Source organism: Choloepus didactylus, chromosome 1 (genome assembly GCF_015220235.1).
Source record: "Choloepus didactylus isolate mChoDid1 chromosome 1, mChoDid1.pri, whole genome shotgun sequence".
Classification (NCBI taxonomy): Eukaryota; Metazoa; Chordata; class Mammalia; order Pilosa; family Megalonychidae; genus Choloepus; species Choloepus didactylus.
Window position 1 is genome coordinate 133,550,141 of NC_051307.1, and position 72,089 is coordinate 133,622,229.

Below are 72,089 nucleotides of genomic sequence, written 5' to 3' on the forward strand. Positions count from 1 at the left end.
TAAGAGTGACATTTTTGAGGAACTGCAGCCTAGAGAGGAATGTCCTGGGAGAAAGCCATTTTGAAAACCAGAACTTTGGAGCAGATGCCAGCCACATGCCTTCCCAGCTAACAGAGGTTTTCCAGACACCAATGGCCATCCTCCAGTGAAGGTGCCCGATTGCTGATGTGTTACCTTGGACACTTTATGGCCTTAAGACTGTAACTGTGTAACCAAATAAACCGCCTTTTATAAAAGCCAATCCATCTCTGGTGTTTTGCATTCCAACAGCATTAGCAAACTAGAACGGATTTTGGTACTGGAAGTTGGGTGCTTTTGCTGCTGAGTTTGCAGATACCAAACATGTTGGAAAGGCTTTTTAAATGGATAACGGGAAGATTCTGGAAGAATTGTGAGGAGCTTGATAGAAAAGGCCTAAACTGCTTTGCAGAGACTGTTTGTGGAAATATGTACTCTAAAGATACTTCTGAAGAGGCCTTGAACAGAAATGATGAGTGTGTTGTTGCAAACTGGAAGAAAGGCAATCCTTGTTTTAAAGTGGTAGAGAATTTGGCAAAATTGAGTCCTGGTGTCAGATGGAAGGAAGAATTTGAAAGCGACAATCTGGAATACTTAGCTGAGGAGATCTCCAGACTATGTGTGGAGGATGTACCCTGGCTTCTCCTTGCAGCTTATAGTAAAATGCAACAGGACAGAGAAAAATTTAGAACTGAACTCCTGGGTTCAAAGAAACCAGAAGCTGATGACTTGGAAAATTACAGGCTTCCAGGGGGTAGAATCCTGGAAGCTACAGCCCAATGTGAGGATGTAACCAAATATGGAACCCAGCCGCCATTTCAGTACAAGCCAAGATTGGAAAAGGAGTTAAGCAGAAAGGATTTGTGGAAAGTTCTATTGTCTGATGGCTTTGACCCCTGTGTGCTTCATGCAAAGCCAACAGAATTTTTGCGAGATCTTTATAGACAGAGCCATTTCCATTCTGGACTGGAGGAGACAGACAAGGAACAAATTGAAGGAAAAATTTCTTCAAAGACAGAGTCATGGAGGTTGTGGTCTGGAGTCAAGAGGCCTTGGGCTGGGAGAGCAGAGTGGCCCACATGCATGGAAAGGGTGAGTTTGCCCTGGAGGTTGAGGGTGGGCATTCTGCCTCGATGCTCTGGAAGAGTTTTGCCAACCCAGGTCCTAAAGAATGTGGAGCACATTCCCAGGGAATTGGGGAGAGCCTGGCTGCCACCTCACTGTTCTGAAGGGGTTGAGCATGTGCCCTGGAGATGGAAGGGAATCCGGTTGCTGCCCCGATGTTTGAGGAGGGTGGGGCCAAGAAGGTGGTCTCCCCAATGTGTGGATATGTTGGAGAACTCACCCCAGCATTTGGAGAAGAAAGGGCTGCTGAAAAGGCCCTTGGGAAGGGTTAGACTCACTCTCTCTCAAGCCCCAAGGATGCAACATTGTTCTGTAAATGACTCTCAGACTTTGAAATCTAATGGAGTTTGTCCTGCAGGTTTTAGGAACTGTTTTGGTCCTGTGAACCATGTTTTCCTTTCAGTTTCTCCTTATGGCAATGGGAATGTTTATCCTATGAATGTCCCTCCTTTGTATATTGGAAGCACATAACTTGTTCTAAGTTCACAGATCCACAGCTACAGGAGAATCATGCCTTAGGACCGACCACGCCTATAATTGATTTTGATGGTATCTTGTACTTAACTTTTGTTACTGAAATGATTTAAGTGTTTGTGATATTGTTGTGGGATGAATGTATTTTGTATATGGAAAGATAATGTCATTTTGGGGTCCAGGAGGTAGAATGTGTGAGTTTGAATGTATTATGTCCCCCAAATGCCATTATCTTTGATGTAATCTTGTGTGGGCAGACTATCAGTGTTGATTAGATTGTAATTCTTTGAGTGCTTCCATGGAGATGTGCCCCACCCAACTGTGGGTGATGACTCCAATTGGATAATTTCCATAGAGGTGTGACCCCACCCATTCAGGGTGGCTCTAAATTAAATCTCTGGAGCCATATAAATGAGCTGACAAACAAGGAACTCAGTGCAGCTGACAGTAACATTTGGAAGAGGAACTACAGCCAAGAGGGACACTTTGAAGAAACACAGGAGCTACAGACGAGAGACATTTTGAAGATGGCCATTGGAAGCAGAGTCTTGCTCCGGAGAAACTAAGAGAGGACAAATACTCCAAGTGCAACTAAGAGTGACATTTTGGAGGAACTGCAGCCTAGAGAGGAATGTCCTGGAAGAAAGCCATTTTGAAACCAGAACTTTGGAGCAGACGTCAGCCATGTGCCTTCCCAGCTAACAGAGGTTTTCCAGACACCATTGGCCATCCTCCAGTGAAGGTATCCAATTGCTGATGGGTTACCTTGGACACTTTATGGCCTTAAGACTGTGTAACCAAACAAACCCCCTTTCATAAAAGCCAATCCATCTCTGGTGTTTTGCATTCCGGCAGCATTAGCAAACTAAAATAGTGACCTTGTGTGATTCCCAAGTCCATGTTTTAGGAAGCCTTTCCTCTCTTGGGTGCTGCCCTCAGACTGACAATCTAGCCTATTGGAGGATGGGAGGCCACATGAAACAGAAGAATAGTGACCAACTCCACTGCCACGCCCGTGTGTGGAGCCATCTTGGACCTTCAGGACAGAGTATTCTCCAATTAAGGGATGGGCAAACTTGGCCTGTTTTTGTAGGACCCTTGAGCTAAGAATAGTTTTCACATTTTTAAAGGTTTGTAAACAATAAAATAAATAATAACAAAGAAGAATACACGACAGAGACAAAGTATAACATTGTTTATCTGGTCCTTTACAGAGGGTTTGCCAAGCCCTGCTGCAGCTGAATGTAATTGTGTGAGTGAGCCCTGACAAAACCAGCGGAACCACCCAACAACCCTCTGAATTATGAAAAATAATGAACTGCTATTGTTTGAAGTCACTAAATTTTGGAAAAGTTGTTATGCAGCAACAGATAATTGAACCACAAGCTGAGAGATGCTACACAAAAAACAACGGGTCTGCCTCAAATTAAAAAAACCTCTTAAAGGTTTTGGATCTTTATCCTCACTCATTTCATTTGGGAGAAGTCTGACCACGAATCTGCTATCCATGGCTGCATTTTGCATTCTGGAGAGGTTTTGGCAGCTATGAGCATATATACTTGTAATTATTCATGGGACATTTGAAACATTTAAAAAACGTGCATTGAAATATAACTTTTCTAAAATGAGAGTACAGCATTTGTAAAATATAATATTAGTGTCCTAAAGCATCCTTCCAAATACAGAGGTCTGGAGTTTTCAGTATATTAGACTATTTGCAGTGGAACATGCCACATTTTGTTATTAATGGTCCTCCTTTACTTAGTGAAGTGACCTGTCAGCCAAGGTGGGGTGAAGTAGGGCTGTGATAAAGGCAAAAGCCAGGCAGCAATCACTTTGCCCTCTGCAAACGGCACGGCTACCCATCAGGGCTGGAACAAGGGAAAGAATCACGACCATGATTTAGGTCTGAATATTTATATAGTACCAACTGAGTCCTGGAGTTAGACTGCTACTATCAAAACATATGTTTTGTTGTACACCTATTTTGACTGCTATATTGACCTTTTTATTTTCAGAGAACCTTCATATTATCACAACTGATTTTTAAATGTATATATTCACTCCCCTATTCTCTTCCTTTTTGCAGGAAAAAAAAAGGCTTTGGTAAGGAAGGAACAGTTGAACAAAGGAATCTAAACAAATAGAAACGGTGGCACATATTTATAGTCCCCATGTAAATGTGTGGGCCAAAACTGGGCATGGGTAGTCATGGCTAGGCTTGCGTAGTGATTTAAATACACTATTGAGATCCACCTGATTTTGAACAAAGGACCATTATGTTCAGTATTAAACATCTGAATTTGCAATTGTCCTAGACCAGTGTGGTAAGTTGTGGGAAAATAGCCTGAGCTGGGAGTGCATCCTTGAGTGCTCAGGGGTGCAGAACATCCAATCCTGCCCAGACGGAACACTGTCCAGGGCAGCACCCGCATTGTTGCTACAAGAAGCATAGCCTGTCCCTGACTTCCCTATCTTACTAACTTCTTTATCCTGCCTTCTCCGGCCTGTTATTAACTCCCCTAATTTCTGTGATAAAATGAAGCCAATAAATATGATGTGAAGCAAGCGGAGGTACTCTTTGCCTTTAAGGCTCTGAGTGCCCTGCTCCCAGAACTTTATATTTTGTGTCCATGTTTCATTCCTGCACCACCCTGTCAGCAATAACTGGCGCCCCACATTGAGGCTTTAAGAACTGGACCTGGTTCCTGACAGAAGAATCACTTGAATGACTGAGGTATAGCAGCACTGGAACTCGGGTGGAGGTAATGGCCGTGTTCTTATACGTTCCTTGTAGAACGACCGCGAGCATAATAGCAGGGTAATGGGTAATGTTGAAGGACACGATAAATATGTGCCATATATCTCTCTGCTATGACAGCTGCTGTGGGCCAGCAGGCTTAAGGTGGGGAAATCACAGATTTTGGAATTATTGCAGGTTATTGAAAAATATTGTTCCTTGTTCCCTACTTTTAGCTCTCTGGAATTACATGACTCGTAACGGGTAGGCAAAGAATTAAAACAAAAACACTTGCAAGGAGTTAACCTACCTATTACTATTTGGTCCACATGGACCTTAACTATATCTGTTCTTGAGCCTTTAAAAACTGATAATGAGGAAGAGGGGAAGGAATTTAAGGACGATTCAGGTCCTGATACCCTTTCAGAAAATGAAACTGCTTTTCAAAAGTGCAAGAAACTTTCCCATTCTGACTTACCTCCTCCCACGGCTCCTTGCTTGAGGAATGGCCTCCGCTCCCCCCCGCCTCACTCCTCTTCCTGTGCCTGGCAGTGCTCCGCGGACCAAGCCAGCCTGTTTACCAGGTGTTCAGCAGGGTCTTGCCAAGGCGAAACGGCATGGAAATTTAGAGGCTATAAGTTATCCTGTTGCTTTCCCAGTCACAGTTACTGGGGAAGTGCCTCCTGGCCAAGAAGCTAATCATCCTAATGGAATTTATAGCTTTGCTCATAAGGCAGTTCCTTTTGAGGTTATTAAAGAGCTCAAAAAGTCAATTCAAACCTATGAGCTTCATTCTCCCTTCGCATTTGGTATTATTCAAGATTTGGCTGAAGGCTCTAGTTTGATTCCTATTGATTGGACCACCCTAGCTCGTACAGTTCTTAGTTGGGGAGAGTATTTGCAATTTAAGACTTGGTGGATAGAAAATGCAGAAATACAGGCTGCTGATAATCGCCGAAATAATGTAAACATATCAATTGAGCAATTAATGAAAACTGGCATTTTTCTACCATTAAAAATCAATCTGTTTATAATAATCAGGGCATTGAACAAGTTCAGCATTGTTGTTTAAAAGCTTGGAATAGAATCGAGGCTAAAGGGAAATGGAAAATGTTAACTAATCTATGGAGTGTCAATGCTGTCATTCAGCCTATGAGACCTTTACAACCTGGTCTTCCAAATCCTAGTATGATCCCTGAAAATTGGGCTTTAGTAGTTATTAACATTAAAGATTGTTTTTTCTCTATCCCTTTATCAAATCAAGATGAAGAAAAATTTGCATTTACTATCTTGTCTATTAATAATAAAACTTCTAAACGGTATCAGTGGCAAGTTTTACCTCAGAGCATGTTAAATAGCCCTATAATCTGTCAGTACTACGTAGACCAAGCCCTACAGCCGGTCTACTTGCAGTTTCCCAAGGCTTATGTCATTCATTATATGGATAATATCTTGTGCGCTGCACCTCAAGAAGCTGAAGTAGAAGCCTTGTTCACTATTGTTCAAAATGCTTTACAAATTGCAGGTTTATATATTGCTCCTAACAAAGTGCAACATGTCCTGTCAGTGCAGTATCTGGTTTCCACTATTGATCGATTAACAATCCATCCCCAAAAGGTACAGCTTCAAAAAGATGCTGTTACCACTTTAAATGATCTGCAAAAGTTATTAGGACATATTAATTGGCTTCGCCCTAAAGTGGGTATAGCAAACTATGAATTGACAAATTTGTTTTCTTTACTCTGTGGAGACTCTAAATTAAAAACTAGCCCAAGGTCATTAACTCCTGCTGTGGAAAAAGAATTACAATTAGTAGAAGCAAAAATTCAGCAAGGCCAGGTGTCTCATGTTGATCCTCAGAAACCATTGTCTTTACTTATTTTTTCCACTCCAAGATCCCCTATGAGGTTACTTTTGCAAAACAATAAGCTTGTAGAATGGTTGTTTTTGCCAGATTCCTCTGTGAAATCCATTTCCGTCCATGTTTGCATTGACACCTATTCTGGTTTTTTTTGGGCTACTGCTCAAACTGGTGAAACTTCTCATCATGTTCATGCTCATTTGTTGGCATGTTTTGTTTCCATGGGGCTTCCCTGAGCTCTCAAAACTGACAATGGCCCCTCCTATTCCTCCATTAAATTTGCAGCTTTCACGGCTGCTTGGCAGATTCATCACACCACCGGTATTCCATACAACCCGCAGGGTCAAACTATTGTTGAGCGTGCTCACCATACTTTGAAATCCATGTTTACTAAACAAAAAAGGAGAGATGAAGGCTCTCCCCATGCGTGCTTGTCCGAAGCCCTCTTTACTCTTAATTTTCTTAATTTTTATGAAAAGCTGGGTGGAACTGCAGCAGAACGTCATTTCCCAGCAGAAAAGACAACACTGAAACATTACTTTCACAAAGCACCTGCTATATGGTGGAGAGATGTATTAACTAATGAATGGACAATGGGTACCTTGTTAACATGGGGACGAGGTTATGCTTGTATTTCCCCAGGTGACAGCAGTGCACCAATTTGGGTCCCAGCCTGATGACTGAAGCCATACCATGACTCCAGAAAAGAAAAGGAAATGGCTGTGAGATGTCAAGCCGCCAATGGTGGGGCAGATAAAGAAATTGTGTCAGGATGCTGAAAAACAAGTCCAACAACCCCAGTCGCCTATGACAGGTCCTAACCTGATGGCAGCAATGTTGGCTCTTATCACCTTTGCTGTGAGTATATCTCCGGCATGTGCTCATTCTAGAAATTATACCTATTGGGCTTACATTTCTAATCCCCCGTTGCTACAACCTGTAGAGTGGGATCATCTCTCCCCCACCATATATTTTAGCAATGGTACTTGGTTGCCTCCTCCAATTGATGAAAGACTTCCCCAGTTTCCTGAGGATGAAAGAAAAAATTATTCTCAATCATTGGCTTTCACGCATTTACCTTTGTGTGTAGGTCAGGGTGAATGGTGTTTAACCTTAACCTAGCAGGCATGGTTATTGATCATACCCAAACAAAATAATATTTTAAAGTCATCCTTATTTTTAATATCTAGATATAGTTTTGCCTATAATGAAAATATTTCTATTACTGATCATGTTCCCCAACGGTCTATTTGTCACATACCACGATATTGGTTGCCGGAAATTCAAAGGGTACATTGGGATGGTTGTAGAGCAACTAGTGGAGTGTTGGTGCAGAATGGTTCCTATGGAATTGTAACTGACTGGTCCCCTAAGGGGTATGCGGTTCAGAATTGTACCAATGCAAATTGCTCTGATCACAAGAAGTTCAGGTGGAAGGTCCGTAACTATAACCATTCTGTTAGTATTCAAACCCAGGCTAAATATCCTATCATTTGGCACAGCATTGGCTGGTCCCCACCCAGACCTACTTTAAATAATTCCTACAATCAAGATACGCTTTGGAGGCTCCCCATTAGTTTACATAACATCTCCCGATGGGATGGAAATTATACGGATAAGACTAATTATACTCTAAAATTTACAAAGATAGATACTTTTGGAATACAAGCCTGTGTTAGAGATCCTTCTGTGTTTTGGATAGGAAACCTAACCATTAATACTACTACTAAAGAAGTTAGTTGTATAGAAAATAGAAGTTGTTCATTATATACATGTTTAAATAATACTATAGATTCTACTAATGTTACTATCCTAATTCTCAGACAATGAAAAGGTCTATGACTCCCTGTTTCACAGTGCAGACCTTGGGAATCGTCACCTGATATGCATATGTTACTGCAAATTTTAGAAAAAGTATACAAAAGAACAAAAAGATTTCTTGGATCATTAATAGATTTCTTATTGGTTTAATAGCTATTACAACAACAGCCACTGTCACAGGGACAGCATTACATCAATCTATTCAAACCAAAGAATTTGTTCAAGAATGGCATAAGAACGCAAGCAAAGCTTCGGGCGAACAGTTGCAAATTGATAAGGAGGTTAATGCCCGCTTCGTGGACTTAGGAAATGCCGTTCTCCTTTTGGGAGAGGAGGTGGAAAACTTGCAGTATCAATTTAAGTTAAAATGTGACTGGAATACGTCAACATTTTGTGTCACTCCTCATGAATATAATCACACACTTTTTAATTGGAATAGAGTTAAAAAAAAATCTACTTGGACATTATAATAATCTTACACCAGACATTTTAAAATTGCAAGAAACTGTGGATGATATACAAAGTGTAAACTTCAATATCCTTTCAAAATCAGAAACTATGCAAGGCATTGCTGATGGCCTCAAATGGTTAAATCCTATGGTATGGGTTAAATCCATCGGTGGTGGGTTCCTAGGTAGCATTTTCATAATCTTATTAATCTTGTTGTGTATTTGTTTAGTCCTTAGATGCACAAGAAAAACCCTCTCAGACCTAAAGCAGAAAGAAGCTGCTTGGTCCATCTTGTCAGCATTGAAGAGGCAAAAGAGGGGAACATATGGGAAACCAAGTCTTCCATGTTACTTAGGTCATATCTGAGGTAGTGGCTTGGAAAGCTAAGCCACATGCCTGCATGGAAAGCTGTGCAGGTACACCTCGTAAAGATATGTGTCTTGGGACCATGACGACAACGTTCTACTACTGTCCTGCACCTAAATTGTTCCTTCAATTATGCAACAAGATATAAACATTGGCAATGCAAAAGAAAACAGTTCGCTCAGTTTTGCCTTCTTTTGGTTTTGGCTGCCTGGATCCAAACCATTGCTGGGCGTGGAGGCCACGGGGGCATAGGTTATCAAGGAGACAGAACTGACCCTCTTGGGGGGCGTTGCTCCTCCCTTACATCACCCTGCATGGCCCTGGAGGATGGCTGGTTAGCCGGAGACGGGTAAGATTCCTCAGGGAAGGAACAACCTAAGACGGGCACAGTTGCAGAGAGGCCATCAGGAGAAAACTTGGGGGCCAACAGAGGTGGGGCACAGAACCTCACCCCCCCAGTTTCACAGGGATCTGAACCATCACCCCTTTTAAGGGAGGTCTCCTGCCCCCATGGCTACTTTGTTTCCCACACCTGGCTCAGATCGGAACCAAGGTAGCAGACAGAGACCTGGCCAGCAGCTAAAATAAAAAGAGGGATATGTGGGAAAATAGCCTGAGCTGGGAGTGCATCCTTGATGTGCTCGGGGGTGCAGAATATCCAATCCTGCCCGGACGGAACACTGTCCAGGGCAGCACCCGCATTGTTGCTACAAGAAGCGTAGCCTGTCCCTGACTTCCCTATCTTACCAACTTCTTTATCCTGCCTTCTCCAGCCTGTTACTAACTCCCTAATTTCTGTGGTAAAATGAAGCCAATAAATATGATGTGAAGCAAGCGGAGGTACTCTTTGCCTTCAAGGCTCTGAGTGCCCTGCTCCCAGAACTTTATATTTTGTGTCCATGTTTCATTCCTGCGCTGCCCTGTCAGCAATATAAGTCTCCCCTCACCACACCATACCCACACACACTGTGAGCCTTACCTCCTGGTGGTCACACCCTTGCCTGGTCCTGTGAATCTTGAATGGTCCTGTGCTTGCTTTTGACTAATAGAATGTGGCCAAAATGGCTTTCAAGGCTAATTTTGCCTTGCAGCTTCTGGCTTGGTCTCTTAGAATGCTGACTCTGATGAAATTCAGATCAACTGGCAGGGGCAAGAGTGGAAACTAATTTGCTGATGCAAACAAAAACCATCAGTACAATTCCCTGACTCGGACTGACTTACTGAGAACTATACTCTTTTGAGAAGTGAGGATACAGGCTGTCTGTCAAAAACACATTTGTCTGTAGACTAGATGATACCCATTGAGAGTCTTCTTGTGGGAGGTGGGGTGGTCACTGTTAGAGTAAACAAGACACGGTTTTGCCCCACAGAGCTTATGAGCTTAAATGGATGAGCTCAAGCCCAGAGAAACTTATGATACAGAGACCAGATGACCACAGAGATTACACACAGTATTACATATTCTTGGTTTATTTCTGTTATTAAACTGGATCTGGGCACTTATACCAGGTATGCCCACTATACTGGTTTGGATGTATTATGTCCTCCAAAACACCATTATCTTTGATGCAGTCTTGTGTGGGCAGGAAGCATATTGGTGTTGATTGGGTTGGAGACTTTTGATTGGATGCTTCTGTGGAGATGTGAACACTCAACTGAGGGTGAGATCTTTCATTGGCTAATTTCCATGGAGGTGTGGGCCTTGACTGGTTTACTAGAGCACTATATAAGCTCAGACAGAAGGAGCAAGCTTGCTACAGCCAAGAGGGACAATTTGAAGAATGCACAGAAGCTGAGAAACTGAGAGAGTAGCTGCAGATGAGAGACAATTTGAAGATAGCCGTTGAAAGCAGACTCTTGCTCCAGAGAAGCTAAGAGAGGACAAACACCCCAAGGGCAACTGAGAGTGACATTTTGAAGAGGAGCTGCAACCTAGAGAGGAACGTCCTGGGAGAAAGCCATTTTGAAACCAGAACTTGGAGCAGACGCCAGCCACGTGCCTTCCCAGATGACAGAGGTTTTCCAGACGCCATTGGCCATCCTCCAGTGAAGGTACCCAATTGTTGATGTGCTACCTTGGACACTCCATGGCCTTAAGACTGTAACTGTGTAACCAAATAAACCCCCTTTATAAAAGCCAATCCATTTCCGGTGTTTTGCATTCCTGCAGTGTTAGCAGACCAGAACACCCACCTAAATGTAGTACACTCCTCCTGCCTTTTATCAAATGTTCTTAAAGCATACACTACAAAACCCTGTAGAAAGCATCACTGCTTTTACTAGAATTATCCACGGTAACTCAAAACTGGCCCAAACTCCAGAGAGACCAGAGCTTTACTGCTCTTTGAGTGATGCTAGTCTCCAACTCAATCCATCACAGGTTAGGAAGCATCTACCCCTACATGCATCTGAGGTAGGAGGTGCCAGAATGATGCAGACGATTACTCCAGCCCCCTGGTGAGTGGATTTGTCTTTAAAGGCTCACAGCTACTGTCATAGTGCCTTGCACTGAAAGCTTACAACCACCCAGTGGAGTAGAAGGGACAGTTGACCAAAGCATTTTACACTGATTCCTCAGAGATATCAACACTGTGGTCTGCTTGTGTTACTTTCCATCACATTCCCCTATCCTATCACCTTGACAGCACTTGCTATCATCGGAAATGATCTTGCCTACCTGTTTGTCTCCTGCTCAGAATATAAATTTGGTAGGGGCCTTGGCTGTCTTGTTCACTGCTCTGTTCTTGGTACCTCAGACATTGCCTTGCATAGCCCTGTGAATCAAATTTATGCTCTCACAGGCTGGTTTCCATACCCAGGGCTGGTCACAGTATCCCACCCATGACACCTTGGGGATACTTCACCACAAGTAACATCTTGTGGGAGTGTTTATCTTGTTTGCACATTGGTCTTGTGTAACCTGTGTTCTCCTTGCAGGTATCCAAGGCTTTCTCCTCCAAAGAGTTGTAAAGTGTCACTCCACAAATTACTATCAACCACAAAAGGGGTAAAAGGACTTTTATAATAGAGAAATCTGGAGGACACTTACATAACCTGGTGATCATTCATATTGGGACAACCTAATATTACGTGCTTAATATTATGTACTTCCTGTTGGGAAATAATATGAAGAGTGAAGAGCGTGACATTACATATGAAGGAGTCAAGCCTCTAAACCCTCCTTCCAGTTTACAGGAAATGCAGGAGCTAGAGGAAAAGTTAAATGATACCAGGAGGAAAAAAAAGATAAATTGAGAATGTGGAACAATCTACCAGATAACTGGCCTAGACTTTTCAAAACATTATTAATGCCATGAAAACAAAAAAAGTGGGGGAACTTTGCTACACTGAAAAAGACAAAAGATATGACAACAAAAGCAATGCTTGAATCTTATTTGGATGATCTTTCGACAAAACCAGTATATGACTTTTTTTGACAATTGGGAAAATTTGAATATGGACTGGATATTAGATGATATCAATTAACACATATTAAGTCCCTTAGGTGTGATAATGGTGTGGTTGTGTAGAAAAATGTCTTTATTGTTGGAAAATGCAGATTGAAGTATTTAGGAGAGAAAAAGCAATAGTGACCAAATGGTAACAGTTACTGAATCTTTCAGGTCTCATTTCCTGAGAGCATGGTGGGACGGCCCTGGGACTCCAGTCATACAACAGATGACTGTAACCGACATATGGATTCTGGAAGGGGAACGCGCATTCCTTCTGAGAGAAAGAACTCTCCACGTTTCTTTTTTCCTTAATAGCTCCTGTGTGGATTTTAACAAGTAAACCCTTCCAGAACTGTCTCCAGGCCGTGCATTTACGCTGCTTCAAAATGCGGCAAGCAGGCCTAAGGGAGCGCGTCTCTAAATGGAAATCCTAATCCCAGAGGTTTGCTACTAACCTCCAGAAAGTCGCCTAATCGCTTCCAGCCTCAACTGTAAAATGGGTATGACAATTCCACCGCTTGGAAAGCAAGATGATGGCGAGGATCGAGACAGCGTGCGAAGGCCAGCGGGCAGGCCTGCCGGTCTGCCTGGGGCCACGGTCCCGGGGCGCAGAACCGGCGCGTGCGAGGGGGAGAGGGGCGCCCGTGTCGGGCGTGTGTTTTGCGCGCACCCGGCCGTGCGTGCGGCTGCGGGGAGGCTGCGTGTGCGCGCGGGGAGGGAGCACCGGCGGCCCGCGTCAGAGCAGGGTGTTCGCCGCCCGCGGGAGGTGAGTGTGAGGAGGGGGAGCTGGTACCACCTGGAGGCCGTGAAGATCCGGGGCTGGGGACGGGCGTGGTCCCGGCACCGGCCTCTCCCGGGAAGTGAGCCCTCCTCGGCAGCCCGACACAGCCTGGAGCGGCGAGGCCGGCTAGCGGGCAGGGAGGCGCCGCCCACTCCCTCGGCCTGCTTCGGAGCGTGGTGGTGTTAAGCCCGCAGTCGCCGCGCCCTGGGGCTCGGGCCTCCGCGACCAGCAGGCGCCCGGCTCTGGTGGGCGCGGGAGAAGCGGCCCGGCGGAGCTGTGGAGGGCGCCGAGGAGCCCTGAGCGCCTGGTGGGCCCAGGCCGCGGCGCCCATCCTGTCCCCGGGCGCAGTCCCTGCCTCTCCGGGCCGCTCAGGCGACCGCCGAACCCGGGGAGCAGCCCTGGGCGCATTTGCTGCGGCGGCGGAGGAAGAGAACCGGGAAGGTGTTTCTGTGTTGGTGGACCCCGGACAGGCTCAGGGCGAGCGCATTCCCCAGGTGTTGGGGAAGGGCCCGGGAACCGAATTGTGGAAAGGTGCTTTATGGGGAGCGATCGCGGGGAATGTGGACCTAAGGGTAATGGGTGAATTCGGCAGAGAGAGGAAACCCAGAGAGGCTAGGGCCTTACAGATTTATAAGAAGGGGTCTTAAAGAGCCTGTAAGGCATTTTAAAAGAAATCTTGAAAAGGTGCGGTGAAGTCGCACATTCCCAAGCATTAAGGAGAGATGCTAGCAACAGCCACGGGTAATCGGTTAATTCCGTATTCCTTCTCTTCTGCCCACTGCTGACCTAAGCAGGTTTTGTTTCCTCTTTATTATGCAGAGTGCTAGCGTTTAGGAGGTGGCTATCCTTGTCAGGCAGAGCTATCAAGTAAGAAATTACCAGACCCCCTCCTCTTTTCCACCCGTTTTCAGAGGTAAGGAAGATTTGAGTTTGCAGTCTTCAGCTGGGAACAAGTTTGCGTTTTAGCTTTCCGTGGAGGTTTATACAGAGGCAGGGAGCTGAGTTTGGCTTTCAGAATGTGTTAATGCTTGATTAAAGCACAGAGGATTGTATTAGTATAAACAAAGGAATTACTTAACACTAAAAGATAAGAGTCTGTGACACTTTTTTTTCTTAGGCTAGACGGTTCATTCAAAGGAATAACCATTGGACAACTCCAGCTCTGAAAATAGTCTGTTATCAAAACAGTAGCCAAATAAATTCCAGATTAGATACATGAGATCATTTTATAGCCAAGGAGGGGGAAGAGAGGATCGAGGCTAAAACTGAAGAGTGTTGATTTAATAACTTGTCCTTACTGCAGCTTGCTAGGATAAAACATTGATTTTAGATGTCATAGTGCAGGATGTTGTTAAATTATGACTGAGATGCACACTCTTTCTGTTCTTCTGTTCAATAGTTCACAGCAAATCTGAGTGTTTTAACTAAAGCATGGAATACAGAAAACAAAAAATGTCAGCTAATGTTTTAATCTCATTTGAAATTCTACAGGTAAGTTCATCTTATTTTTAATTTAAAAATTACTGTAATTGGTTAAAATGTCCATAATAGTCTCCTTTACAAGATTTAAGTATCATTTACTTAGCTACAATTGTTATGTATATTCTAATATATTTCTTTCTACAAATGTTTAGAGGAGGTGCAAGAATTAAGTTTTGTTGCACCAATACATATTTTTAAACTGTATTATTATTAGAATACCATGGCACTTTAGGAAAACATAATAACTATAGAAACTTAATTCAATAGTCATATTTACCTTTAAGTTCCAATTCAATTCTCTTTACTCCTAAGAGAATGCTGCAGTGGATACTTTCTTCTCTTTTCTTTCCCCTTTGGATGATTTGGCTTCTCTGTGTCCAAACTCCAGCTACCTTCTGTCCACCATAAGATGATACAGGTGGAATCCCATCTTAGGAAATACCTTTATCTGTTTCACAACTATATAATGTCCAGGTCAAATATGTTTTCCTGTTGCAGCTCTAGCAGCTATTGTTTCTCATCACTCCTCACTGTAGCCACACTGCACAGCCTCATGGATGAGGTCAAGCATCTTTCAAGTCAAACAGGATTCTCTTATTTGACCTTACACAGCAGATGCATTAACACGTTGCAGTGCATTTAGCAGCAGGCTGTTTAGCAAACATCTCTTTTGAGACTGATTATGAGCAATAGTTTTATTTTAATAAAAAGTTCATATTATAAATGTGGATTTGTTTTGGCAAGAGGGCTGTTGGCACACTGTGAATTGGAGCGGAAGGGAAGATGAAGGGTTTGACTTCAAAGCATGGCAATTTGTAGGTGAGGCAGAGATCAAGCCACAGAACAGCTGTAGATGGAAGCTGCAGGATGGAAGATTTAGCTGGAAAATTTTGACTAAAGCTCTGAGAAATTAAGGAATAAAACCCAGAAAGCTAGAATAGATTATCAAAGTTTCCCATCCCATGTGTGTCTGACCCTGATCGCAGGTAGTTAACCAGGGAGTCAAGGCTTTTTGTTGTCATCAGATGGCATGCACAGCCCAGTTAATACCTATCAGCACTGCCTGGACTCCAGGAATCATTTCATTTAGGGCACATGTTACTAGCACTAGGATCCCTTTTCAGTAGCATGGCCCTTTGGGGTCCTGAGGAAATATAGAGGAGGGAGATTTTACTGATGCCCTAAAGTATGCTGTGTCTTGAGGTTAGAATAGACAACTCCAGGCCTGCCACTTAATTTTGCAAATAAAGTTTTATTGGAACACAGCCACACCTATTCACTTGGTATTGTCTGCAGCTTCTTACTGGGAAGAAGCTGGGATAGAGACCACGTGGCCTACAAAGAAAATATTTACTATCTGGCTCTTCTTTAAAAGAGTTTTCCAATCCCTGGGCTTGAACTCCAGAGTTGTCCATTTTGAACAGTCTCCAATAAGTTAGAGTAAAGAAGCACTGCTCTTGTTAAAACGTTTCCACAAGTCTGCAGCCACTTACCCTCATCTTACAGTGAGGTCTCTAACCACTTCATGTCTCCTATCTGGAACTATATTTGGCCTCTGTTTTGGTAACATACTTTGTTTTCAAGGATGGGGTCATACACTTTTCTAGTGTAAAAGAAAAAATTGTCATTGACTCTTATCGTAGTAGTCTATAGTTCCCTTTCTTAGACTGATACAAGTTCTATAAGTTACGCTTTTATCAGACATCAACACATTCTGAGCACAAATTCCTCTCCCATTGATGGACTCTGACCACTGATTTGGACACATTTGAGCTATGCTTGTGGTGATTAGTCTGAAACTAAAGTCCTGAACCTTCCTCGTATTCCCCATCAAGTGCCAGCACCCTGAGGGCTGGCTTGTCTGTCTTCTCCACTGCAGCCTTTGCAACAGGTCAGCCATACCAAACGGATGAATAAATGAAATACCCCCACATAACTAAGGGGAAGGTTATTGGTCAGTTAGCTTGACAGATAAGAATGACAAAGATCTGCTATATTAATCTAGGGTAACAATGGGAGGAAATATTAACCAGAGCAGCTTCCCTTGCCACCTTCCTCCAATGGGTGTAGCTGTTTGTAACAAAATGGAAACAGAAAGCCCGGCTTTCAGACCAGTTCTGCTGCTCTCCTGCCTGTCTTGTATGATCTCTGCTCTAGTTTTCCTAGCTTCCCCAGGCCCCATCATTCCTATCGCCTCTTCCCATAGGCTGCTCTGTTATGTGGCACTCTCTGGGACTGCACAGTCCTGGGCACAGAGGTGTGTCCACTTTTGCTTCATTTTCTTCTCCTTGCCCAGGAATCTCAGGAGGGTGTGGGATTGAGTCTGTGGTTGGACTCTCCCACAGACACTGTGTTCTGGTGGAAGGAGCACAGTACAGCATTTGGAGTTGAAGGCCTAGGTTTAGGTTCCAGGTCTGCCTATACCTGGACTGGAGATTTTGAAAAATCCCTGAAAAGTGGGATTGATGGCAACACTCATTTTATGGTGGTATAAAATGTGTTTTGTAAACTGCCATAGAAGAGCTATGGACTTACACTCCAAACCCTACTTTCCCTTAAAAAAAAAAAAAAGAAAACAAAAAACAAAACAAAACAAAAGCCTTAAAATGCTAATATGTACTGCAAATTATTAAGTGTTTTTAATTGGATAAAAATGAATATATGGCAGGAGCAAAGTGACAATTGTAGCTAAATGTTCCTTCCCATGTCCTGCTGTTTTTGGCTGTTCCTCATTTGTCTCAGTCCAAATACCCCACATGCCACAGCCCAATAAATCTCTAAAACATCCCCATATACAGGATTTTTTTCCCCTCCAAGAAACTACATTATTTGGAAGCAGTATATCATATGTTTTATTTAAATATAATTTTAAAAACTCAGATGTCTTCTACCTTGGCACACTGAGGTAGGAGACTTCTATTTGATGTGGCTTGAATGAAAGAAATTCGTCCATACGTCTCAGAATACACCTGCAGGTGGTACTGCTGCAGCCAGCAGGGGATTCAAAGGAAGAATCAGGAAATGGTAATGCAATATTAAATATTTATATTCACTGTATGCATAAAACTGTACAAAAACCACAGCAAGTTGTGGTTAGTGTAGGGTTTTTTCCTTAAATTCAGCAAATACATTAGATTCATTCTTAAAAATTGAAGAATTTTTTTAAGTATGCAAAAATGATGCTTTTTCTTTATATTACATTTTAAATAGTATAATAAGGAATTAGCCTCCATAACCATAAGGAATTAATAATAAAGAATTAACCTCCATAATATTCCTGAGAGTAGCTTGAAGATTTCCATTGTCAGGGAGCAGTCCATTCTAGTAATCGATTAGTTTTTGTTTTGTTGTTCTATTTTATGTAGAACCTCTCACTAGTTTTTATCTCTGGGTCCCCATTTACCTTCTGGAATCACACTGACCTACTGTTTAGAATATTTGAAAGTATCATGGCCCTTCTAAGCCTTTATTTCCCAAGCTGAACAACCCCAGTTCCTTCATCTACTCCTTCCTTAACTCCTTATGGGAGATGGTAAACCAGACCCTTCACCAACTGGGTCACCCTCTCAATTAACTCCAACTTGTAAGGTGACTCTTTTAAAATGGAACACGTAATGTGGTTATGGGATTACAACCCCTTTTGCCCAGACACTGTTTTCTGTTTCTTGAACCCAAAAGTGTATTATGGTTTTTGTTGGTATGTGTCGTGTGGGTTGTGGGGTGGGAGGAGACATACAGTGTTAACTTGTAGACTGTCTGTTAGTACTGTCATTTCTTCCTTCGACAGTTTCTTGAAGAGGGCTTTCTGTGAGCCAAGCACTGTGCTAGATTCTGGAGAAAGACACAGCGGTGAGCAAAAGGAGCATTGTCTCTGCTCTAGAGGAGCTAGAGATGAAAGAGCAGCTTCCCAAATTCAGTGATTTGCCTACATTCCCCCATCCATCTCTATCTTCCGATTCCCATTATTCCTTTACATCACTGCCCTTCCTCATATTGAACTTGTAGTTTAAAACCTTGACATCTTTTTTGTTTTGTTTTTATTTATCCTATTTATTTTTGTTTTGGTTTGTCTTCAACATCTTTTTTAACTTAGGCTGCTGTTAAAACAGTTCCCCATCCTGCTCTTGTGCACTTGGTTTTTGAAGTTTGATATAAGTCAAAAAATTCATTCCTGTCATATTTCATCTTGCTTTAGCCATATTCCAATCCATTGAAAGCTTTTTGGATCATAATTACATCTTCTAATGAGTTTTCTATTTTTCCTGATTTTCTTTTCTACAAAATCAAATAAGCCTATGTTCACCTTTGATAAGACGTATTAAACAGGAAAAGGCTAACATAGGCCTGTGATTAACCCTAGAGATTTTCTCTCAGGTTGATGAAGGTGCTCTAATCCCCCTTAGAACATAAGCATAAGGGCAGGTCTGTGGCTGTTTGGGTCAATAATGTATTCTCAGAGTCCAGCCCAAGCCCAAGCAGAGTGTATTGAATAAATAACTGCATGAAAAACACACTGGCTGTGATTGACCAATTTTGAAACCAGCTAGTAACCTGTCATCCAGTTCACATTTTGCCAGTTTGTTCACAAGGCCCTCTCAGTGCCCTGCCCACTTCAGAGAAGCCTAATTCTTGTTTGTCATCTAACACTTCTCTTTATCTTCTGGTCTAGGAAACCTCTTGCAATTGGAAATAGGGTTAGTGAATCTCTGCTGGCTCCTGATGGTCGTTGCTTTTGTGTCTTAGTGTTCACTGATGTTTACAGAAGCTCAGTAGCTTATTCAGGGTTATTTGGAATATAAATTTATTCACATATTCCCTTCAGCAATCCCTCCACTGCTGAAAAGTGTTACTTGGAAAGGAAGACTGGTTGAAAACTGTCTGGATGAGGCTTGGAAAGAACTGCATATGATTTGTATAGAGACTAAATGGTGTTTGCAAAGAGAATTTCCTTTTGTTTAAAGTTTCTGGTTTACCTTTATCAGCTTTTCATACTAGAGGAAGGATAGAAGTGCTTAACTACTCAGAGGAAGGTGTTAGGAGATCAGGCTAGAGGTATAGAAACAAGTTAGGAAGGAAGCGTTGAAGTGCGGTGGTTACAGACCAGCTTAGCAGATGAGGGTACCTCAGTTCAGAGCTCGGCTCTGCCAGCTCTGAGGCCGTGACAGATGAGCACAGCTCTAAACCTCAGTCTCCTTGGCTGTAAGATAAATTGTTATAATAATGTTATGATAATGGCGCCTACTTTATCAGGTTGTTTGAATAATGGAAATGAATGTAAAGATGGAAAACGCGTACTGCAGTGCCAGATCCAAGCAAGTTTTCAGTATTAGCTGCCACCAAAGTTGGATAAGGCAGAAAGCAAGTTGTTCTTCTTAACGTACTTTTGCTTGCTCTGATGCTGTAAAGCTTATTCCACTTTTAAGTGTTATTACATTAGGCAAAAATAGCCATTTCTGTTTATTCGTATAATAAATAACAGTTGATTCCTTATGCATCCAGCCATGAAAAATGTAACTCTTACCAGATGCACCAGTTTGTATATATATTATGTCCCCCAGAGAAAGCCATATTCTTTAATGCAGTCTTGTATGGGCATACGTATTGGTGTTGATTAGATTGTAATTCTTTGATTGAGTGTTTCCATGGAAATGTGACTCACCCAACTGGAGGTGATGACTATGATTGGATGATTTCCATGGAGGTGTGGCCCTGCCCATTCAGCATGGGCCTTGATTAGTTTACTAGAGCACTATATAAGCTCAGACAGAAGGAGCGAGCTTGCTACAGCCAAGAGGGACACTTTGAAGAAAGCACAGGAGCTGAGAGAAGAGCTGCAACTTACAGACATTTTGGAGATGGCCTTTGAAAGCAGACTTTTGCTCTGGAGAAGCTAAGAGAAGACAGATGCCCCAAGAGCAACTGAGAGTGACATTTTGAAGAGAAGCTGCAGCCTAGAGAGGAACATCCTGGGAGAAAGCCAATTTAAAACCAGAACTCTGGCACAGATGCCAGCCACGTGCCTTCCCAGCTAACAGAGGTTTTCTGGATGCCATTGGCAATCCTCCAGTGAAGGTACCCGATTGTTAATGCATTACCTTGGACACTTTATGGCCTTAAGACTGTAACTGTGTAACCAAATAAACCCCTTTTATAAAAGCCAATCCATATCTGGTGTTTTGCATCCCAGCAGCGTTAGCAAATCAGAACACCAAATAGTCACATTCCTTACATAAAGTAGCCTGATGCTGCTTGAATATCTCATACTTCAGTTTGGAAGGTCACTATATTTTGTAGTTCTGCTCCAGCTGGGAGAAATACCTATTGTAGAACTTTTGGCCATGCAAGTCTTGACCAGGAAAGAATAAGTTGTTCAGTTGTACCAAGAGAGCTTTAGGAAATCTCTGGGGGTGGGAGGAAGATGATGGCAGAGGCAGTCTATGTGTGGAGGAGGAACAAAGAAAGTCCATTTTTGGCATTGCAGTAGTAGTTCCAGTGGGGTTCTATGTGCAGGGCAGCACAACTTTAAAACTGGAAGATCCTAGAGGAAACAATCCTTGGACTCTAGGAGAGGGCTCACTGAAGGTTGATGGATTAGAATTTCTTTTTTTCTGTAATTGAGTTGTTGTGCCATATGATGAGACATTGTGGAGCTAACAGCAGGGTTTTAAATGAAACAAATGTGGGCAAGTAAGAGTAATGTAGCAGGGGAGAACCTAAGATGGCGGCTAGGTGAGACAGGGCAAAAAAACACATCCGTGAAAAATACTAGATAAAAGCCAGAAAGTGACCCAGAAAACCAGTTCCAGTGATGCACCAGCCAGACAAGGTCTGCTAAATTCACAGGGACTGTGCATTGGGTGAAACCAGGAGTCTGCATTCTGAAATGAGTGAGTGAGCTGGCTGAAAGTCCGGCAGCTTCACTGCAGTGTGGGGAAACTGTGGGTTGGTGTTTGGAGATGGACTAGTTGTTTTAAAATAAAAAAAACCCAGGAGCGGCTGCAGTTACAATGGTGAGAACTGAGCAGTGAAGCACAGCAGGAGTGGGCTGTGCCAACATCTCGGTGTCTGGCGTGGAGGATAGCCTGCTGCTGATTGTCTCGGGGCCAGGGGGCAGAGGGGAGCCAAAAGGAGAAAGAAACTGTGCCCCTTGCAGCCATCTCCCCAGCGGGCTGGAAACGCTCCTGCCCAGGGACAGAGCTATAGCCCAGAGCCACGCCAAGGGTCCCAGTGTGACAGGGAGTACTTCCTGCAGCACTGCGCACATGCCACAATATTGGCCATGGACAGTGGCCTTTAGTGCACCCACAGCTAATTGTCCTGGAGCTGGGAAGGCGGGGCTGTTCAAGAAGGGGGAAATTAACACGCCCCATTCAACCATCTTTACAGCAGGCTGGGAATGCCCCTGCACGGCCCAGGGCTTCCCTGGAGGGCTGGCGCGCACTTGTGACATGGCACAGCCTTCCCTCAGCAGAGGTCCTAGAAGAGCAAAGCTAGGAAGGAGGACCCGCTCAGAAATCCCAGGGACCCTACACCAATACCAAGGACTTGTGGGTCAGCGGCAGAGACAATCTGTGGCAAGACTGAAATGGAGGCTTAGACTCTTGCAACAGCCTTAAATCTCCAGCCAGGAACACCTGGGAGGTTTGATTATTAAAGCTGCCCTGTCTCCCTAACCACCCAGACACATGCCCCACATTCAGGGCGGACAGCACCAACAACACACCCAAACTTAGTGCACCAATTGAACCCTACGCACCACAAAGACAAAGTTGGGGAGAACTGACTTGAGGGGAATAGGTGTCTTGTGGATGCCATCTGCTGGCTAGTTAGAGAAAGTGTATGCCACCAAGCTGTAGATCTGACAAATTAGAGATCGGATACTTTTTATATACAGAAAGAACACTATCAAGTAAAGCAAATGCCTAGAGACCAAAAACAACAGAAACTCTTAAAGCATATGATAAAACCAGATGATATGGAGAACCCAAACCCAAACACCCAAATCAAAAGATCAGAAGAGACACAGTACTTGGCGCAATTAGTCAAAGAACTAAAGTCAACAATGAGAGCATGGCACAGGACATAAAGGACATGAAGAAGAGCATGGCACAGGATATAAAGGACATAAAGAAGACCCTAGAAGAGCATAAAGAAGAAATTGCAAAAATAAATAAAAAACTAGAAGAGTTTATGGAAATAAAAGAAACTGTTGGCCAAATTAAAAAGACTCTGGATACTCATAATACAAGATTAGAGGAAGTTGAACAATGACTCAGCATCCTCAAGGACCACAGAATGGTAAACGAAAGAACAAAAGAAAGAATGGGGAAAAAAAATAGAAAAAATCGAAATGGATCTCAGGGATATGATAGATAAAATAAAACGTCTAAATTTAAGACTCATTGGTGTCCCAGAAGGGGAAGAGAAAGGTGAAGGTGTAGAAAGAGTATTCAAAGAAATTGTTGGGGAAAACTTCCCAAACGTTCTACACAATATAAATACACAAAGCATAAATGCCCAGCGAACTCCAAATAGAATAAATCCAAATAAACCCACTCTGAGACATATTCTGATCAGACTGACAAATACTGAAGAGAAGGAGCAAGTTCTGAAAGCAGCAAGAGAAAAGCAATTCACCACATGCAAAGGAAACAACATAAGACTAAGTAGTGACTCCTCAGCGGCCACCATGGAGGCGAGAAGGCAGTGGCATGACATATTTAAAATTCTGAGAGAGAAAAATTTCCAACCAAGAATACTTTATCCAGCAAATCTTTCCTTCAAATTTGAGGGAGAGCTTAAATTTTTCACAAACAAATGCTGAGAGATTTTGCTAATAAAAGACCTGCCCTACTGGAGATACTAAAGGGAGTCCTACCAACAGAGAAACAAAGAAAGAAGAGAGAAATATAGAGACTTTTAACAGACATATATAGAACATTACGTCCCAGATCACCAGGACACACATTCTTCTATAGTGATCACGGCTCTTTCTCCAGAATGGACCATATGCTGGGACATAAAACAAGCCTCAATAAATTTTTTTAAAAAATTGAATTTATTCAAAGCGCATTCTCTGACCACAATGGAATACAAATAGAAGTCAATAACCATCAGAGACTTAGAAAATTCGCAAACAACTGGAGGGTGAAAATGAGGGGGAGATGAAAACATTCCCAGATAATCAAAAGCTGAGGGACTTCCTCACTAGTAGATGAGTCCTATAAGAAATGCTAAAGAGAATTGAGCAGGCTGAAAGGAAGGGGCACTAAACAATTGACAGAAACCACATGAAGAAATAAAGATTTCCAGTAAAGATCACATGGTAAATATAAATACCAATACTACTGTATTTTTGATTTGTAACTCCACTATTTACTTCCTACAGGATATAAAATACATAAACTCTAATGACAAATCAGTGGTTTTGGACTCAATGTAAAATATGTAATTTTTGACAACTACATAAAGGTGGGGGAATGGAGAAGTATAGGAACATAGTTTATGTGTCCTATTGAAGTTAAGTTGGTATCAAAGAAAAACAAGATTGTTATAGATTTAAGAGGTTAAATGTAAGCCCCCATGGTAAACACAAAGAAAGTATCAGAGAATATGACCATAGAGATGAAAAGTAGAGTATAGGTTACAAGAACAGGGGGAAGGGGCAATGGAGAGTTAAGAAATGAGTGTAGGATTTCTGTTTGGGGTGAAGGGAAATTTCTAGTGATGGATGGTGGGAAGGTGATAGCATTGCAACATTCTAAATGTGATTAATCCCACTAATGGAATGCTAGGGAGGGGTTGGAATGGGAAGATTTCCACAATTGAAAAAAAAAAAAGACAGTCTAAATAGATAATGACAATTAAATGCCAAGGATGATCCTGGATGGGATCTGAGGATGGAGGAGAGGAGGCTCAAAGGGACACAGTTGGGATAAAAGAAAGAAAAAAAAGGAAGTATAGAACGTAAGCTTTGTATCAGTGTTGAATTTCTTGAACTTCTTAGCTGCGCTTAATGGAATTGCATAAAAGAATGTTCTTGTACATGGGAAATGTATATCTGAATTATATTGTTCAAGGATGTGTGCAGCTTGCTCTCATGTTCAGAAGACAGAGCAATAAATGATGGATGATAGGGAGGGAGGGAGGGAAGGAAAGAAATGGTGGTGTGACAGGATGTTAAAGTTGGTGGATCGGGATATTCGGGGAGGGGGGTCAGGGTATGCTGGAGTTCTGTGTATGGGTTTTGTATTGTTTTTGCAACTGTTCCTGTAAGTTTGAATTTATTTCAAAATAAAATTAAAAAAAAAAAAGTAATGTAGTAATGTAGTGGGAGCACATAGTGTGCACTTTGCTAATAGCAGTACTGTCTATTTAGCTCTTGCTATGTGCCAGCCGCATCTTAAATGCTTAACATGAATTATTTCATTCAGTTCTAACAGTAGACCCACAAGGATTTATTACTCCCATTTTACAGATAAGACTGAAGCTTGAAAAGGTTACTTTGCCCAAATAGGTACAGTTTTCTAATGTTTTAATATGTACACAGATCACCTGGGAACCTTGTTAAAATGCAGTTTCTGAATCTGTTGGTCTGGGATGGGGCCTGAGGCTCTGCATTTCTAACGAGCTCCCCGATGGTACTGATGCACCACACTTTGAGTTGTGAGTACTGAGTAGTGAGTACCTGGAGCATCTCGGTGGTTCCCAGTCTGACAGCACATTGGAATCACCTGGGGAGCTTCCCACCCTTAGAAACTCTGATTTAGTTGGTCTGAGGTGCAGCCTGGTGTCCAGTTTTTCAAGCTCTCCGGGTAATTGTAATGTGCAGCAAAGGTTGAGAACCACTGGGTTCAAGGAAGAAGGAATAGAGAAGCAGTGGTTAGACGTCACTAGTTGTGTTTGTTTCTTATATCATCAGAGGTGGTTGTTAAGAACAAAGCAGTGTTTAGTTGAGTTTAATTGAATGGTAGTGTTTTAGATTGCTCCATTTTTAAATTAATGTGTTTGGTTTGAGAGACTATTAGTAGGGAAATTTTCCTCAAGGATGTGTATTGATATGTGGGTTTTTTCCCTTTATAATATATTGGACATGATTGAGTTGTGTAATTAGGATTTGCATTAAACTTAATATGCACAGGGCTTAATTTAGGATTATATTTTTGGGCAATTAGAATTTTCACCCCCTTTGTAGTATTGGTTTGTGTTTTTTTTGTAGAAGAAAAATTGGAACATTGCACAGCTGGCAGTAGTTTAGTAATTATCTTTAATAGTTAGCACATTTTCTCTTTAGGTGACCCTGAATCTAACGTGCTTGGACTTAGCATTTAATTGAACCCCCCCCCCCAACTTAGAGTTTTAAAATACACATGATCAGAATCAGTGTTGCTGATTAGAATAAGACTATATTAAAAGGACTAAAAAAAAAGAAAGCATACTCTAACAAATTAAACAGTTTCCTTTGGAATTCAATTATTCTTGAGGACATTTTCTTAATATATTGGGAAAAAGCAAGTCAGCAAACTGCACAGCAATCATGTATTCACCAGACATCAGGTGTGTGCTATAGACACTGGAGATATGGCAGCAAGTACTGTGGACAAGGTCCTTTCCCTCATGGACCTCACGACGTAGTAAGAGAGCAGACAGTACACATGGAGATAAATAAACAAAACCCAGACAAGGTTAAATGCTGAGAAGGGAATAACCAGGGGTGTGATACCAGCCAAGGGCTGGGGGAGCTACTTTACAGAAGGGGTCTGGGAAGGATGCTCCTGAGTGACATTTTGCTGAGACTTGCATGAGAAGGAACCAACCTTTCCACAAACCATCTTTTAAGTTAAGGAACACAAGTGCAGACTCCTCCCAAGAGGGGAAAGAGTTTGACATACTCAGGAATGAGAAAAGAGGCTGTTGGTGGTCGAGACATGGTTTGGAGTGGGTAGTCAGTTGTAGCAGCTGAGATGCGGGCAGGTGACAGTACATATATTGCTATGGAGAGAGAGACTTGATAGAGCATCAAAAATGTTAGCATAACAGTAAGCTTTTATTTTATTTGTACTTTTATGCATTCACTAAATTTTCTCCAATGAGCATATATTACCTTTGCAATTTTAAAAGGTTTATATACTTTTAAAGAATTAAATTTGCTTTTCCCATGTGGAAAATTAGCAAAAATTTTTGTACCCAAGGAAAGCATTCTAAGTTATTTTGGCTTAAATAATTGTACTATTGTGGTAACTTTTTTTCCATTTATCTGGAGTCTTTGCATTTGAATGGACACTTACCCCCACTAATTTATTTTCTAGTGACTAGCCTGTATTTGATATAATATAAGAAACTATATAACTACATAAATAGTTATTGCTCTTGTTAATAATTCATATTTCAGGTTTTGAGAGTGAGAGACTTGAGTCTTTAAGCATATGCCACTTTGGATATATAATGTTCCCCCAAAAGCCACGTTTTAATCCAGTCTTGTGGGCTATTTGGATTATGTTGTTTCCATGGAGATGTGACTCACCCATCTATAGGTGAAACATTTTGATTAGATGTTTCCATGAAGGTGTGGTCCTGCCCGTTCAGGGTGGGTCTTGATTAGATCACTGGAGTCCTTTAAGAGATGCTTGGGAGCTGACAGAGATGCTAAGAGCAGGCCCAGATGCTTGCTGTTGCTTGGAGATGCTAATCTAAGAGATGAAGCCCAGAGTTTGCCCTGGAGAAGCTAAAGGACCCGCAGCCGCCAGCCACGTGCCTTTCCAGCTGAGAGGTGTTCTAGATGCCATTGGCTGTTCTTCAGTGAAGGTATCCTCTTGTTGATGCCTTAGTTTGGACACTTTTTTGGCCTTAGGACTGTAACTTTGTAACTAATAAACCCCTTTTATAAAAGCCAGCCCATTTCTGGTATATTGCATAATGGCAGCATTAGCAAACCAGAACAAAGTGTAAAGATGGTAAGGCAGTGATGATGCTTTACTGTTTCTCTGAAAGGTTCAGTGCTCCCTGAGACAGGAGTGCAGTGACCCAGAACATGAGATTGAGAGTCTTTTAAGTTTTGTCTCCATCACTTGCTGGACTGTGGCTTTGGGCAAATTACTGACTGTGCCTAAGCCCTAGTTTCCTCACCTTTTAAAAAGGGGATAATGATTTTTAGAGTGCCTTAAGTCATGAAGATGACATGATTTAGTGCCTGATAGCACTTACTGTTGCTCTCACCACAGCTGGGGCTCCTGGGGGCTGGCAAGACCTGCAGACACGTACCCACACTGATGTACCCACGGACCACGTATACAGAGTGCTGATTGGACTACCATGTTCTTTACGTTTTTATTGGCATATGAATTATCACAGAGTGAACACACCTATGTAACCACCATCTAGGTCAAGAAATGGAACATGGCCGGTTTCCCTCTCCCCCTGCAAAAATCTCCAAAGGTCTCTCAATTACATTTCCTTCCCTTCCCCAAGGGATACCAGTATCCTGAATTCTAAAACCATGAGTTACTTTTGCCTCTTTTCAACTTCATATAAATGGAATCATAGTGTGTATTCTTTTTGCGTTTGGCTTCTTTCACTCAGCATTGTGTTTGAGAGAATCTCCATGTTGTCACTTGAGGCTAAAGTTTGTTTATTTTCATTTTGTGTAATTTGCTACTATATAAGTGTATTTATCTCTTCTAGGGTGTGGATATTTGAGTTGTCAGTTTAGGCCTATCCTGAGTAATATGCTCTTATGAACTTTCTTGTACATTTTGTTGGGGCCCTATGTACACGTTACTGTTGGATGTTCCACCTAGAAATGGAATTGCTGTATCATAGAGTACATATATGTTCAGCTTTAGTGAATAACTCTAAAACGTTTTCCAAAGTAATTGAACCAGTTTATGTCTACTCTGATCTACTACTTAAATTTTTTAAGAAATTTATTAATTCACAGAAACTAGTCTCTCATTTGGATGAATACAAAGATGTTCTAGGAAACGATTTCCTGAAGTGCAGAATCCTAGTTCTGTGAGAGGTGCTGAAAATTAAAATAGGTTCCTTAGATAAATTTGAGAAACACTGCATAATAGGAGCTTCTTAGAGAATGTGCATTATCACATTAAAAACTCTGAGAAAAGCCCTTCATTAAAAAATGATGGTTTGCATTTACCCAGGTAAATTCACCCTTAAACTAGGATTTTTAAGCAGTTCAGTACTTTCAGGGATCTGAGGCATCTTTCTATAAAATCAAATTAAAAAAAAAAAACGCAATAAATACCCTGTGATGGTTAATTTCATATGTCAATTTGGTGAGGTTATGGCGTTTAGTTGTCTGTTCAAGCAAGTATGGGCCTCATTGTTACAGTGAGGGCATTTCATAGATGGATTAAAATCATTAGTCAGTTGATTGTATCTATTGCTGATTGCATATACAATTAACAAAGAAGGTTGCCTTCAGCAGTGAGAGGAGTCTCCTCATCCAATCAGTTGGAGATATTAAAGTGGCAACTGAGGATTGCAGCAGCCAGAAAGAAGAATTTCTCATTACTGCAGCCAGCCTGCTTCTTTTGGGGAATCCAACAGATTTGCATGGCCTGACCTATGGAATTCAGATTTGTCAATCCCCACGGTTATGGGAGCCAATTCCTATAATATAGCTCTTAATACTTAAAAAAAAAACAAAAAAAAAAACGGTTTGTTTGGTCCACAGAGCCCCTTTGAGCCCATAACGTGTTGTGACATAGATGCAGCCTGTGATGGGACTGAGGTGGCGAGAAGAGGGCACTGACTTTGGCTGCCCGTGAAGCCCCATGATTAGTAACTGAGATGCCGAGTCTTTCTCTGAGGGTAGTTGATTCATTTGATGATTGAATCATCGGGGCATTTAATAATCTGGAAGCTGGCAACCTGTTTCATCTCTGGTGGTTTTCTGAGCTTTCCTATTATTTGTGATGTTTCCTCAACTGTTGCAGATTCACCACTAAATCAACAGATAATTGCTGGGCCTGCTGCATTGTGCTAGGCTTCGTGGGATAGAGAAGTTATTGTTGACTTAACATAAATTGCTTATAATCCAGTTGGTATTTGCATGTGTAGTTAATAGAACCACAGATTTATCTTTTGTAAAATGGAAATGGTTTTTAAATTACAAATACAAGTTGCAGTTTATCTACCCTTCCTTCATAATGATGTGTGAACATTATTATTTAAGAATTCAGTCTCTTGTCAGTTATTAGGAAAAAAAAAAAAGGTAGTCTGCTTCACTGTTTAGCCTTTTTGTATTTTTCTGTTCCTTGGTTATAGCTTCTTCTCTCTGCCCCTCCCCTGGGACATGGATTTAGGACAGTGTCAGGGATCACGCAGTCCCCCGCTCAGCCGCCCTGAGGGGGAAGTGAGCCTTTCCCAGGTCTCCTCTAGGCCAGTTGGATTTCTGTGATGTCACAGCAGCCGCCACTCTCACCCCACGCCCGCCCCCAACCCACACAGTCCACACACGCTCACACGCTCTGACTTGAAGTAGGATATTGGGGGGCCGCTGAGATCGAGACCAGAGTGGTCTGCATCCCCACCCGGCCCTGGCTGGTCTCCCCAGTAAACCTTACGGTAACCGAACTGGTGTTGTGATGCCTGACTTCAGATGGAAAGAGAAACTCTTGAGAAGCTACATAAATAGCCTGAGGTCACACAATTAGTGAGTGTTGCTGTCAAGATTTGGGGTCAGTCTTCTGACTCGGTTACCCAGGTACTTGTTTTTCCTTTGTTTCGATAAATGGAAAAGATAAACAAAACTGTAAATATAATAGAACCCCTGTATTTCCATCACTCTGAATTAACAACTCTTGATACTTGATAATAGTTGCATCTTATTTTTTTTTTTTTTTTTTTTTTTTTTTTTTGTCCCTTTAACCATACATCCCTTTCTGTCTTCCCCAGGACCATCCACTCTGCTGAGTCGGGTATGTATTCTTGCAGTCCTTTTAAAAAATAGTTTCATACGCAGAGCTTCTTCTAAAATCCATTGTTTTGTATGTGTGGCTTAAAAATGTTTACATAAATGGTATTACAATATATGAATCATTATTCAACTTGTATTTTTCACTCAACCCTTTATTTTTGGTATCTGTCCAAGTTGATATATTGTATACAAGTCTAATTCATCTTTTAACTGTTAGAAGACAGTACCAAGTTTTATTTCTCTGTTACTGTACAGCATAGACATTTAAGTTGCCTTAAATTTTTGGTTATGTGTGTGCTTGTACAAGCCCCCTTGTATGCACAAGCGTGAGTTTTTCTAGGATGTATTCCCAGAAGTGGAATGGCTGGTTTTCAGTATTACTAAAGGCTGCCATATTGCTCTACAAAGTAGCTGTAACAGTTTACACCTCTACCCTCAGTATATGACATAACCACCCCAATACCTGATTAACATTAACTTTTTGGTATTTTCTAACTTTTTGGTATTTTCTAATATGGTGGGTTAAAAATGTTATCTGATTTTAATTTGCATTTGCCTGATTACTAGTGGGATTGAGCCTCTTTTCATGTTTATTAACCATTTGGATTTCCTCGTCTTTGAACTTCTTATTCACATATGGTACCCATTTTCCTTTTTTTTTTTTTTAACTTTTTATTCTCAAATAATTTAAAACTTACAGGACAGTTGTAAGAATAATACAGAACCCATGCAGAGAACTTCCAGCACACTCCCCACCCAGATACCTTCCTCCACCAATTTTTAAAATTTGCCACATTTGCTGTATCATTCTGTCACTCTTTCCATCTTTCTGTCTGTCCATTTTTTTCATATGTCCCAATAATGTCCTTTTGGGCCTTTTGTCCTCCATTATTAGTTCCAGTCCAGGATCATGGATTGCATTTAATTGTCATTGTATCTTTAATCACTCTTCTTTTTTCAAATGTGGAAACATATATACAACATAAAATTTCCTATCTCAACCACTCCCAAGCATACCATTTGGTGGGATTGATCACATTCATAAGGTTTCGCTACTCTCACGATCACCCATTACCAGAACTTTCTCATCATCCCAAACAAAACCTTATACCCATTATACGTAGTTCCACTGTACCCCCTCCACTCCCACCCCTGTCCTGGTAACCTGTACTCTAATTTCTGTCTCTGAATTTTTATGTTCTAGCTATTTTGTATAAGTAGAATCATACAGTATCTGTCCCTTTGGGAGAGACTGACTTCACTCATTATGATGTCTTCAGGGTTCATCCATGTAGTAGCATATGTATCAGAACTTCATTCCTTTTTATGGCCAAGTAATATTCCATTGTACAGTATACCACATTTTGTTTATCCATTCACCTATTGATGGACATTAGGTTGCTTTCTCCTTTTGGCTTTCATGAATGATGCTGTGATGAACATCAGTGTAAATATCCATTTGAATCTCTGTTCTCATTACCTTTGGGTATATACTTAGTAGTGGGATTTTGCCAGGTCAGGTAGAATAGTTCTGTGTTTAACTTTTTGAGGAACCACTAAACTATTTTACATAGCAGCTGCCCCATTTTACATTCCCACCAACAATGTTCTAAGGTTCCTATTTCTCTGCATCCTCGCCAGTACTGTTTTCCATTTTTTAAATAATAGCCATTCTAGTGGGTGTGATATGCATTTGTTTTTGATATGCATTTCCCTAATGGCTAATGTTGTTGAGCATCTTTTCATGTGCTTATTGGCTATTTGTATATCTTCTTTGGAGAAATGTCAAGTTGTTTGCCGATTTTTTGAGTTGTTTTTTGTTGTTGTTGAGTTGTGGGAGTTCTTTATATATTCTGGATATTAAACCTTTATCAGATATATGATGTTTCAGTTGGCCAAAGCTGCCAGAATGCAATATACCAGAAATGGACTGGCTTTTAACAGTGGGGATTTATTAGCTTAAAAATTCCAATTCTAGAGCCATGAAAATGTCCAAATGAAGGCATCAGTAGAAGGATACCTTCTCTGAAGAAAGGCTGCTGGCATTTGGGATATCTCTGTCACATGGTGTTCTGGTTTGCTAAGGCTGCTGTTATGCAAAATACCAGAAATGGATTGGCTTTTATAAAGGGGATTTATTAGGCTACAAATTTACAGTTCTAAGGCCATAAAAGTGTCCAAACTAGGGCATCAACAAGAGGATACCTTCACTGAAGAGTGGCCAATGGTGTCCAGAACACCTCTGTCAGCTGGGAAGGCACGTGGCTGGCATCTGCTGGTCCTTTGCTCCTAGGTTCTGGTTTCAAAATGGCTTTCTCCAAAATGTCTCTGGGATTCTACCTCTCTTCGTTTCTCTCTTTCAGCCTCTGTGCATCCTTGCTTGTTCTCCCAGAATGTTTCTCTTTAAGCATCTGGTGTCCTCTCTTAGTTTCTCCAGGGCAAACTCTGGACTTCATCTCCAAATGTTCTTCCGTCTGCATCTCCCAGCATCTCCAAGCATCAGCATCTGTGTCAGCTCTTGAGCTTTCTTAAGTACTCTGGTGAACTAATCAGGACCCCCCTGAGAGGGTGGGGCCACACCTCCATGGAGATGATCTAATCAAAAGGTTTCACCTTCAGTGATGTGGGTCACATCTCCATGGAAACAACCTAATCAAATGTCCCACACTAATCAAAAGACTAATAAATCTGCTCCCACAAGATTGTGTTAAAGAACATGGCTTTTGTGGGGGACATGAGAGATTCAAACCAGCACACATGGGAAGGCACATAGCTGGTGTCTGCTGGTCCTTTTCTCCCAGGTTTTGTTACTTTCAGCTTCTGGCTTAGTGGTTTTTTCAGCTTTTATAGGTGTGTCCTTGTCTCTCAGCTTCTCTGGGGCTTTCTGGGATTTTAATGTCTTTTATCCTCTTGTAAAGGACTCCAGTAAAAGGATTAAGACCCACCGTGAAATAGGCTGAGTCACATCTCAATCGAAATAACCTAACTAAAAGGTCCTACCCACAATAAGTCTGCATCCACAGGAATGGTTTAAAAGAACATGGCCTTTTCTGGGGTACATGACAGCTTCAAACCAGCACAAATGATTTCCAAACATGTTCTCTCATTTGGTTGGTTGTTTTTTCAGTTTCTTGACAATGATGTCCTTTGATGCTCAAAAGTTAATTTTAATGAATTCCAATTATGTTTTCTTTTGTTGCTTGTGCTTTTGGTGTAACTGAAATCCTTTGGATTTATAAGTTTTGCACAAACAAATAAAACTATATATTATATATTATGACAAATTATGACACATAAATACTATATAATATATACTATGTAACAGTATACCACAAATGTAGTAAAGGGATTCTGGATGCCAGTCCTTTGTTTTATTTGTTGTAAATATCTTCTCTGAATTTGTAGCTCATCCTTTAACTGTGTTTATGGTGTCTTATGCTGTATAATAGTTTAATATTTTAATGTAATCATAGGTATTTCTCTTCTCTCTTATGGAATATGCTTTTTTTAAATTTGTTTACAAAGATTTTACCTACTCAAAGGTCACAAATATATTCTATTTTTTCCTCTAGTAGTTTCAGTGTTTTTTGTTTTGTTTTGTTTTTTTCTGTTTTGTTTTGTTTCTGTTTTTTACATTTTAAGTCTTTTATCTACGCAGAACTTTATTTTAGTAATAAATGTGAATATAATAAATGTGAATATAATAATTAATGTGAATATAATATAATAAATAAAAATTATTTTTCCCATGTTTATTCCTATACCATTTATTGAATCCTTTCCCCATTGGTTTGGGATGACACTTTTGCCTTCTATCAACTCTCTATGTATATATAGGTCTGCTTCTGGTCTTTTATTCATTCTTTAATCTGTTTGTTTAATATGCTGTTCTAATTATTACAGCTTTGCACTATGATTTGATCATGCTCAGCACACCCTTGATCTTTGATTTTAAAATTGTCTTGATTATTCTTGGATCACTGTGTCCTTGTGTATTTTAGGATCAGTTTGTTAAGTTTCTTTCAAAATCCTATGAATTTCTTGATTTGGGGAAATGGACATCTTTACATTGAATTTTCTTCTCCATCAATATGTTCTATCACTCCATTTATTCAGGTCTTTCTTACATTCTTAAGAAAAGATGGTTAATTTTATATGTCAGATTGGCTGTGTTTATGGTATCCAGTTGTTTGGTCAAACACTAGCCTAGTTGTTGCTGTTGTGAAGGTATTTTGTAGATGAGATTAGCATCTGCAGTCAGTGGCTTTAAGTAAAGGTCACCCTCAATCATGTGGATGGGCCTCATTCCTTCCATTGAAGGCTTTGAGAGCAAAAAAATACTGAGGTTTCTCAAGAAGAAAAAATTCTGACCCAAGATTACCACATCTACTCTCATGTGAGTTTCCGGCCTGTTGGTCACCCCTGCAGATTCTGGACTTGCCAGACCCCACAACTGTGTGAGCAAAACTATAGGGACAAAACAGTCAGTGTGCCTGGGAGCGGGGGAAAGACTGCTTGCTAAGGGACACAAGGGACATTTTTGTTGTGGTGGAACCGTTTTATATCTTGACTGTGGTGGTGGTTACATAATTGTCAAAACTCACAGAACAGAACACTAAAAAGGGTGAATTTTACTTTATACCTCAATTTAAAAAATCAAGTGAATACATATTTACATAATAATCAACTTTTTAAAAAAAATGCATTTTTGAAAAAGCTTATTGATTTCCCTGTAAGTACTACTTTAGTTATATCTAGTACATTTTTGTATGTAGCACTTTCGAAAATGAGGAGGGAAACTTTTTATTGCTCTTGTTTTGAATAAGTAATATATTCAACTCGTTCAAGAATTAAAGTAATATAAATAGGTGTTACATAAGAAAGTCTTGCTTTCACCCCTTTTCTGCTCCATCCCATTTCTCTCTGCCCACTAGATATATGTGCATCCTTCCATTGTTTTCTTCATGTGCATACAAATACATTTTTTGATTTCTTCTTGCTTTCTAACACAAAATTTAACACATATACATTGTACTCTATTTTATGTCTTCACTTAATAATAATTTTGAAGTCTTTCCATATCAGTACATAGAAAACATCCTCATTCTTTTCTTTTTTTAAACAGCTATCAGTAGTCCATTGTGGTGACATACCATATCATGGTTTAATAACCAATCCCCTATTATGGTCCCTGGAGTTATTTCTAATTATTTGCTATTGCAAATAGCATTGTAATAAATTACCTTACACATGCATAATTTTGGACGTAAGCAGCTGTGTCTGTGAAATAAATCCCAGGAACAAGATAACTGTACAAAAGGGTAAATGTATTATAGGTTGTACAAATTGCCCTCCAAATCACCCTCCATAGATATATTACCATTTTGTAGTTCACCAGAAATGTATGAGTGAGGGATTTTTCTTAACTCTTTTCATTTTTTATTACTGAAATATTTCAAAGTAAACAGACAGCTTGAAATTCTGTTCCTCTAAATACACCAATATATGACTTAAAAATAGAAATATTTTCTTTTAAAAAATTATTAAATGGTCTTTAATAGCTTTATTTAGATGTAGTTTACATACCAAAAAAATATCTCATTTTAAGTGTACAATTCAGTGATTGTTAGTGAATTTATGGAGTTATGTAGCTATCAACACAGTCCAATTTTAAAGTATTTCCATCACCCCAGAAAGATTCCTCCTGCCCATTTGCACCCATTTGATCCCACCCTCTGTCTATAGATTTGCATTTTCTTTCATATAAATGGAATTATAAAATATATGGTCTTTTGTATCTGCCTTCTTTCACAGCATAACGCTTTTGAGGTTCATCCAACTAATACATATGGTAGGATGGTCAGTACTTTGTTCCTTTTTATTGCTGAATAATATTTCATTATATGGATATATAACATTTTGTTTATCCAGGAACATTTTTTTGTAGCCTGTTAACATTATCACACCTAACAAAATTAATAATCCTCTTTGCATCACCTAATTTTAGGTTGTCTTCATATTTCTCCAGGATGCAGTCCAGGACCACACATAGCATCTGATTATGTTCCTTAATCTCTTAATCTAAAGTCGTCCCTTTCTTCAGGGCATTAACCAGCTAAAAGACTATGCTAGTTGTCCCATAGAGTGCCCCACCTCTTGGACTTGTTTGATTGCTCCCTTGTGGTGCTCTTTAGCTTATCCCTCTATGCTTTGTATTTCTGTAAACCTTACTTAGATTCCAGTTAAACATTTTTGGCTAGGATGCATCAAAGATAATATTGTACACTTCACATTGTGTCTTATTAGGAGACACATAATATGTGTTTGTTCCACCATTTCTAATACTAAGACTTACCACTGGATTGTGGTTGGCAGCAGCCTCATCCCTCCAACGTAAAGCTTATGTTTTTTCAGACCTTGGTAAATACACAGTAATCTTTGTCATGTTACTTTGGCACCATGTAAATATCCACTTCCCCATTAACATTTCATTTGATGATCAAAGCACAGATTTTTAATGATGCCTGAATTAATAATGCTGAGTGAAATAAACCAGACACAAAAGGAGAGATATTATGTTACCACTAATGTGAACTGTGTGAAAAATGTAAAATAAGTGTCTTATATTGTAGACTATAGGGGACCTAGAGATAGACAGCAGCTAGTGAAGGGGGAACAATAATCTAATAAGAACAGACAAGATATTGAGGGTCTTAATGATATGGGAATGCTCAGGTGTGACTATAGTTAATTTTCTTTTGGTATGGTAGGAGCATATTGGAAGGAATGAAGTTATTTCAGGATATTTGTTTTTCCCATTTCTTTGTTTTGTTTAGTATTTTTTTTTATTTGATAAAGTTAATTTAAAAAAATAATCTCATGTGGGGTTGCAAAGTGACAATTTCCTTATTCTCCCATTCTGTCTACATTTATTACTAGCATTTTTCAAGACTTTTTTCTCTTCAGCTGGAGCTATTTGCCTCCATGAACTACAGATTATTCTTTAAAATATAACCCCCACCCCCAATAATTTTCAAGTAAGGGGTTGGTGCAATAGCAGCCTCATTGAAATATAATATACTGCTGGTGTTCCGTTGCAGATAATTTATCATTTCCAATATGGTATTCTTTTTAAACTGTGGATTAAACAGAAATAGTGGGTTTTAAGTTTCCAAATAGGTTTTTTTTTGGTTTATTTATTTTTCAAATTATGTTTTTGTAGTTGATTTATGATTGTATAGTAATAGAATATGTCACCTGTACGAAAACGAGTTTTTTAAAGTAAGACTGCCCGTGTAGCATAATATACACTCAGTTTCTTAATAAATGTTTCATGTTGTTTTGACACAAATATTCCTGTTCTTTTCATTGGATAAAAGGTGCTAAATATTTCTGTTATACCAGAATTATTAACCATATTACTTGAAACACTTGTATCCTTATTTTTTGTTTCATGTGACAGTTAACTTAGATGTTTTAAAAATCTACCGTTAGGATCATGGATTTGTCAATTTATACTGTAGTTTTCAGTTTTTGCATTATATATTTTGAGGTTATGTTATAATGATTATATAGCTCCATGATTGTTAAATTATCTTGTTGAAGGTTCCTTTTTATTAGTAATGAAATCTCCTTTGTCTGTTAAATGCTCCTAATTTAAAATGTCTGATATTAATATTTAACTACAGCAGCCTCCCTTTGATTGATATTTTCCTAATAATTATTTTTCCATCCCCTAATTTTTAACTTTTTGTGTTGTTTTGTTTCAGATGTGTGTATTGTAAGCAGAATATAGAGTGGGATTTTAACCCAACCTGAGTGTTTCCATCTTTAAGTAGGTGAGTGACATTTACATTTATTCTAATCAACAATACATTTAGATGCATGTCTACCATCTTTTTGTGTGTTTTCTATTTTATGTACATTTTCTCTGCCTTTTTTTCCTTTTCCTATCTTCTATTGAATTGACAGCTTTGCTTTATTTCTTTTATTTCTCTGTTAATTCAGAAGGTATATGTTCCATATCTATTCTTTCAAGGGTTACTCTAACATTTAATGTATATTTTAAATAAATTTTGTAACAATATTAAGGTTTCTCAGTATCTCTGTTCATTCTGAGCTAGATTCCTATGTTAGCATATTTTGACTTTCCTCTGAAACAACTCTTTGCGGCCACCATGTCATTTTTATCTAATAGTTTTTAAAAATTTACTGTTTCTTGCCACCTTAAAAACTGTTTTTAGTTCTTGTCCTTTTTTTTTTTTTTTTTTTTTTACTGTCTCTACTTATTCATTTTCATGGTCTTCTAATAATTTCCTTGTTTATCTTTGTTTCTTGCATTCCATTCCTTCCTCTTGAGTTCATTTTTCTTCAAACTAAAATACATCCTTTGGTACTTCTTTCAGTAAGAATTTGTGGACTTTCTTAGCCCTAGTACATTTGAAAATTGTCTGTATTTTACTTGAATTCTCTAAGCGTTACCTAAAAATAGGTTTTATTAAACCACTTCACCTACTTCACAGAATTACTGAGAACAAAATAAAACATTTGTTGAAAACACTTTATAAACTCTTAGATATACTGTGTGTGTGCGTGTGTGTGTACAGTATTATTTGTAATATAATTTGATTTATGTCAGGATTACTGTGTTTTGAAGCAATTTTTAAAACCATTCCTTATTTTTTTGAGAGAATAGTTGCTGAAGTGATAGAGAATAACTAAAGAAAGATTATGAACTGTACACGGTCACACCTTTGGGGAAGAGTTGGGATAAGATAAAACTCAGGAGCATAACTGCTAGCTTAGGGTAGTGAGTTCAAACCACCATTTGGTGGAGCTTTGAAGCATGCTGGTATAAAATTCAGATTTCTGGCTTTGTTTTTATATATTAACAAAGGCAATATATGAATAGTGTGGAAATTTCAAATGATATGGAAAGATTAAAAGAAAAGAAACAAATCTTCCAGAAATCCCACAAGGTGGAAACCTTTGACCTATTGGGGCTCAGCCTTATGGTTGTCTTGCTCTGCTTGTGTGGTCACGTGGGTTAATAATCCTTGACACCTTTCAAAAGGGATTATATCACATATGCAGTTTTGCAACTGCTCTTTTTCACCTAGTAATATATCAAGGAACTCTTTCCATATTTGGAATATAGATAAACATCATTGCATAGAATGAATAAATATATGCTGTTGAATGAGTGTATCATAGTTTTATGTAACCAATACCCTATTAATTAGACATTTAAGTCAGTTTTTGACACAAATTTAAGTAGCCTGATTATTTTGAAAATTTTGATATATGTTTCAAATTGCCTTTGAAAATGCCCATGGAATGCCTTTTTCCGCCTCTACTAGTAGAGTCTTGTCTTTTTTTTTTTTTTTTAACTTACCAGTTTGATTGAGATATTTGTCAGAATATCTCTGATTAACTTGTCACTTTGAGCAGTTTTCTTATCTTATTGACCATTTGTAGTTCTTTAAAGAATTGTCTTTTGGACTATTTTTTTCTATTGTAGTGTTCCTCTTCTTTTAAAAAAATCTCTTAAGAGCTCTTCATTTATTGCTCTTATAAATTCTTTGACATAAATGTCTCAGATATTTTCCCCAGTTTGCTTTTTTATCTTTCAACATTTTTCATGCTGTGTTTTTTTTTCCTTTTTTATCCTTATTTAAGAATTTGAAAATTTTTTAATTTGATCAAATATCCTTTCTGTCTTCTAAGCTGTTTCCTTACAGTGAAATAATTAGAAAAGGTTTTTCCTACCTCAAGATTATTAAAATGTTCATCCATATTTTCTTTTAGTATTTTAACAATTCATTTCTTGTCTATCTGAACCTTTAATCCATTTGAAGTATTTTGTGGTATATGGAGTGATATATGACTCCAGTTCTAATTTTTTTTCCACATGTCAATACCTTCCTGTTTCTCATATACTACTCTGGTTTTTAAACTTGAAAAGTGAAAACCAAAATATGACCAGACTGAATTGTGGCAGGAAGCAAGATGTGCCTCACTGTTTTCCAGTGTATTCATGTGTCTTGAGAATGTGTGGGTGGAGATGGAGGTTCTGGGGAGGAAGAAGTAGGTTGGCGAGTGGTAGTTGGCAATTGCACAGCCGGGTTGCCTTCTATGAATGAGTGTGTTGAACAGAGAATTAGAGAGGGGGTGCCAGCAGTTGTTTCACTTCTTTTAGTGAGCCTTGAGTTCTTTCTTGAGGGAAGTGGAAGTGTGGTTGGGATTCCAGCTGATGAATCACCAACTGATGAGAGAGCATAGATCTGTTAGATACAGTCTTGAGTCTCTTCTGTTTTTGAATGTCAGTTCCCTTTTTCCATGACGAAGTCATGAATTCTCTGAATTCTGTGATCCAGTGGTATTTATTTTAAACTTTGTGTTTCTTTTTTTTTCAACATATGTTCTTAGTTCAGAAGGGAATGGTAAACGGGGTCTCTTTTCCTTTCTCCTCTTTAATCCCTAAAACTCCAGAAGTAAAAACTGTTAAGTCTTTTATGTCTCTTGCAGAAATTTCTGTTCACACATTATTTTGACCACTTCTTAACTGCTGGATGTTCAGTTGGTGAAATTGAAGGTCTTTCAGAAGAAATAAACCAAAAGGAAGAAGGTAAGAAATAGAAATATATTTATGGCTTTGAAATATGCTTTTCTTGAAGTAGTAAGACTTCATCAAGATGATTTCTTTAGGATAATCCCCTTTGACAGTAAAAATCAATTTAGAGAAATTGAACAGGATGGAAAAGATGTCAAGGACAGACCCACAACTGGGGAAAACAGCCTTTGTTTGTTCAATGCCCAACACAGGCAAGATGCTATGCGTACATTATCACTAATTCATGGTGTATTAATATCTTCCATATAGAGATGAGGAAACCGAGGCTCCAAGAGGTAAAGTACCCACTTGCCCTGTTTGGTAGAGGCCAGAGTTGGGGTGTGAACTCTGATCTCTCTGCCTTTTAAGTCAGTCTGGGTTTTAGGTAACCTAAAGTCTGTTCTGACCAATCCTTTGAAGATCTTTCCCACTTTTGGACCATATCATTCCTCTTCTTTTTGCTGCTTTTTGTTCTTCATGGACTCTTAAGCAATAGATATCATAGCCATCATTACATTTTCACATGTAGAAACCACAGATTGTAGAATGCATATAAAATAACTTTTGTAATATTTGTTGCTTGGAGTTCTTCCTATTATCAAGGAGTAGCAGGGCCTTCAGTGCCCATAGCAATTGGAAAATATCTCTCCTTCTTCAGGACACTGTGCTTCCATCTGTCGGAAATTTGTTATGGGGTGATTTGTTAGCACAAGACACAAAACTGCCATCTGATAGAAAGTTGTTACAATAAATGTGCAAGTTGTCAATGGCTGAGATGTAGATGGTGCCCCTTATGGTTGTGCAGTGCCCAGTAGCCAGATGAGAGAAATGTAAGAAGGTGTTGATTACTTCTGCAGTTCTCCTTGCAGATCTGTTGTCTTTTGCCAGAGGTTAGCTGTGTATGGCTAGTAAGTGGTGGAGGGCAAGTTGAGGGTGGGATGGACAGATCAAATTTATCCTTGTACTAAATGAAAGTAGTATATCCAACAGGTCATTGTTCATTATACTCTTGCTGTAGACCTCCCTCTGTCTTGTACTTTGATTATTGTGAGAAAAATATTCTTTGCCTCTTAAGAGGGTTATAGAATGTAAGTGGAGAGGCAAGACACACACAAGAAACAGAACAGGAGAGTGTTTGCTGAAACACACAGTTGCATTGTGTGAGGTAAAATATAGAAAGCACTAGGGATAGGAACAGTGACCATGGCCAGAAGTATTCAAGGCAGTTAAGATATGGCTGGATGGAAGGATCACGAGGTCTTGAGGTCCTGTCATTTTCATATGTGTTAAGTAGAATAGCTATGTATCCAACAACCCTAAGATTGACCCAAGGTAGAACCCAGGTAGAGCAGCCTTCCCATGTAATGACATTCATTAACGTCCTCCATGGCAAATTCTGGATTTTCTAGAAATCCCCCACCCCAGATGATTTTGAGTTAAAGTGCACCTGTCAGAAGCCTCCCCTCATTGTGTGGATCTTTTCCTTGATCTGAAGTTCCTTGGGATTTGACAGAAATAGTTGATGTAACTCCATCAGGCCACGTTTACATATTGCCTTGGGATTTTCTTCTCATCCTGTCTTACTTCCTTTGGTCCCCTGTAGTGCCTTGTATAGTCTGTGGATGGAAGATGTTCAGTAAGCACTTAGCATGTGAATGTCTTCAGACTGAAGCCTAAAGTCATGGTGGTCCGAAAGCCCTGTGGGATCCCAGGTTGTAAACCCACCTTGGCTCTGGGCAGGAGCAGAGTGGAGGCCTTGGCTGTCACTCAAATGCAGAGCTAAGGGCTCTTATCTGGGGGGGATGTGCTGTGTGAAAGCGAGTGTTCTTGAAGGTGGCATCCCATGATTCTGATCTGTGTCTGATTTCTGAATAGATTGAAATGAGAAATACATGAAACTCATTACCGAGGACAGACCTTTAATTTATGCATTTGTTATCCAGACTAAGCATTGAATTTAACCAGTGAGATAGAAACAAGGCAGAAGTGCTAGGTTGGGCAAGTAAAAGCTGTTTCATAGTCTGAGCATTTAAAAACTCAAGAGATGGCTCTCCTACTTGTGTCCAGAGGACTTGCCTTCCAGGTGAAGTATCTCCACCTTTATTATATCCCACATCAGCAGTTCACCTTGAATGATTGTAGCTACAGAGTTTTTCTTACTCCAGATTTGCTAGAATCTGGATCACCCAGCTGAGAAGGACCTTTAGTTTATTTGGAAATGTTCCTGTTAACACCCTCTTGCATTAAATTTGTTACTTAATTTCCATAGAGGTAAACAGGAGATACTTTTAATTATAGATTTTTTGTCCCACCATTGTCCACCCTCTTTCTGTCCCTCTGTGCATCCAGGACAAAAATCTTGTTTCATGGTAAACAGTTATTTACGTAGAACAATAAATATTAATTTTCCCAAGATAATCAGGGATTTTTTTTAAACCTTGGTGCTGATGTAAAAAGCTAAAATGCATTCTTGGTTGTTGCTATCGATCTATTTATAGTCAAATAAAATTAAATAGATACAGTTCAGGATTTTCGGTTTTGCTTTGGAGCTTTCGTTCCCCTGGTCTGTTTCCTCTTGAGAAGATAATCAGTTATCATTTGTAAATGTGTTTTGGGTGGTGAAATACTAACCAGATCTTGGATGAATCTTCTAGAACCTGAGGCTCGTGCACTCTGAACTGCCGTGGATGGCCCTGGCTCTCTTGGCTGCCCTTTGGAGTAGGATGTCACTGAGATCCCTCAAATGGAGCCTCCTGCTGCTGTCCCTCCTGAGCTTCCTCGTGATGTGGTACCTCAGTCTACCCCACTACAACGTGATAGAACGTGTGAACTGGATGTACTTCTATGAGTACGAGCCAATTTACAGACAAGACTTTCGCTTCACGCTTCGAGAGCATTCAAACTGCTCTCATCAGAACCCGTTCCTCGTCATTCTGGTAACGTCACACCCCTCGGATGTGAAAGCCAGGCAGGCCATTAGAGTTACTTGGGGTGAGAAAAAGTCTTGGTGGGGATATGAGGTTCTTACGTTTTTTTTATTAGGCCAGCAAGCTAAAAGGGAAGACAAAATGTTAGCGCTGTCCTTAGAGGATGAACACCTCCTTTATGGCGACATAATACGTCAGGATTTTTTAGACACGTATAACAACCTGACCTTGAAAACGATTATGGCATTCAGGTGGGTAACTGAGTTTTGCCCCAATGCCAAGTATATCATGAAGACAGACACTGATGTTTTCATCAATACCGGCAATCTAGTGAAGTACCTTTTGAATTTAAACTATTCAGAGAAGTTTTTCACGGGTTATCCTCTAATCGATAATTATTCATATAGAGGATTTTACCAAAAAACCCATATTTCATACCAGGAATATCCTTTCAAGGTGTTTCCTCCCTACTGCAGCGGGCTGGGTTATATAATGTCCAGAGATTTAGTGCCAAGGATCTACGAAATGATGGGTCATGTGAAACCCATCAAGTTTGAAGATGTGTATGTTGGGATCTGCTTGAATTTATTGAAAGTGGACATTCATATTCCAGAAGACACAAATCTTTTCTTTTTATATAGAATCCATTTGGATGTCTGTCAACTTAGACGTGTGATTGCAGCCCATGGCTTTTCTTCCAAGGAAATTATCACGTTTTGGCAAGTCATGCTAAGGAACACCACATGCCATTATTAATTTCACATTCTACCTAAAGCCTAGAGAAGGGCGGGAAACTTTGTGAAAAGTGTTAATGGAAAATTCATAGAAAGGTGAGAGTGCTGGCTTACACTGACCTGAAACTCATGAAGAACCCATAAACTAGAGATGGAGGGTTATACTTATTTGTGATTTAATTTGGCAAAAATCAGGTCAGGCCCTTTTAAGGTAATATTTGGAGAAAGTAAACAAATTGGAGGCTTTTACTAATAAAAAATAAATAGGCCCAAGATTTTTGGACGTGTCATTCTTTCTATAGACTAGAACTTCTGAAACAGGGTCCACTGAATTATAAGCTCATTAATTCAACAGTTGAGCAATAAGAAGTTCTGTTTATTGGACAGTCTAGTCAGTTAAGGGTTTTGTGTATATCTCACATGGATTACTGGTTTTTAAAAAATATAGTTCTGTGTAATAAACTTAACTAGAGATATTGCTGAACAAATTTTCATCTGTTTTTGGTCATTCAGAAGCTACTTTGAGATGTTTCAGTATTTCCAGTTATTATTATTTAATTTTACTTAAAACTTTCTGAGTATTTGGATGTTATGGTTGTTTCAATACTGTATAAACAGAGTAGTGTGACTCATCCTTTAAATTTAAACTTTTTTCCAGGTACTTCCCTGAATGGTTTATTATTAGCAGCCCCATCAGTGTAAGCTTTTTGGTCATTATTGTATATCAGTAATGTCTTGGACTTGGATTAATATTTTACTGTGGTACTATAGAGAAGAATTCAAGCAAGAAGATTCAAATTATTGTCTTGTTTTTAAAAATATAATTCCCAGTGTTTCTAGATGTCGCTTCATCTGTGTCATTTTTCCACCTGGAAATTAGGAATAATATAGAACGCCAAGCAGTTTTACCTTTTGGAAAGGACTCTGAAGGCAAAAAAGAAAGGAGAGAACCTATTGATCAGAAATATTTTAGAAAGAGTGTGATAGTCCAGTATTGGGAGCTAGAAAGAGAAGACTGAAGATTTGAGTCACATTATTCATCTGTGCCGTGTGTTTTCTCCTGAACGATAAGTTTGTGAATAAAAGATGAAAAAAAGAAAAAACACTGCTACTGTTGTTACTAGTTTCACATCATGTCAAGAGCCCTAACATGTGGTCTCAAGTCATATTTGTTTTAATTCTCACGTAGAAACACGTTTCTTCATAGAAGCGGTGGTGTATCTTTTGTTCAACAAGTTTTCCAAGTGAGCAGTGCTCTTGCTAAATTAGGCACTAATTTAATTTGGTGCGTGTGGCCCAATGGCCAGAGACTTTAGTCCTGGGATGTTTCCTGATGCTGGTTGCTGGGCTGCTCGGCACCTGGCAATGGTAAGGAGCAACCGCGGGCTAAGGCTGTCTTGGGGGAAGCATTCTGGGCTGGGAAAGCTGTCTGCTCTTGGGCACCATTCTTGGGAAAACTGTGCAGAAGTTATTTTCTGCAACTCGTATGTCAAAGGGGGGCACTCTTTGCCCCTGTGTTACTGGAATTGTGCCATTTCCTCTTATGTCTCATGTGGGACAGTGATTGTTTTTTTCTGGATTACATGATGGCCAAAGACCATAACTCATTTCAAGGGAGATATTAAGTTGAAAGTATGTAGCCAACTCTTGGACAACTTGGATGTTTATAATTTTCCTATAAGAAAAGCCTAATTTCAGTTAAAACTATTGCACTGTGTAATTCTCTAGAACAAAGCTATTTCCATTTCCCAAGGCTCAGACTTTATCCAATTACAAAAAAAATCAATTACGTGAAATACTCTGTGGAATTAATATATACCCTTGCCAACCCTCATCCATGTGGGAGTCACTTTCTTTAAGACAGAAGGTGGTGAATTTTGTAGAATGTTGTGATGTGATTAGACATGATAGGTTTTGTAGAAACATATTAGTTTTGGGAAGCTAAATCGGAATTTTTAGAGCTTTTAAAATAAATAATTTCCCTTCACTTAAAGATAAGACACAAACATGCAAACAGAAGTAAAATGTGAGTAGTTGCCAAATTTTAGAAGAATGTTTCTTCCCAATTAGAGACTGGTGCCTGAAAGGTCCTTAAAAAAGTCAAATGATTATGAAAAACATAAGTTGGGTCATTATATTTTATGTTTTTAACTGCATGTTTCTTAATAGTCTGAGCTTTCAGGTAATAAACATTAGTCAACTGGTTATTAAAATCGTGGCCACCAGTGTTTAATCAAATAAACAAAAAGCATTTTTTCTTTTAACTCATAACAAAATTTAATACTGCAGTCTACCACAGCCCTGCCCTCACCAAGGTTTTACACACCATCTCCCTCATCTACTTTCCCCATAAACATTGGGTTGTGATCCCTGGCATATTAGTTAGCTTTTGCAAGGTTATGCTGCATAACAACCCCCAAATCTTAGCGATTTCTGACGTCTATGTTTTCTTTTCATGTGTCACATACCAGTGGCTGTGACCCTGTTCCATGTGCTCTCATCTGTAGGGCTCAAGCTGAAGGTGCTGTCCCTGTCGGGAACGTGCTGTTCTTGTGGAGGGAAGGAGAAAAGAGCAAATCACCTGCTAAGGGCCAGTGTCAGTGGGGTGGGGAAGCATATTTCTCTTACAGGAAGTACAGTGGTGGCAGGCAAGGATGAACAGTCCTTGGAGAATGGGGAACAAATTGTAGGTACAGTAATATAATCTGCTGTACCTATTGTGTGAGAAGGAAGATGGGGCTCGGGATCTCCCATTCTGAGGCTGGTTGGAGTGGATCAGAGTTTTTTCTGGATCACTTGGAATTGTGCTTTGGGCCCTTCCCTGAGAGGGCTGTCTTCTCACCCTTGACAGTCCTTCCCTGGCTCTACCCTAAATGTCTTGGCATTATTGTGTTCCCATCTCAGAGGCAGAGCAGCCACAGCTGAGCTATTTATAACAATGGATTTCTGAGCATGAGGTTGGGATAACCTTCCCTCTTGGGGTCTGGTGGGCCGTTGTAGGATGTTGGGAAAGAGAGAGGGATAGGAATGGGGGCAGCCTTGAGGGGGGAAAGCATGACAGTGGGCAATGTGACAAGCCCATCCTGCCATCTTTGGAGCTCTTAATCCACTGAGAATTATGCTCCTTTATATTAAACCAGCTTCTCTGGATTTTGTTTGAGCCAAAGACCGAGTCTCCTTGGAACCCCCTTTTACCAGTTTGTATATATTATGTCCCCCAGAAAAAGCCATGTTCTTTGATGCAGTCTTGTGGGGGCAGACATATTAGTGGGGATTAAGTTCAAACGTTTGAATTAGGGTGTTTCCTTGGAAATGCACCCCACCCAACTGTGGGTGATGACTCTGATGGGATAATTTCCATGGAGGAATTAAATAACTGGAGCCATATAAATGAGCTGACAAACAGAAGGAGCTCAGTGCAGCTGAGAGTGACATTCTGAACAGGAGCTACAGCCAAGAGGGACACTTTGAAGAAAGCACAGGAGCTGCAGATGAGAAACATTTTCTTGCTTCAGAGAAGCTAAGAGAGGAAACACCCCAAGAGCAACTAAGAGTGACATTTTTGAGGAACTGCAACCTAGAGAGGAACGTCCTGGGAGAAAGCCATTTTGAAACCAGAACTTTGGAGCGGACGTCAGCCACATGCTTTCCCAGCTAACAGGTTTTCCAGACACCATTGGCCATCCTCCAGTGAAGGTATCCTTTGTTGATAGACACTTTATGGCCTTAAGACTGTAATTATGTAACTAAATAAACCCCCTTTTATAAAAGCAAATCCATTTCTGGTGTTTTGCATGCCGGTAGCATTAGCAAACTAGAACACCCCTTCACAGTCTCCATCAGCTTCCTCATCATTCCATGTGTGGTTAATATGGGACCTAACCTCCAAGGAGCCCATCAAAATAGATGCCGTGTGCTGATGGGTATGGATGGGAGACTGAAGCAAGCGTGGGCAACAGGCCCTGAGAGCCAGGGGACGGTGAGGGTGGTGAGGCAGTGCCTCGGCAGTCAGGATCTGTGCCCGAGGGAAGGAACTTCCCTAGAGCCCCTAAGAACATAGAAGAGCCCCACGAGGCTGGATATGAGGATCCTGTATTTAGGGTGAGTGACAGAGGGAGATGCAACACCCACACTTGGATAGTTTTTGAATACTGAGCACCTCAACACAGAGGTAGTGAATTATAACAGAGATGGAGAGGCCTTAGAAATTATCTCTCTCATGGTTTCCAGGTTGCTGTGTGACAGAGAAGGAGTTAAAGGGGATTGTGCACAATTTTTAATATTCCAGATGAGTGGAATTCATACATTTACCTATGGTAAGGTTGCCCAAGCTAAAGAAAGTGCTTCTATTGACTGGAATTTAATTAACTCAGGCAGTAGCTCTGGGCAGCTGATGCTAAACAGAAGCTTTGATTGGGAGGTTATTGTTTTATTCTGATTAATAAAATGGGGACACTATAATTTAGTAATTAGTAATTATAGTAATTAGTAAGTTTAGAGGAGTGGACAAAGGTTCATTGAGGGGGGAGAAAAGGACCGTAGAAGGGATCTTTGCTAAGCAAAGGGTTGGGAACTCCTGTTCTTTGATACATGGACACTGAGGTCCAGGGGAGCCATGAACTTGCTCAAGGTCATTGTCAAGCCAGGACTGGAACCTCCCAGGCCGAGTCCCATGTCTTCTTTCCCTGCTGCCTCTGGATTAGGTTGGAGAGCCTCAGGAGGCCCCCCCTTCCTCAGTGGAACTGCAGAGATTTCCAGGAGGGACCACCCTGGCTGAGTGGTGAGAGGAACTTCTAGATGCCAGGCTGCAGTCTCCAAAGATCTGAGGAAAACTGTGGTCATCAGACACTGTGGGGACAGACCACAGTGAAGGCGCCCATGGGCAGCAGGGAATGGAGCACAGGGCAGTGACTGTGTATGGGCCGGTGCTGCCCCAGCAGGAGGCTCCCTGTACGATAGGTTCCTGTGGCTAGGCCCCAGCAGGAGGACGTTTGGGTCTCTGTTGACATCCTACAAAGCTGCTGCACATGCATTTCAAAATAAAATGTCTCCTCAGTAATGCTTGCTTATAGAAATACCTTGGGCTTTGCAGGAGACAAGGATGTATAGTCTGGGTTTCTCAAAGGGGACAAGACCCAGAATCAGTGAGAGAGCTCCAAATAGGAGCTGGGGTTTTGTGCCACAGGCTTCCACTTGTTTCCTACAATTTCTGTGAAAAGGTATCAACTACTGAGAGAAAAGAACCCAGTAAAGTGACATTATCTCAGCCCTCAAACTACCTGCAATGAGGCATATATTTGTCATTTCAGACCCCGGGGCCAGAAAAACAGAAACAGGCTCTCATGTTCTTAGCCAGCTTTAGAGCACCTAAGCCCCACTGCCTGGGTTTGAATCAAGGCTTCTCTGATTAATACCACTGTCACCTATGGAAAGTCACCTTATCTTTTTGTCTCTCAGTTTCTTTATCTAAAAAAAAAAGGAAAATAACCTACCTCATTGGGTTGTTGGCACATAGTAAATGCTAAATAATTATTAGTTATTATTTTCATATTGTTGTAAAACTGGATTTGGACTTCTAAAATACTAATTCAGAATATCTCACAGAGCACCTAAACTTTGTGCTAGTTAGAGAAGTCATTTTAAGGCATGTTCTGGTTTGCTAATGCTGCCATTTTGTAAAACACCAGAAATGGATTAGCTTTTATAAAGGGGGTTTATTTGGTTACAAAATTACAATCTTAAGGCCATAAAGTGTCCAAGGTAAGGCATCAACAAAGGGTACCTTCACAGAAGGACAGCCATTGGCGTCCAGAAAACCTCTGTTAGCTGGGAGGACACATGGCTGGAGTCTGCTTGCTCCCAGGTCACATTTCAAAATGGCGTTCTCCAAAATGTCAGCATCAACTCCAATGACCAACTTAAAAATGTCTCTCTAAGTGGCAGCAAGCTCTGAGCTCCTTCTGTCTGAGCTTTTAAAGGGCTCTGGTAAACTAAGCAAGACCCAGGCTGAATGGGTGGGGCCACACTTCCACAGAAATAATCTAATCAAAGTATTACCCACAGTTGGGTGGGTCACATCTGCATGGCAACAACTTAATCCAAAGATTCCAACCAAATCAACACTAATACGTCTGCCCCTACAAGATTGCATCAAAGAACGTGGTGTTTTGGGGGATATAATACATAAACCGGCACAAGGCATTTTATTGTTGCCCCTCAGCAGCAGGCTGAGGTTCTTGGCCACTTTCCTGCCCCCCCCCCCCTCACCCCCATAGCTAGGACTTTTGCCCACCAGCCTCCCCTGCAGGCCTGTCCCAACCCAACTTAATAAGGGTGCAACCATCCCAGGGTTCTGGGCTTCATCTCTGTCTCCATCTCCATTCACAGCTGTTCTTCCCCCTCTGTCACTTCCCCTACTTTCATTGCTCAGGACATCTTTGGACCTCTGTGGAACAGCCTCTGCCAACCTGGAGCTGGTGGAGCTGGATTCAGGCTGAGTGTAGAGGTTTCTTCTCTCTGGTATCTGCAAGGTGGTGACTGGCCTGTCCCCTTCCTGGGTGAGGTTGCGGGGCCCACGGAAAGGACTGCTGAGGTCCAGTTAGAAGACGTGACTTTCAGTCTCCAGCCCCCCAGGACCCCGGCTGGCTGGCTGCTAGTCCCAGGGTGCAAAATCCCTCCTTTCATGACCAAAGAAAGCTCCTGACTCCATTCTACTTTATTCCCTTCCCCAAGGTGCAGAGAAGCTTCCATTCAGCTGGGAACTGCCCAGGTAAGGAAGGACCGTCTGTGTTCGTGGGAGCTGGCCCCAGGCTTCAGACCCAGCAGTCATATCTCCTGGGATGGGGAAGTTTTCAAGTAAAATGGCAAACAGTGTGTGCCCTGGGGAAGGATGTGGCCACCATGTACATGACACAGCCAGAACATGGGAAAAAGAAGGGAACGACAGCAGATTAACACAACCAACCTTAATGTGAGAGGGCCTTCCTACAGTGCAAGTAGGGGTGCAAATTGTTGATGTTTCTGGAGGGCGATTTGGCAGTTTTCCTTTCCAATATTCACCCTCTTTGCCTAAAAAAATTCTGCTAGTAGGAATCTTTCCCAAGGAATTGATTAGAGAAGTTCATTGCAGTGTTTTTAAAAATGAAATTGAAAAATCTTTCAATGTTCAACTTTAAGAGAACATTAAATCTCAGTGTTGTCATGTTTGACTGAATATATTAAAGTCATTAAGAATGATGTTTGTGAAAAGATTTCTTTGTTATTGTTATGAGCCTACCTAAACTTATATCAAATTAAAAGTTTGAGGGGTATGTGTGTGTGTGTGCGCATAATGTGATCTGAACTGTGTGTGCCCAGATACCTCCAAATCCTCAAGTTTTCCTTTTCCTTCAATACTCAAAAAGAATATTTTGCATCCCCATGTAATACACCGTAGGAAGTCCATGTGCCACCCCTCAAGGCTCTGTAGATTCCAGGACAGAGAAGTGAATTCTGATTCTCTCGAGTCGGTCCATACCACAGCTGGCTTCTCTGCCTGCCCTTTGGCAGCTGAGGCCCTCGGGACCTGTGGCTGGGTCACCTCTTCCCTCCCCCCCACCCCCGGAGGATTCCATCCCACTTTTTTGTATTTCCTTCCAAATCTCACTAACAAGGTTGCTGTGAACTTTAAAATTTTACTTAAATTTTTAAAGTAGTGAAGGATAATTTCTATCCAGAGAGGTTGAGATCTTCAGATTTAATATACAACATCACTACCCCTAGAAACTTGCCAGCCATTTCTTGTAGCTCGTCTCCAGAGATGGCTCCTAAGAAAGATATTCACGTCCTTCTCTTTGTAATTTCCTCTCACCGCGACTCTGAGCAGGACCCTGTAACCAATGGAATGTGACAGAAGAGACACTGCATGACTTCCCAGGCTAGGTCAAAAGAAAAATGCCCTCTTCTGTAAGGCCAGCTACAACCGCACTGGGAGGAAGGCAAGCGAGCGTCGTGGAGAGGCTGTGTGGGGAGAGAGAGTTTGGCCACCCTACCCTCCTGGCCCCATGCTCCTGTCAAGCCTGTGTAGACACCAGATGTGAGAAACCACCTTAAAGCCAAGTTGAGCCTTCAGACAACACCAGCCCCAGCTGCACAACCCCGATGAGAACCTCACAACTGATCCAGTCAACCCACAGAACCATAAGAAATAATAAATTTTTGTTTTGAGCCACTAAGGTTTGGGGCAGTTGGCTGTCCATTGATAATTCAAGCACTCCTCAGCACAGGCAATCTCCTGTTTTCCGTGGCCCTCCATAGGCCCAGGCCAAGCCTTCTCTCCTCACCTCCGATCCTTTCTCCCAATTTACAGGCCCTCAGCCCTGCTTTAGGTTAACAATGAATAATTTCCAAAATGTCTTTTAATTCAGCCCTCTTTATGTTTCACTCTTGCCTTGCAGGCCATGTGGTAAGCAGCGATGGAGGTAAGTTATTACTTAGATTTCCCCTTCAAAGAAGGCAGTTAAAGGCATTTTCCCAGATAAAAAGAAATCAATTTCCCCAAGGATAAATTAAGCCATTCTCTTAAAAGGTTGCAGCAGCTGCAGTGATGGTTTTAAATGCCACTCTCCCCTCTTCTTGCTCCATATGTCAAAACTGTACCTAAACGAAGCAGGATGAAAATATGCCAAAATGTTAACAGAAATTTCCTCTTGATGACTTTTCCTACTTTTAAAATATCTTTTATTACTTCATTCTCAACAATGAGTATAAATTACTTTTATAATGTGTTTTTAAAACTGTATTAACTAATTTAGGTAAAGCAAAAAAGCAGGGTCAGTTAGATGGATTATATGTAATGTGAATTTATCTCAATAAAACTGCTTAAACAAAACAGGATCAGAATATGGCATTGAGGAAAGGCTGGTGGGAGGTGGAGTCAAATGCTGTGTTTGCTGTGTTCTCTGCCCACACTCCCCACTTTCCTGCATGCAGACAGAGGCTGCTTCCCACCACACAGGCCAAGACGCTAAACATTCTTTCTCAGCTTTTCTTGCTGCTAAGGCTACAGTGTGTGAAACAGTCACATACACTGGGACCTCAGGGGAGTGTCTGCTGGAAGGCTTCTGGGGTTGTTCCTTCCCAACAAGAAAAGACAAAGGAGAAAGGTTCCTTTTCTTTGACCAGATGCTGTGGCATCTGCAATGGCAGGATCTGCAGCAATCATATTGATGACATGAGGACAGCAGCCTAAAGACCAGGGCAGAGGGCTGAGGTGGTGAGAAGAAAGATGAAAAGATTCTGGTCTTTGACGAAGGCATCGAGCCACAGAAGCAACCTGGGGAACACATCCTACTAGAACTTCTAGACTCTTCATATGTGGAATAACTGCTGGTGGTGAGTCCAATGGTCTATTATTCACAGCTTAGGGCATCCTAACAATAGGCATGTAAGGAACAGTTTCCCTCTCCAGGGGGTGGGGGTAGGAGCTGCACCAACCAAGATGGGCAGATATGAAGATATAAGTCAAACCAAATCTCTGCTGAGGCAGAGAGAAAGCAGCTGGTCCAAAAGTGCTGGTTTGGATGTATTATGTCCCCCAAAACGCCCTGTACTTTGATGCAATCTTGTGGGGGCAGACATATTAGTGTTGATTAGATTGGAATCCTTTGAGTGTTTCCATGGAGATGTGACTCAGTCAACTGTGAGTGAAACATTTGATTGGATAATTCCCATGGAGGTGTTACCCCGCCCATTCAGGGTGGGTGTTAATTGGATCACTGGAGTCATATAAAAGAGTTAACAAACAGAAGGACCTCAGAGCAACTGAGAGTGGCATTTTGAAGAGCAGCTGCAACTGAGAGACACGTTTTGAAGACGGCCATTGGAAGCTTACACTGACATTTTGGAGAACGCCATTTTGAAATGCAACCTGGGAGCAAGCAGATGCCAGCCACATGCCTTCCCAGCTAACAGAGGTTTTTGGACACCATCAGCCATCCTTTAGTGAAGGTGTCCTGTTGTTGATGCCTTACCTTGGACACTTAATAGCCTTAAGACTGTAACTTTATAACCAAATAAACCCCCTTTATAAAAGCCAATCAATTTCTGGTGTTTTGCATTCTGGTAGCACTAGGAAACTGGAACAATGGCCTAAAAGCTCTGAGGTTCTGGGATCAATCTTGCTGGAGAATGGGGCCCCAGCCTGAATGAGCAGCCCACACTGACACGTTGGAACAGAGAGGATATAGGAAATGCCTCCTCTGCAAGTGTTTGCCTTCTGTTTATTGCAATCAAGTTCTTCAGTTCCTTCCCCTGGGAGCAAAGAGGGAGGAGCATGAGATGGTGGGTGCAGCCCTGAAAAGTCTGCACAGCTCACCAATGAGGCTGTGACCCTACAGAACCAGGTCTGCACGTTTGGAACCAGAAGAGAAGCCAAGATCACATTTGCTTGCCTTGACTATTTTTACTCACTAAATGTCATCAGGAAAGGTTTATTTTATGAATGCGGCACAAAGTAGCTTCAAAGACTGATGGTTAAAATGTTCATTGCCCTCTTCATAAATGAGAACCTGGATAATCTCTGGCTTTTGGCAAATTGATGGTGAAATGATTGGCTCTCTGGACACAGGTCTTGAGGTTCTACCCTCCCTTGAGGCTGCTGTACTTATTTTATTTAAAATGAAGTTTCTCAAGGTTTCAGGATCAGAACAATTGAAAAGCTGTGATCAGTGGTTAATTTGGTGTTCAGAGGTCAAGGGATAATCAACTCTGTCTCATAGCTCAATGAAGAGTAGGGCAATGAGAGTAACTTACCCTCACTTCAGGTATCGAACCTCTTTTTATGTGTTGAACCCCTTTTAAAAATTTGCAGTTTCTCTCTCACCTTTGGTGAACTTAATATGGAAATGAAGTAAGTTTTTAAAAAGCATTTAATATGTAGAAATTAAATTTATTCCTCAGCTTTAAATTTTTTGGCAATAATTATTATTTTATGAAAATCTTTGTAACACAGTTCTCCTTGGTGAGCTTGGTTAGACTGTACAGCTGAGCCTAATTCACAACAGAGGCAACTTCTTGGCTGGTATGTGCTGCTGTGGGGTTGGGGTAAACAAATAATTATTGTCCAGCCCTGATCCATTGCAGAAGTTCTAGGCAATATCAAACAAACTGTCACTAAGGTGTCGAGGGTCTGAAGTGCCATCTTGGTGGTGGCTGATGGCTGGGGGCTGCACAGGTACATGTCAAGTATCAGGTTGCACTCAGCACAAGGGACTCCTGCTTTCTCTCTCCCTGACCCAGAGGCCTGGGACACGTGTCCTCTGGTGCAGATGTTAATTCTCCTTCCTCTGGGCTCCTTTCTGGCTGGTTCTACTTGTTTTACGATAGGCTTTCTTGATAATGAAGCAGTAAGATCTGCGACTGGGGCGTGGGCTCAGGAAAGAAGGAGGAGGTATGAGCTGCTGCCTGTTTTGGTTCCAGGCTCCAGTTTCCAAGCCTCAGGGTGACCAGTTCACTGGAACTCTGCCTTGGAGCCAAAGCTGGAGGGCACTAGAGTGTTCCATTGCCAGAAATTGCCTCTTGTCTGAGGACCGCAGGAAGGTCTAGTGTGGGATTTCGTGTTCCTGGGGGTCCTGGCTAAACAACAGTCTTCATATCGATCTCTTCCAGAGACAGATGGCAACCCTGGATACCACCAAACTCTAAGACAGCCATATAACCTCAGCTAGTGTCACATCAAAGCTCACGGATGGACACCAAGTCACCCCTGACAAGTGAACCACACTTGGACTTCCCCAGAGTCCCAAGGCTGCACAGAGGCCAGAGATGGGTCCCTCCAGGGATGCAGGGAAGAAACCAGACCCACACTGGGGCCCCACTAGAGCTGCGTGTTGAAACCAAGACCACATTTTGGGCTTCCCCCAGAGTGATACAGAGACCGAGCAGAAGTGCCTTGGAAAGTTGAGAAGACTCAGCCAGGACGCTGCTTGGGAATCAGGGTGACCACAGAGTAGGAGCTGAGCCGCACCTGCCACAAAATGTGACCACATAGGCTGCTCGAACCCCATTGGATCCCTCAGCACAATAGCAGCACTGTTCCGGAATCAGCCCAGGGCCATTCTAGAATTCTACAATGCAATACAGAGCCACACCTGAGACCTCTCCAGGGACACTAGGTGGGATCAGGACTCCTACACTCTTTGTGATCACAGATACAGGATAAATGTGGAAACAAACCCGGGGCCTCCCCTTGGATCCAAGCTTCAATAGAGAATCATAACTGAGGCCTGACTAGGGTTTCTGGAAGAGAGCCAGCATCTTTCCCAGGCCTTCACCAGACCTCCAGGATCCTGAACAGGCGAATCATGGTGCCAGATAAGCCCAGGGCCTCTTCCAAGGGCTGCTGGTCCCTGCATAGTGTTTGCGGAGGTAAACTGGACCTGGCTTCTTTGCGCTGGACTGGAGCCAGATTAGATCAAGGGCAGGCATCCAATGTAAGGGGATCAGTCCCTAGACTGGGCCAAGTTCCCCAAACTACCCAAGCAAGGCTGATAGTCATTTGGTAGGCTGGGAGTTTGCACCGGGGAATATGGGAAGAGGGAGGTAGTGGGCAGTATCATCAGAAGCTGTAATGAGACCACTAAGAGTGATCAACATGACTGGCAAGAAAAGCCAGGTGAGCAGAAGACTTGCAAAGCCAGAACCATGGGTGAGAAGGCTTGAGGCAGAGAAAACATACACAGCGCAAAGAGGATGGAGTAGAGCAGAAATATGGGGAGTAGCGAGTCGCTCCAAGGGTGGGATGTAGAGTGGAGATTCACAGACTCTGGCTGCAAGGGCAGCCTTAAGTTTGAAAGCAAGTAGAGTGGGTAATTATTGTTTTGATTGTGGAATAATCCCTTTTTCTAAGAACAGCTCCTTCTGGGAACTGTCTTGTCCACAGCCTCCATCTACACGATTAGTACAAGTCCCTATTAGTACAATGTTGCCCACATCACACGGGCACCTCCCTCCGAGATCCCAGAACCTGAATACAGTCCACGGGGCCAGCTGACATGATCTGTGCCATCCCAGTCCCTCACAAAGAATTTATAATGAGGCTAAGAAATTCAGGCTAAGTCTAGTATTTTCTTAAATTAAGGAGATAAAAGTCTGGGAATTTTGATATTAGACATTTTTTCATCTGCAATGTTTTTTAGATAGTTTATCTGCAGCAGAGAGAGAGAGAAAAAATGAAAATGTGTAATGAGCAGGTACTTCTGATAGTTTTTTAAATAAACTTTAATAAAATGTATATAGTTTAAGCATCAGTTTGATAAGGTTTGACCAATATTTACCACCATATAACCCAAATGAAGTTTCCAGAAAATTTCCTCCTATTCTTTTGCAGTCAGTAACCCCACCCCCTTCCTCTGCCCCAGGCAATGACTGATCTGGTTTCTATTTCTATAGCTAAGTTTTACCTGTATAAATGGAATTGTACAACATGGCATCTTTTGTGTTTCGCTCATTTAGCTCAGCATAATGTTTTTGAGAGTCATCAGGTTGATGTATGTATCAGTAGTTTGCTCCTTTTGATTGTCGAGTAATAGTCCCTGGTATGTATAAACCACATTTTGTTTATGCTTTCACCAGTAGATGAAATTTGAGTTGTTTATAGTTTTGGGCTATTATGAATAAAAAAGTAATAACATTTATACACAAGTCTTTTGTAAATGTATGTTTTCATTTCTCTCAGGTAATTAGGTGTGGAATTGTTGGATCAGATAGTAAGTTTATGTTTGTTGTGTTTTATAATAGCTTTATTGGGATATAATTCACACACTATACAACTCACCCATTTAAAGACTACAGTTCAATAGATTTTAGTATATTCACAGATAATGTGCAACCATCACCACACTCAATTTCAGAACATTTTCATCACTTCAAGAAGAAACCCTGTATCCTTTAGCTATCATCCCCCTATTCTCCTGTTCCCCAACCTCTCACCAGCCCTAAGCAACCACTGATCTACCTTCTGTATTGATAGATTTCCCTATTCTATTTGTATTTATATGGGATCATATAGTATGTGGCCTTTTGTGTCTGGCTTCTTTCACTTGGCTTAATGTTTTCAAGGTTCATCCATGTTGTAGCATATATCAGTACTTCATTACTTTTTATTGCTGATTACTCCATTATATGTATATGTCACATTTTGTTTATCCATTCATCAGTTGATGGACAATTCAGTTGTTTCTACTTTTCAGCTATTATTAGTAATGCTGCTATAAACATTTTTGTACAAATTTCAGTGTGAACATATGTTTTTCTTTTGGTTGTACACCTGGGAGTGGAATTGCTGGGTCATATAGTAACTCTATGTTTAATTGTTTGAGGTAAGGAACTGCTAGATTGTTTTCCAAGGCAACTGGACCTTTAACATTCCCACTAGAAGTGTGAGAAGGTTCTTCATCAATCTTGTTAGCTGACTTTTTGATTCTAGTCATCCTAGTGGGTGTGAAGTGGTATCTCATGATTTGGATTTATATTACTGCTGCCCTCAGGGCCAGAATCTGGAAATGCTACCAGCAGTCAGGAGGACAGAGAGATTGGGGCAGGTAACATATCCTAAGCAGAAGAGCACGGAAGAAAAAAATATGAATCGGCTATATATGAATTGGTTTTTTCTGAACTTTCTGTTCTGTTCATTGCTCTTTAGGTCTGTCTGTCCATCAGTGCTACACTGTCTTTGTTACTTTGGTTTCATGTAAGTCTTGAAATCAGTATGTAAGTCCTCCCAGTTTGTTCTTCTTTTGCAAAATTGTTTTGGCTACTATAGGTCCTTTGCATTTCCATAAACATTTTGGAATTAGCTTGACATTAAATCTAAAGATAGGGGAAAAATATATTTTAACAATATTGAGGCTGCCAATTTATGAATGCAGTCTATTTATGTAGATCTTCTTTAATTTCTATCAGCAATGTTCTGAGATTATCAGCATAGAGGTCCTTTGTTAGATTTATTCCTAAGTATTTTATACTTTTTATGCTATTGTAAATACTATTTCCTATTGAGGTATAATTAACATACAATAAAATGCAAATAACTGAGTTCATTGAGCTTGGACAGTTTTATACATCCATGTAACCACCACCAAACACAAGATATAGAACATTTCCATCAGCCCAGAAAGTTCCTCATGCCGCTTTCCAATCAATCCTACCTCTGTCCCACCGCTCCTCACAGTAACCACTTTGGTTTCTGTCACTACAGATTTAGTTTTGCCAGGTTTGGATTTCATGTAAATGGATTAACACTGTATGTATTATTTGGAGTCTTGCTTCTTTCACCTAGCATAATGTATTAGAGATTAATCCAAGTTGTTTTGTGCATCTTTTTATTGCTGAGTATTATTCCATTATTTGAATAAACAACAATTTGTTTATACATTTGGGTCATTTCAAATTTGGGGCTATCATGAATGAGACTGCTTTGATGATCTTTATACAAGTCTTTGTGTGGATTTATGTTTCCATTCCTCTTGTGTTAATATCTAGGAATAGAATTTCTGGGGCATAGGGTAGATGAATGTTTAACTTTTTTAGAAAATGCCAAACACTTCTCCAAAGTATTTGTACCATTGTACATTCCTACAAACGTCTTTCTTTCATAACTGTTCATGCTTTTTGTGTCCTGTTCAAGAAATGTTTGCCAAACCCAGGGTCAGGAAGATTTTCTTCTATGTTTTCTCCCAGAAACTTTATGGTTTTAGGTTTTTATATTTGGGCTTATGATTCATCTTAAATTTAAAATTTTATTCAGAAAATGTTTGAAATGTTTGAAGTTCATTTTTTTTTCCATGCAAATATCCAGTTGTCCCAGCAACATTTTTAAAAATGACATTCCTTTCCCCATTGGGGAATTTTTAGTTCATTTATATTTAAAGACATTATTGATATGGTTGATTTTAAGTGTGCCCTCCTATTATTTGCTTTAACAGGATGATTATTTATTTTTATATAACTTTGTGGTCCTCCTCTGCCTTCTTGTGGGTTAAATGACTGTTCTCTAGTATTCTATTTAATCTCCTCTATTGCTTTCTTAGTGATATCTCTTTTTATTATTTTTCTCATTGGTTGCTCTCAGTCTTGGCACTGTCGACATTTTGGGCTGGATAATTCTTTGTCATGGGTGTGCTTTCTTTGTATTTAACTTCCCTGTGGTTGGCTGATCTTTTTTGACCTGTATGTTGGTAGTTTTCACCAAATTTTAGAAATATATGTCCATTATTTCTTCAAATATTTTTTCTCCCCCATTCTCATTCTTGTCTCTTTCTGGCATTTCAATAACATGTATGTTATACTGTTTTATACTATCCTACATATTTCTGGGGTTCTGTTGAGTTTTCTTCCATCTTTTTTTCTGTTTTTTCTTCAGGTTGGGGAATCATATTGATCAAGTTCACTGACTCCTTTTGCCATTTCCACATTGCTGTTAAGCCCACCCAGTGAATTTTTCATTTCAGTTACTTACTTTTCTTTTCTGGGATTTTCATTTTTAATTTTCCATTTCTCTGCTGAGATTCCCTATTTGCTAAGACTATGGTTGCCTTTAATTCTTTGAACATATTTATTATAGCTACTGTAAAGTCTTTGCTAAGTTCAACATTTGGGCCTCTCAGGGTTTGTTATTAACAGCTACTGAATTTTCTTGACTATTGGTCATGTTTTCCTGTTTCTCTGCAAGTCTGGTAATTTTTTTATTGTATACTGTACTGGAAAATGTAAGTATTCCATGATCTATTATCTTACTCTGAAGAGTTTTGATTTTTGTTCTAGTAAACAGTTCAGTTTTTCGTTCAAAACGGTCTGTGGAAAGCCATGCTTACAAGCCCCTCTAACTTGTTTGGACTCAACTTCCCAATTCTGAATCCCTTGTGGATCTCATCAGGGCCTGATTTTGGGGTCAGTTAAGATAGGTCTGAAGAAGGCCTTAATCTAGAGAGTGGTCTCTATTCCTAAGGCACAGATTTTCTCAAGTGTCTTAGCTGAATATCTAGTTGTTAATGCTGTGTTCATGAGGTCTTTCCACTCGGCTTTGGCCAGAACTGTCAACATTCACCAGCTATGCTCAACTTCTAGTATTTCTATTCCACTCTCAACTCTATAACAGCCACTTTCAGTTAAGCTGTGGGTAGTTTCCTCCTGCACACATGCAGTAACGTCCTCAGCTGGGGATTCTCAAGGGATCTACTTGTAAACTTCTGAAAGTTCCTTCTCTATGTAAGTCTGGAGATTCTAGCCACTACATTTGCCCCAAACTCTGATTTCTGCATCCTCAGTTCAGTCCAGCTTAGCTTGCACTCAAACTTCCTGTGCCACAATAAGAAAATTGTCCCTGCACCAAGAGCTGGGGTGATCATGAGCAATTTGTGATTTCCTCTTCTTTCAGGGATTGCTACCAAGCAGTGCCTGTTGTCCAATGCCTGAAAACAGTTGCCTAATATATTTTGTCCAGTTTTATAGTTGTTTACAGTGGATGGCTGAGTCAAATATGAGTTATTACAGCATGGCTGCAAGAGGAGTCCCTGTAGAATCCTTAATAGTTTTTGAATCTTTGGTGTTAGCTGTTCCTGAGGCCCAACTAAAATTCTTATAGTTGTCCTTGGATTCCATGAGCCATCACTAAAATCATTATATTGAAGTCGCCTTTCTGCTTAAGCAACCAGGGGCTGCTGCTGTTACCTAAAAACAAAAACAAAAACAAAACAAAACCCACAAACAAAACAGGAAAATTGTCACTTCTATGTATCTAAAATTAGACAGAAGTAGGGAAGGAGGAAGGGAGAGAATAAACATAGCTCATTACATAGAGTGAAGGTGGGGTGTGAGTAGCTCTTGGTTTCTCTTTCTTTGGGTATGAGGCTAGTGTTGGAAAAGTCCATAATCTGGTGGAAAATATCCATTCTGAAATCTTTAGTCACGTCCTTGATTTCTATGTTAGAGATGTTCTACCCAGAGAAAAGCCTGGAAGACCAGAATTTGTTGGCTGCATTTTATACCCTAGCTATCAAATTTTATTTTATTTTTTAACAAAAAGGAGAAAATCCAAGGCCACATTTTTCTGCTTTGTTATATCCAATTCCAGATTCAGCAACAGAGTGATTTTTATTGTTCCTCATGAAGGTCCCAGGCCCTGTTCATATGTTTGAGTATTTCATCTTTAGAATACCTAATAATGTTATATGTGTGTATGTGTATATATATATTTGGAGACAGATTGAATTTGAATGTCTCCAAATTTCACATTTCCTTCCTGTATCTTGTGAAAACCTTTCCAAGTGGATATTCTGTTCTGAACAATTTTCTCAGAGGCGTGTCATGCCATGTTGCTGGAGTCTGCATGTATATATGGCCAATCTAACCCTTATTACCTAAGACTGGTTAAATCGTGTAAACTTTACTGGTGAGGTATAAAGCTGGCTAAAGATTGTGCTACATTAATACATTTTTTTGTTGTTGCGTACATTGTATACATTAAAATATTATGCTGTTTCAAACTATAACCAGGCTTATTTCTGTTCCAAATGTAAACACTCAAAGTCTGAATATCTCAAATCTCAGACTTCTGTTACACTATGGTCTTGTCCTCTGCCCATGAATTGGTTCCATGCTTTCTATGCAGAATTCTGACTTAACAGTTAACTCAAAAGTATGGAGAAATTGTAAAATTCCAGAATAGACCTGAGAATGGAAAATGAGTTCAACCAAAAGAAAAGAATAGCAGCAGTCCCATATGTAAAGTCCAATAACTTTGTTTATTTTTGCTTCAATCTTGTCATCAAGGCTGAATTTTTAGCTGTTCATTTGTATACAACAACACAGAATCAGTGATTACATGAACATATTAGTCTCTGCAAAGCTAAATCTATCCCTAGCACATACCAAAGGGACCTGAAGGACGCGCCATGCATCTTGAGTGACCATGCACTGCCACCTACTCTGAGCTCAACTGTAGTTAATGCTACAACAAACTTGACATTTTAACTTTGTTTGCAAATGTCTCTTAGAGACAAATATAGAACAGTAGGTATAAAAACCTCTGAAGAGTACCAAAAGTAATGATATTTTGCCAAGGTTTTGTTGTGTTTATCACGGGTTGTTTTCAGGGACTAATTTGCCAGAAAGCCTGACTGATTTGAGTAGAGTCATCTTGTCCTGTGATTTAATTACTAAAAACCATTAAAAGATTCCTAAAAGAGAGCATTGTCTAATAAATTATGGATCCCAGTATGTTTTTAAAAACAAACAACCTCTTCTGATTTTTTAAATAGAAAGAAAATGCAGATGGAAAAAAAACTGTGATGTTGAAATTGGTATAAACAAAAGCTTATACAGTCATCAGCAGGGTAAGAGATCAGAACTTTTGAGAGCTGACACTATTCCACAACAAATGCTACTCAATTTTTTTTTTCTTCCCTGTTTCTCTCTCTTCCTCCACCCCTTTCTTCCCTGCTTTTCTTCCTTAATAACTGTGCTCCACATACGATTTTAATCTTACCAAATCAGACATTGGCTTGACAATTGGAATTTCCTTTTATATATTCTCATCATTAAAAACAAAACAAAACATCAAAAAACTACCTCTGATCACAACGAGATACCAATTGAGTACATCTCTAGTGTAATTTAGCAATAGGAACTATTACTTGGATAAAAAAGTCATTGGCATAAACAGGATGAAAGATCTGGGCAAGATGACAGGCAGATGAAGAATTTAGAAAGAAATATCAGCTCCTGTGGTTAAAAATAAAACTTCTGGCATTTAGTTTCACTTTGCCACATAGAAAATAGATTTTCCTATTCTGTTCAAAATACAAAACTTAAATTCCATGCCTAGTCACTGGAATGTGTAAAGTGACTATGGATAGCAAATTTATGATTTAAAAAATCTGGCATTTAGTCATCTGTTCATATATGAAATCAAGAAATACTTGTGTTCCTGAAACATGTTAACTTCCATATAATGGAAGAACGAATTTACATACTAAGGAACACTGATGATTAACACTGTCAGTTCTGGGTTCTCTTTTAGGGCATGAGGTTGTTAAACGGTATAACCTCTTGGGAACAAAATTAAAACTAGGCTGTGGAGAGCTGTTCCCAATCTTCCCTGTTCTCCTTTTCTGTAATTCCCTCTGGAAGGATCCTGAGGAGCAGCAGCCTGGCGTGGGCCACACAGCTGCTGTCCCCGTGGGCGGCAGCTCCCAGTGGTGCCCTCCCAGTGGGACAAGTACCACCTCCGCCCTCCTTCAGAGGCTTCATGGGAAACGAGGATGCAGTTTGCTTGGGTGTGGGCAAGAGATTCCCAATCTCTTATCCACTCTCTATTACGTGAAGAATTACCCTCATTTTGCCCTCTCACAAATCTACACCCACTGGAGAAACTCATGAAAGACAACAATCTTCATCCCATTCAGTCAATACTGAGTGTTATAACACCTTCGAGGCTCCACTGGGCTTATGCAAACTGAGATGGTAGGGAGGGTGCCGTTTTGTGCACCACGGTGAACACTGGGCTTAGAGCAGTCAGTGCCTGGCATGAGGTAAAATGCCCAGAATTTTTTTTTTCTTAATATGTGAGAGAATAAAATATACAATCAGACTTATAGCAAAAAATAAGTGACTTTCCCAATTAAATCTGTTCTTGGGTAGGATCAATCTGTTATAAATGCAATGATGCTTATAGTTTAAAAAAGTGCCTCGTACATTTTGTATATAGGAATAATGTATGTGGACATAGCTCACACTGGTGTGATTTGGAATTGTTTAATTACTATGTTCCAAGCTTGTCTGGAAAAGAGAATCATCATTTTTCTGAACTTACTAAATGTTTTCTTTTGTTTTTGTTTTCTTTTCCCTTGGCTGCCCATGGGAATGTTGAGTCATTACTAAAAAGATTTCAATTCTATCACCTGAAGTGAAATCATGTCAAGACCTTTACTAATTGAAGAATATACGGAAAGAAATTTTTTTGATACCAATATTTCAGTGTAAACACGTATTTCACATAAATTAAAAAGGGCAAACTTTCTAGAATAGAAGCAAAAGTTACAGATTTTCTCCATTTTTGTATTTATTATCCCATTTTATGAGATAAAAGGATAACCAAGATAATAAATACATAAAGATTCATAAAGACTGGTTATAGTCTTGAAGCCTGAACAAAGGAGGTATTCTTGCTTGATGTCCTTTTCCTCCTAGCAGGTTTTACATCTTTTCATTACTCCACTAAGCAGTCACCATTTGTCCTCTCATCTAAGACAGACGGGAATTTAAAACTTACACAGGAGACATCATTCTTTTGGCTTAGAGACGTCCAATAAATCACTTTAACAGGATTGTTATTTTTTTAATTATATGAGCAAACATGGCCCTTTGCATTATACAGATTAGAAAAACTCCATAAGAAGCAAGAACATTAGACCGCTCTGTAGTTTGTTTTTGTGAAATTACCTATTTTAAATTGAGTACTCATTGGTATTCATGTTGGCATTTGGAAAATTACAAGTATGTTGAAACTCACTCTCAGTTTTATCTGTGATTATCTGACTTCAGTTTTATTTGGACACCAAAATGGAAGGTCCATAATTTAGTCTTATTATCTTCAAAAAAAATGTTAAAGGAGTATTTCCTTCTCCAACATGCAAAAAATGTAAGAATTCAGGGTAAAGTCATATCCATGATTTGTGAACAAAAGAATTTAGGATGGGTCAAGGTGATTTAAGAAAGAAATTTATAAGTCCATATTTATCCATTTTCATTGGGAAAATAGAATTGGGAATGTAATTTTACTAACCTCACAAATAACTAAGACTGTTACATTTTCTTACTTTGATGTGATATCAACACAAATATCAGAGAGCACGGTTCATGATATAATAAACATAATGCTTCCTTTTCTTAATTTAAAATATTTCATTTTATATTACTCTTTCGATTTTACCTTTTTTTATATTTTTTAAAAATGTTTTTTGTTACATTCTAACTTAGACCACACTGGAAATTAATTTTTCAGTATTTTATTATTTTATTAAAAGTATTCCAAACTAAAATAGTGATAAGGGTAGCTTGTTATTGGGAATATAAGGAATAGTGCTGTATTGTAGTTGAATTTGGTTGAAAGGGGTTGTTTGGAGTCATATATGTCATCGATTAACACAACAAATTTAAGTAAGTTCTTGCATGAGCTAGTACAAGTGTACAACAGTGGTTGAAAATGTTAATAATAGTGTATATAGGGAAAAAATACCTATTGCAAGCTACAAACTATAGTACTAGTAATACCTTAAAATTCTTTCATCAACAGTAACTGGTGCACCATACCAATACTAGGGGTCAATTTAGGGGGAGATAAGGGATATGGGGTACTTTGGGTTTTCTGTTTTTTGTGTCTGATAATTTTCTTTCTGGAGCAGTGAAAATGGTCTAAAATTGAGTGTGCTGTTTACACAACTAAGTGATGATACTGTGAGATATTGATTGTATACTTTGGATGGAATGCATAAGTGAATGTATCTCAATAAAATATGCAAAAAAAGTACTCCAAACTATTTTTCTTAAACATGATTCCACTTGTGCCATCAGTCCTATAAAAAGGAAGCTTTAAAATTCTGCCTTCATTAACACGCAAGCAAAGCATTAGCCGATACTCTAAAAGGGAAGCCTGTTATTTGAGTAAGTGAAAAGTGGGAACAGCAGCCTTCAACAGATCCATGTGCAGGTATAAGAAATTGCTATTAAATGTAACTGGCACATATGGTAAGAGTTTGATGATCCAAATTTTTGATAATCTAGTTTTTATATTTTTAACATTTGGATATTCTAAAGTTCCCCCCCCCCCAATTCCTTGACTATTAATACTTACTACCTTTGCTTCTGCATGAACACACTGTAAATTATTATAAAATAGAAATATTTTGAGATATTGCATGATATCACATTTAACTTCTGAATTGCCTCATAACAAAAAGTGATGAAAGATGTGTGGTTGGTACAGTTCCTTTCCTACAGAGATGTGAGTGACCCAGGCAGACTGTTCTGCATCTCTCAGTCCCACTCCCCACAACCTGCCACCAGATCTACTCACAGTAATCTACTTGTGCTCTTGGAAGTAATCTACTTGCTGGCTCTTGGAAGTTTTTGAGATTAATTTGGATTAGGCAAAATGTCAAATGGGATTTGGGGGTTAAATAATGCCAGATTTCAGGACTTCTAGAACAAATGGAATCACGTATTTAAATATAATCTATACCTTTGCTGCATGCTTGCTTTTTGGTGTTTTGAATTATGAAAATGCCTTATGGAGATCTGGTAAAATGAATGGTTACTACAAGCTGTCCTCAAAGTCTTTAACTTGATTTATTAAAGTGATTGTACATATGATGGCGTGGTTATTACTAAACACATAAAACTTATCATAATCAAGCCTTGGTTAAACAGTTTGCAGCTTAACAGTGGTAAAAATAAAAAGTAATAGACAAAAGCATTAACATTACCAAGAATTGGCACAAAATTTACATACTAGAAAATACGTTTATACACACATATCTAAAAGAAGCCTCATGGTATTAACTGTCCCTTGGCCCTTCAAAATCTGCCACGTAGATTAAGCCATTTTACTTATTATTTTTCTTTTATTCTTTTGAATAAAGAAGTATGTTCCTAAATATTGGATATTATTTTAAATTAATGAGCTTGACTTTAAATTCATTGTGTACCATGTTTTCAACTAGATTTGTTTCATCCATCATTTGGGGATTATCTTTCATATCTTCCCAAACACATTACCCAGGCTGAGAGTGATAATTATGGGGCTTTAAGCAAAATCTTACATTTTAGGAAAGAAAACTTGCTAAACCAAACTATTTCTATGAAATGTGACAGGTAGGATGGCATGGGAAAGGAATTTTAGAATGTATGAGTTCTAATTGATTTCTAATAATTTCATTGAATCTGGAGAGAACAGAGCAAAGACAGTTAATGATAATATTTTATATCTCCATTGTTACACAATGGAGAATTAATTTATAAAACCTGTTAAAATTTTAAACATGAATTATAACCAAAGACGTCTTTTTTCTTTTGTTATTAAAATGTTTTTAAACTATCATGTAGCGATGAAATTTAAAAATATTTATTTTGATTCAATCCTGAAAGCAAAGATAACTGCAAAAAAGCCACTAAAAACTCTTGTAATGAATTTGAGAAATGCCTAGCTATGGCAAGGCTCTTGATTGCTGTTCATGTAACAGGAGAGAGATGATGTTTAGAGGTTCAAATATGATTATTGGGCTTCTGCTATTTTACATGAACTTTTGTTCTCAACATCAGGCTGCTACCAGTCATGGCAAATTATACTCTTAACACTGCTTTTATTAATGAGTCAGTTTCTTACATGAAAGGATTTTAATGCTTCTAAATTGCAAACTGTACTGCTACTACTATGAATCATGGTGAATGAAAAACAACGGCAATACTTTGATATATCAGAATTTCCCAAAGTGGGTTCTGTGGAACACTATACTAGTTCCTTGGAATGTTACTAGATATTACTCAAAAAAGGGTTCTGTGGTCAGATTAATTGGGGTAACACTGGGCTTATTGAAGTTATGTATGTGGTGTGCTTCTCCACCCCAACACCTGCAGTACATTTGAGAGCTTTTGATGTGCCTATATGCACTAACTTTCTAAGACAGTATATTTCCCAAACACATGTGGCTCCAGAACCCTATATTTGGAAGAGCATCTTTGGAACTTATGTTCTGTGGATCAATTACTCCTGCAGACATCAAAATATCAATGATTTAAACAGAGGCAATTAAACAGGCTCCAGTGTGGTATCTAACAGTCATGTCATTTCTCCAAAGCTGCGTCAGGAATGCTGGTGTGCTAAGACTACTTTGGGAGAGTATTAAGGAAATTCTAATGATGGGCCAAAAAGAGGAAAAAAGTATTTCTGAAATCATCGGAAAATAAAGTCTCAAAGTATTTATTTTTGTACTTTCAAGTGTACGATAAAATGCTGCCCTTCTCTAATCCTAAACCTTCTGAACTGACACAATTTTAAGAGTTAGATGATCTGGAAACTATTCAGGGGAAAAAAATCAGTAAACTCAAGGTATTCCTGGCAAAGGAAAAAGTGATCACTTCCTTTTTGAATCCCTCATGCATTGTCAAAATACCCCAGTGATCCATTCCAACAGAGTAATAATCAATTTCCTAGAATCACTTCAGATTGAATTGAAATGATTATGGATCACTCTCATTCAAATTCAATCCTGTTTTCCATTTGCACAAAATGTATGCAGGTTGAAACCAAGGTTTTATATTAAAACTAGATATTTGTATTAAATTAGGTCTGTTGTAAATTATCTAGCTTGTATATGCCTCTGCACAATACTATTACTACATTATACACAGGATTCAAGAGGCCAATCCCTTTAATCCACATCAAGCAATAGAATGTAGCCACCGGTTACCATTCATGTGTACATACTCCACACAATCATGTTGTATTAGAACAGCGACTTCAGAGTTGAGTGTCTTGTGCAAGTTGGTCATATAAAATAAGTGCAGTTCTTGGGAACTAGCTGTGGAGCTTTCTATACAAGTATATTTATTCCTTTGATTAAAGAAATGCAAATACAATGAATTTTTTTTTTTTTAAATTTGCCCTGCCCCAATCTCAACCCATTTTAAAAGTACAAAATGCCAGAGGAGCAGCAGCAGAGCAGTGCATTAATGAGGACCAGGGCCTGGCATCTTGCTGGGGGCTCAGAAGCTCTAGGTCATTCCCAGCTGCATTTCTAAAAGACTGTAAAATTACTTCCAAATTTGGCACCATGGGCATTACTGGCAATGTGAACTTGGGCTACAGAGTCCAGGCAGCTTCAGGAGACAATTCCAAAGCTTTGGCAGTGCTGTTTCAGGAAGCTTCACATGCAAACTTCTCAAATCAATTTGCCTAATGGATAGATTCAATCTTCCCTGATCCCTAGCAAACAGGAGCAGCCAGCGTGCCACCAGGTACCCCAGGAGTGTTGTCTGCAGACCTGCGAAGCTGGGAAGGGGTCAGGGAAAAAGAACTCTAAGAGGACACAGGGGAAGGGAACAAAGCACTCATTTTAGATGTGACCATTAATCAACATGCTACTATTTTGTGAAGAAATGCTGTCTTTTAAAAATCTACAAGCCAAAGAGGGGGTGAGGAGGATGTGAGGAGGCAGAAAGAGTGTGGAAATACACACACTATTAGTTGGTCAAAGTCAGAATGAATTAATTCTACAAAAGCAGAATTTAGAAGACGATTTGCGACTCTCAATCAGAGGGAAAGTTATGCAACTTCTACACTGAGCACCATCTATTAAATTTTGCAGAGTAAACACTAATTTACTAACTTAGTAGCTTTTCTTATTCATTCTCACCAAAAAATGTTTTCATTTTAGACAACTAAAATGATTATAGAATTAAAAATGTCTTTCCCTTGTTATGCATTTTTGTGTTAGGTTCTAAAAAAAGTGACTGTGTACTCTGAAAATGCTGAAACCACTTATTCATGAATTTAAGTTAAATGCAGGCTTTGTTTGGTAACTCTCCAGGGTCAGGACGTCTTAAATCTCCAAGTAAACTCAGACCGCCTGGCCTGATGCGTCCCATCACTGCTCACAACGCCATTTATTTTCCACACGCTCCTCTCTGCACCCCGTGCCAAGTGCACATACCAAATGTTCGGTGTTTCTCAAAAGGCAAACACTTAAATGAAAATGGTGTCAGATATTTTGTACTAGAACATTCTATGGTTAAAAAAAAAAAACCAAGATTCTAATTCTAATGCTGGAAAATACAATGTCCAAAAGTAAGCAAAGCTCTTGGGAAACTATTATAACTTCTCATTGCAGTCACAGGAAGGTAAGTGCTTGGAGGAATTAAGACAGACTGCAATCTTCTGCAGCCACAGGGAATCTTTTCATTCTCCTGGAACCTGCTTCAGGAAAGCTCCACAACTAAAGGAGGGCAGGGGGTGGGGAGTGAACTGGGCCTGTGAGAAGTTGTAATGACTAATGCCCATTTGGAAAGAACAAAACAACCTTTTCAGATGCGAGGGGTGGGGATGCAGTGAAAATCTTGTTGGGCTGTTTGAGCTGCGACAGTCAGACAAACATTTTCTACATACAGCATTTTTTGTAAATTAACTTCTAAAATACTGAGGTTGGAGACAAGATTTTGGTGACACGAAATGGAGAGCAGCAAGCCTAATCCCAAAATAACCCTGGGCTATTGATCAGT

The 72,089-nt window shown here is 40.0% G+C and overlaps 2 protein-coding genes across 8 annotated transcripts in view; one reads left to right on the plus strand and one right to left on the minus strand.

Moving 5' to 3' along the window:
• The first annotated feature begins 13,019 nt into the window (after nt 1-13,019).
• Nucleotides 13,020-45,876, plus strand: B3GALNT1 (beta-1,3-N-acetylgalactosaminyltransferase 1 (globoside blood group)). Of its 5 annotated transcripts, none has more exons than XM_037841542.1 (6): nt 13,020-13,073; nt 14,488-14,579; nt 30,486-30,508; nt 38,277-38,345; nt 41,035-41,134; nt 43,774-45,876. In XM_037841542.1, the coding sequence occupies exon 6, from the start codon at nt 43,807-43,809 to the stop codon at nt 44,800-44,802; it is 996 nt and encodes a 331-aa protein (XP_037697470.1). In that variant the 5' UTR covers nt 13,020-13,073; nt 14,488-14,579; nt 30,486-30,508; nt 38,277-38,345; nt 41,035-41,134; nt 43,774-43,806; the 3' UTR covers nt 44,803-45,876. The 5 variants fall into 5 exon arrangements, with proteins under 5 accessions (XP_037697470.1, XP_037697457.1, XP_037697478.1 ...); XM_037841535.1 differs by lacking the exon at nt 13,020-13,073 and adding an exon at nt 13,129-13,619; XM_037841529.1 differs by lacking the exon at nt 30,486-30,508.
• Nucleotides 45,877-68,143: 22,267 nt separating this feature from the next.
• The window catches only part of PPM1L (protein phosphatase, Mg2+/Mn2+ dependent 1L), a 382,513-nt gene continuing 378,567 nt past the window's right edge, over nt 68,144-72,089 (minus strand). For all 3 annotated transcript variants that reach the window (XM_037841562.1, XM_037841578.1, XM_037841571.1), the window contains exon 4: nt 68,144-72,089. This exon is cut by the window's right edge and continues 1,673 nt beyond it. The gene's annotated coding sequence lies outside the window, so the exon portion shown is untranslated.

Excerpts from the sequence above, each read along its gene's own strand:
- B3GALNT1 (XM_037841542.1), top strand. The coding sequence starts at position 43,807 with ATGGCCCTGGCTCTCTTGGCTGCCCTTTGGAGTAGGATGTCACTGAGA.